Source organism: Elaeis guineensis, chromosome 12 (genome assembly GCF_000442705.2).
Source record: "Elaeis guineensis isolate ETL-2024a chromosome 12, EG11, whole genome shotgun sequence".
In the NCBI taxonomy this organism is placed as follows: Eukaryota; Viridiplantae; Streptophyta; class Magnoliopsida; order Arecales; family Arecaceae; genus Elaeis; species Elaeis guineensis.
The window spans coordinates 20,338,878-20,402,481 of NC_026004.2; the positions used below are offsets into that span (position 1 = coordinate 20,338,878).

Sequence of the window (63,604 nt, forward strand, 5' to 3'; positions counted from 1 at the left end):
GACAAAAAGAACAAGCATAGTTTATTCACCCCATCCCACTGCCGTTTCTTTGTTTTTAGTACATCCTACGGCCATTCACTGCATTCATGCATCTCACGCAAGCAAACTACCACACAACCCTTCTCAGGGCGGCCACAGCTGGGGTGGGTGAGCTTGCTCATACTTGGTAGCAGGAATCCTTGACGGGTGTGGGATCCAACACATTAAATTATTCTTATTTTGTCTCGAGTTATTTGAATATTTGGTATAAATTTTGTTTTTTAATAGGTATAGCCGTTTCTTGTCGCTTCTTCGCATCCGAATTCAAAGATCCGCATCCCTCGCAAAACCATCAGGATCCATGGATTTAAATCACATTCTCCTTCTCCCTACATTTTTCTAAAAGGATTATAAAAATCATAATTTAAAAAAATTAAATAATAATTATACTATTATACATTAATTAGAAAGATGGTTGGAATTCGTACTCCCAGCAATTTGGTCAACGAACCGATCCAGTACGATTTGATTTGATTATATATATATATATATATTAAGTGGAGTCCACCTAGGGCGAAGTCGGCGAGAACCACGAGTGCGCCTTGGCTGCTACAAATTAACGCTCGCCCCCACATAGCTTCTTCCCCCACCACCGGCGCCGCTCCCTCCGCCGCTGTCTTCCCGCAGCTTCATCGATCTCAATCTCCCCCTCCATTAGAGGACGACGCCGATTTTCCGCCGTCTTCGATGCCGAGTTCTTTGCAAAATATCCCGATTCTACTCTTTTCATCTTCATCTACAATTCCCCATTCGATCACTCTGAACTCGAGAGCAAGCTGATCGAGTACAGAATCCAGTTGAGCTGGAAGCCGATTCAAACTTTCGAGGTAAGAACGACGAAACAAACTAAAGTCATCTTAAAAAAAAAAATCGAAACAAAGTTTAATCTCCAATATTGTGATTTAGTGATTTCTTTGTATCTCTCTATTGCTCCTCCTTTGCTTCTGCTGACATTAATCTCCAATTTTTGTGTGCGTGTGTGTTGGAGAATTTGTTCTTGATTTTAAGCTACAGGTGCTCACAAAGGTAACAGCTTAACAGGAGCTTGGGTTAATGGAAATCGAGAAACTCTATTTGAATTTAATTATTTCTTCTCTATTTGCCTTTACCACTGCTAGTATTTTGATGCCAGTAGCCGCTTTTTCCAGCTGCTCTTCCTGGTTGTTTCCTCCCCTCCCGAAAGATGCAGTCCTTGGTATCCATAATCTATATGTACACACTTCCAAATAATAATAATAATAATAATCTTAATAAAGAATTATTTATTATATTTTTTTTATAGTTTAGTAAATTAAAATATGAGCCTTGATGGGTGTTGGCTAGCCAAGGACATTCCACTTCGCCTGGACGTTGGTGAGTTCTTCGCTGCTGCTGCTGCTGCTGCTATCACTTGCAAGGCTTGCCTTGGCACCACCATTTCTAGTTCGTTTCTTCCACCGTTCTCCTCGCTTACACCTCTTTTGTTAGCTTCCCTGTTTTCCTCTCCGTGCTTGGCTTTTGGACCGTAGCGTCCCTCCATTCTCCCACTCCTCGCGTCCAGATGCCTCTACCGTTTTCAAGCGGGCATTACACTTTTCTCAGTGGCTAAGATTCAAGTCCCTACTTATAACTATAGAAATAATATTATAATAATTTATCTTACTAGAAATTGGATCAGAAAGAATGACCAAGTGAATGAGAGATTTTTTTAGATTTTTTTTGAGAAATAAAAATAATTATGACCAATCAAATTGATTCGGCCTATCGACCTAGGAATCGAATAGCTTCTCATTTTGCTATCTGATCTGATTTTAAAAATATCGCTAACAATTAAACTTTGACAGTAGAACATTTTTTTTTTGAGAATCTATATTAAATTGCAACTTCATTTTAAAAAAAATTAATTAAGAGGGAATGAATCATCAAAATATATATATATATATATATATATATATATATATATATATATATATATATATATATATATATATATATATATATATATATATATATATATATATATATATAAAAGAGGGAATGCTCATACATACATAAATATGTTGTGCATATGCAAAGAGAGAACTCATATCATATAGCAGCTTTTTTATATTAAAAACTTTAGTAAACATTGAACTCATATTAGAAAGAGATTGCAATGAGTTGTCAAGTGGCTAAGTTTAGTCCATATATCTAGTTAAATTCTCATGGTTACAGTTATATAGGATATATTTTATACCTAACATCTCGTGATACAAATTTAAATCTAGTATAGCTTGGTTTAAATACCCTCCCTTATTCCTTCTACCATTAAAAAGGAAAAATGACCAATTTAAACTTCCTATAGCATTAATATAGTATTTTAATATAAAATTAATTAAATAATATAATATTAATATAATATAATATGATATGATATAATTATTATCCTCTCGAGGCTGCCTCATTGTAGGTTTAGAAAAGACAGATTGGATGGCAACAACGTGCTCCATCTTAGTGTAAGCACAGGGTTCAAATGGGAGGAGCAAAGGAACTCTGTTAATTGCTACCACTAATCTCATTTTGCTTCAAGTAATTCAATAGACCATCAAGTGGTCCATCACGATTGCACCTAATCCAAACTCCTTTTTTATGTTAAACTAACAATAGATGTGAAACTAACAATAGATGTGACAATGCTTGACTATTTAACCATTAAATTTGATTCAATTCATTGTAAATTGAGTTAGATTACCTATTTAATAAAATTGTTAGGTTCGAATCTGGATTTTTATCTATTTAATAAATATATGAGGTTTAGGTCCTTAAATTTTTTATCCATCTTATATTCAATCTGATTTGTATCGGATTTGATTCGTTGCCATCTCTAATTGGTATAGGATTTGCTTTTCCATATGAGGGAAAAAAAAAAAAAAACTTAAATCCTTGTTGAGAAGAATCTATTCTCCTATCACATCACATGATATAGATGAAGATCAAAGATTTAGACCACAAATAATGGCACCCCTACATCTCCAAACTTCAATTTTAAATATTATCTTTTTTATGTTGTCTTGTATTTATATAAGAAAAAGATATCTTTTGTAACAAAAATCTAGGTTCTATTTGGTGTTATTTTTTATTTTTAAATAAAAATATAGAATTCGATATAAAAAATATGTTTAGTTATCTTATTTTTATTTATTAAATAATTTATATTATTTTTAAAAAATAAAATAAAAAATTATTTTTACTTTTTAAAATGGTTTCATTCATTTCCTCTCAACTTTTTTTTTTGCCCGATCTTGCCCTCACCCCTGTTTACTCTTGTCCAATACATGCCGACTCTCCAGACGCCATCAACCATCTCTTTAATCAATACTAAGCTATCCCTCGTCTCAAGCCACATCGTTGTCCTTATCCTCACTTTTTTTTTCTTTGCCCCTCCCTCGATTGCCATATCTACTGGACATTAAGCTGTCCTCCATTGCTGACTATATCGTCAATCTCATTTCTTTTCCCTTTTTTTCGTTGCTGATCATGTTGCAGCTCCTCATTGGGGAGAAAAAGGAACCAAACATATTTTCTATTATAAGAAATATAAAAATAAAAATTTTTGGTTTATTTTTTTTTCAATTGCAATGATGCTCAATGCAACCTAACTTTCCTCGTTTTCTTTTCGATGGATCGCACCATATTCAGTACTCGCTTTTCTCTTAAATTCTACATAACATGCCCCACTTGCCTCACCTTGTTTCCTTTTTTTTCTTCGTCCGTCCTTTTCAAAACAAGACTCATTACCTTCTCTCCATCATTTTTTATTCTTTTTCTTAATCATTATGTTATGTATGCATTCGTCTGATGTTAACCAGACATTCTAAGTACCTTATCTAATATGTCAAGGACAAAGCAAGAAATATTAATTTTGACTGGTCGTCTGACCAAGAGCACATAAGTATAGGTCCACTCTTTGGGATATCTATGTATTCTACTATTTTTCTATACTCACGACGGATGTTCATTCATGAAAGAGGTCCATCATTGAAGCTTTGCACCTACGTGTTGTGTTTCAATGACCACATGTATTGCCTAAGTCACAATCTAATCATATTTTATTCGAGCCCTCATTGGATTTTGATCATAGGTGTACTTGTTCTTGTGTTATATATGCATACATAATTATTTGTAAGTCAAAACTTTATTGAGAATTAGGACAAGAGAAAACTTTGTTAAAATATCAATGGGGACGTAACTCAATTAAAATACTTGATTTTGATCATAGAAGTACTTAGTGTTGAGCCATAAAGATTTTACCAACTGTGCTAATTGGTATTTTTTAATTAAAATTAAATTATTATTAAAAAATACTATATTATAATAATGTAACGTTATCTTATTGTAAAGAAATACTATACTAGTACAATACAATAAAGCAACACTACGTTATTATAAAAAAATATTATATTAATATAATGTAATACTGCTTTATTGTAAAGAAATATCTACATTAATATAATGCAACAAAGTAATACTATATTATTATAAAATAATACCATACTAATATAATATAATACTACTTTATTGTAAAAAAATACTACACTATGATAATACAATACTGCAGTACTTTGAAAGATATAAGAGTATAAAAATATAAGGATCATTTTAACCTAAATGAATAATTATTTTAATTTATATTTTAAATAAATAATTATTTTTATTTAAAATTTAAATAAATAATTATTTTAAAATTAAAAATATAGGTAAATTTTATCTCTAATTTTTTTTTAAAAAAAATATTTTTTCTATGCTTGGCTTCCCAAAACACCCTGTTCCAAGCTCAAACGACGTTTGCTGCCACATCTTTTGAACGAATGCGTTTTTTCCGATTTATCAAAAAAAATGTGTGGTTTTTTTGATGGCTCACGGAGACACAGACTGGCATCTCCCACAATCACGTGATATCGTGTCAGGGCCCCACAATGTGCCCGTCGATTAAATTCTTTACCCTTTTTTCACGGGAATCGTATTCCGTCTTAATGCCCTTCGGTCCCCGTTTCCCGAACTTCTCAAGTATCCCATTTATTTTTCACTCGTGGGAAACCATGATTCCGTTGTACCGTTTCCCGTTTCAACTCCATATCCTTTTCCCAGAAGCTACTTAGCCTTTGCTCTCCCATGACTCTTTATGCCCGCGAGCACGCTAGTCTACAACACTTTTAGTTATGATGATATAATTAACAAAGAACGAAATCTTTTACCACTGCTTCCACTTAGGGTAGCCAGAAAGAACTCGGGACTCATCACCTCATTTCCCACCCTCAGACATTAATCTACTATTAAAGTCAAAAACTAATGCTAATTAAAAATCATAAATGATAAAGCACAAAAGCCGACAGTACACTGTACACTCTCCTACCTAACCATGAAACTGGGTCTGGCCCCTGCATGAATCAATAAGGTCACTAAGGTGGGTTTTCTATTGGGTCTATTGGGAGTGGGTGAAGTTTCTGGACTAATATTTTTCACTGGGAAAATTTAGCTAGGTCCACCAATCCATGCACGTTTTAAGGCCGGTCGATCACCACGCAGTCTTAAAAACGACTGCTGTTGTTTCTTTATTTTTATTTTTTATTTTTTTTGGTAAACGACTGCGGTTGTTATTGAGATCAAACTCCACCTCTTTTTTCTACCCAAAAAAAAAAAAAACTCCACCTCTTTTCAAATTCCGGAGGACAAAAAAACAAAAAAGATAAAAGAGACTTAAGAAAATAGAGGACGAGGGACCTCACCATCCCCAGATCACACAACACAAAGCAGAGGCTTTACATGACGCCTTGGCTTCAGAGAGGGGCACAGAGAAGGGACAGGGAGGAGAGGAGAGCACTAACTGCTAAGACATCGCACTAGAAAGAGGTGGGCAGGCTCCTTTACTCAATACTCAGGTACGACCTTATGGGAACTTCATGGAACCCTTTCTTTATTGTTTATTAGAAGGCTAGGTGGAGGGGAGGGACTACTGTTCCTCAGGAGCTCTGAGAGTGGTCTGGTTCTTGGGTGGTTTGGTGAGCTTCAGTGCTCTTCTTTCTCTCCCTTTTCTGTACCTATAGCGGTTGTGATGGCTCCTTTGATGGCTTCTTAGTTTTGGATATCTTGGACTGGGTTTTAAGATATATATTGGTGGGAGGTGGTGGTGGAGTCTAGCTTTTGTGTTGCCTTTTTGATCTGGATGTCTTGGGTGGTGGCTCAGGGTGGTCGCAGTGGTTGGTGCGGTTCTTCTCTTTTTGCTTTTGCTCTATTATTTCTTCTTGAGTGTATGTCTTTTTAATCTCTGTCATGGAAGAACAAACGCAATCGATGGCTTCAGCTTTGAATGTTTCTCTTTTTAGGCCTCTGCTTTCTGTTTTCCTCTTCATATAGATCATCATATACAGTTTATATACATATTTTTCTTTCCATTTGTAAGATCTGCCACCCAGGTCCGGTCCAGTTCTTTCTTTTCTCTCCCTCTCTATGTCCGATCTGACCCCTCTCCCTGCTTTTATTAAATTGATCCATTTGATATCACCTTGTTGTTGCAAAACCCATTAGTCTTAGGCCTTTTGTGGCTGGCTGTTGCTATAGGAAGCAATACTGCCTTCCAGAAGCCTCTTTGTGGTTATAGTCTAAACCTCAGCTATGTACATCCCCTTAGACTCTTCCACTTGTCACTATTGCTGACCTTTTAATTAGCCTGATGCTTTTAAAGTCATGTGCAACTTTATCTTTAGAAGGTATATCATTCATTGCTACATCCTCAAAGTTCATGTGTCTTATATTCATGAGCTGTATTAAGAAAAGCTACTACTAATAACACTGAAACCAGCACTGCTTGAAATTGATGCGTGTAAATGTGATCCTTCATACGTATAGAGCTTAAGAATTTCGTTCCGGTCCTAAAAAACCCATCACCCAAGTTTAAGTAGTCTTAATTCATCTTCTACCTCTGAGAAAGGGTGAGTGGAAGAAACATCCTTTAGATGCTGAAAAAGGTTCATTTCAGTTTTTGGTGTCACTAGAGTCTGTTCTATGGCTGATCTTTAGCCTAAATTTTGTTCCTTAAAGAACTACTTTGAAATATATGAAACCAACATTTTTGTTAAATGTTTCATTTGTGGTGTCAAAGGAAGACCTTTTATATTCTAAGGTTGACCTGGAGCTCTAAATTTTTTGCTCCGTTTGTTTGAAGTTGTTAGACACCTCTTTTAAATTTTCTTCAGGTCTAATGGCAAAAGAGTATAATGGATCTCCCAAGATCAATCAGCTGGGATCCAGAAGGGAGCGCCTTACTTGGATCTTGGGGGTGAGTGGTCTCTGCATTCTGTTTTACATGATTGGTGCTTGGCAGAACACCACCACCCCATCCACATCCAATCCCATTTCCTCCATTGCATCAAAATGCAATGGCCCCACCACCCGATTATCCTCCTCGGGCTCCAGCCTTGATTTCCAAGCTCACCACCAAGTAGGCTTCAATGAATCCTCGCTTTCCACCGAGAAATTCCCCTCTTGTGACTTGAAATTCAGTGAGTACACCCCTTGTCAAGACCCGAGGAGAGCGAGGAAGTTTGTTAAGGTGATGCTGAGGTATCGAGAACGGCACTGCCCGCAGAAAAAAGAGCTTCTCCGATGCTTAATCCCTGCACCACCGAAGTACAAGAACCCATTCAAATGGCCACAGAGTAGAGACTATGCTTGGTATGATAACATTCCTCATAGAGAGCTCAGCATTGAAAAAGCTGTTCAAAACTGGATCCAGGTTGAAGGCAACCGATTTAGGTTCCCTGGTGGTGGCACAATGTTCCCAAGGGGTGCTGATTCTTACATCGATGATATTAATGCTCTCATCCCATTAACCAATGGAAACATTAGAACTGCAATTGATAGTGGATGTGGAGTAAGGAAACATACCTCTCTCTTTTGTGTTTGAGCAGTTTGATTCTAAGAATGTGTGAATATCTGAGATATTTTAATTTTGTTTGGTGGTTGGAGGTTGCTAGCTGGGGGGCTTATCTTCTCAATAGGAACATTTTGACCATGTCATTTGCTCCAAGAGATTCACATGAGGCACAGGTGCAGTTCGCATTGGAACGGGGAGTCCCAGCAATGATAGGTGTGATGGCAACAGAACGAATGCCATATCCTGCTAGAGCTTTTGACATGGCTCATTGCTCTCGATGTTTGATCCCTTGGGAACAATATGGTAGGTTTCCATGATGCTCTCCCAGTCAATAACAGACTCATGCATATCTGAATTTCCTTGCTAGAAATTATGTCATTTTTGCCTTTTGGCTTGTATCCTTTATCTTTAAGAAGGAAATTATCGATCCTTTTCTTTTCTTCAAATATGCCACAAATTTTAGTTTAAGTCAAATTATTCAATACATTTAGAAATTTATCAATTATAATTACTTGTGTTCTGCCATAAAAGCTTTACACTTTATGTCAGTTGAACCTTTTTGATTATGTTCTGATTTCCCCCCCCCCATCAGATGGCCTGTATCTAATTGAAGTGGATAGAGTTTTGAGACCGGGAGGCTATTGGATCCTCTCAGGTCCTCCAATAAATTGGAAGAAACACTACCGAGGATGGGAGAGGACCCAAGAAGATCTGAAACATGAACAAGATGCGATTGAGGACTTAGCAAAGCATCTCTGCTGGAAGAAAGTGATTGAGAAAGGTGATCTTGCAATTTGGCAAAAACCCATCAACCACATAGAATGCATTCAAAACCGGAAGGTCTACAAAACACCACATATATGCAAGAATGACAATCTAGATGCTGCTTGGTAAGAGATCCATTTCTCTCTGTGTATGTTCTTGCTCTACCTTATAGACTACCACCATTTTTGTCAATTTTTTGGCAGTGGACTTAGAATTTATTTAGCAGGGGGCATGCATCAAAATAGTTGCATATGTTAGTGATTGATGCCAACAATTAGATGGCCTGTAACCATATTTTTACAAGAATACCACCTTTTAGGCACCAATGTTGATGCATATGTATGGCCAAAATGTATTGACCTCCGCTGACCAAGATATGATGAGAAGTGTGTAACTGAAGTAATATTATTGTGCTTTCATTTCTTGCTCTATTTTCTATAAAACAAATGGATATGACTGACTGATTCTGATACATAGGTATAAGAAAATGGAGACTTGCATCACCCCATTACCAGAGGTGAGTAGCTCGGAGGAAGTTGCGGGTGGGGCGTTGGAGAAATGGCCAGAAAGGGCATTTGCTATTCCACCAAGAATAAGCAGGGGATCCATCCTGGGCATCACTGCTGAGAAATTCCAGGAAGACAACAATATGTGGAAGGAGCGGTTGGCAGGCTACAAGAAGATCATTCCACCTCTGACACAGGGGCGATATCGAAATGTTATGGACATGAATGCCAACTTGGGGGGTTTTGCAGCAGCTTTGGTGAAGTACCCTGTGTGGGTGATGAATGTGGTACCTGCTGACACACAGAAGGACACACTTGGTGTTATCTATGAACGAGGTTTTATTGGTACCTACCAGGACTGGTGCGAAGCTTTCTCGACATATCCAAGGACTTATGACCTCATCCATGCCGATGGTGTGTTTAGCACTTATCAGGATAGGTAATGGAAGGGCTCCTTTATCGCTTATCTTATTCATAATACGTTACCAAAAGTCACAATCTAGTTGCATTATCCACAGCTGAGTGGAGAGATCTTGTCAAATTTCACCCAGTTCACTTACTTCATAGGTGTTACCATTGCTCACCTTTCCTAACTGTTACATATTCAAAGTGCCTTGAAGTGATGTGCTTGTCATCCAATGGTTGAAGAGATCAAACTTAAACATTCTGAATTGATTTCTCGTAAAAGCTACTCACATTGTTCAAACATATTATATATTCGAAGCTGCTCAGGATGTTCTTGTCCAATTTTACTCAGTTCACTTAGTTCAAAGGTGTTTTCGTTGCTTACCTTTCCTGACTGTTACATATTCAAATTTTTTAAGTGATATACTTGTTGTACGGTGGTGGAAGTGATCAAACTTAAACGTTCTGAATTTTATTTGATTTTCTTCTAAAAGCTACTCAGAATGTTCTAACATATTATATTATCATGAGACAACCAACTTGTTTGACATCTCAGAGATTATTTCATTTAAGTTATATGCTTTCATTTTTGATGAAAAATGTTATGATATAGTCTCATATATGATTAATATGATGTACCAAATTGGTGCTATGGGGTGGATCAGATATAATTCCTAATGATCATAGCACCAACTTCAATCCATTTACAACCATAAGTTTCATAAGGTATTTGTGATCTTAATTAATGGCAATGGTTGCAGGTGCGACATTACATACATTCTTTTGGAGATGGATAGAATACTGCGGCCAGAAGGAACAGTGATCTTTAGGGATACAGTGGATGTACTGGTAAAGGTCGAGACCATAACAAATGGGATGAGATGGAAGAGTCAGATCATGGATCATGAGAGTGGACCATTCAACCCTGAGAAGATACTGGTGGCTGTCAAGAGTTACTGGACTGGTGCGCCTGCCCAACAAAAGTAAATAATTTTCTCTTTGCTTCCCCAACTCTGATAAGTCCAGGGTTGTGCTAATATTTGAAACCAAAATCTATCAGCAGTCTTAGATGATGTTGATGTATGGAATTCTTTGGAACCCTGTGCATAGAAGTAGGGGTTCAGAGGGTAATACATGGTAAGAGTTGGCTGGTTGGTGCTATTGAATAACAAGGTTAAGTTGCCTTCACAGTGAAATCTTTGTGGAGTGAGATAGGTTGTTGTTGAAGTTAGACTCGGACCCATTGAGCTAATCGTTGGAAGGTCAGTTGTCTGTTATAATATTGTTCTTTATCTCATAATGAGTGGTCTTGTTTAATTTATAATCTGATCAATATAGACCCTAGTGCAAACCTTTTTCTTCTTTCCTTTTTGTTGGTTTCCCTTATCATTGAGGCGCCCCCCCTCTTTTGTGTCAGTGCTTAAACGATCCTGTTGGAGTAATAATGCAGTTTGAACTGTTGCAATGATGTGCTAAATGTTAAGACAAAATCGTGGTATGGTGACTGGCCTTTTTTGTGAGAGGGAGGGGAAGAAAGTTATACGGGAAGTTTCAAAAGGTTTTGATAGCAGTTTAGTATATATGTGTTGTAACGCATTAATGTTATAAAGTTGCCTTAATGCTTCTGACATTTTGTGTTATTTCTGTTTTAATACTTACCATGAGCCATGACCATGATGATATCATCCATACACTTGACATGCACAAGTAAATATGCACATACATGATTCATATTTAAAATGGTTGAAAATTCATGTTTGCTACTCTGTTTATTCCTTCATGGTGGTTTGCTTTAAAATGAACCACTTCTAGTTCTTGATTGACTTGTGTCAAAGGATTCAGCATTGAAATGGGTTGGAAGTAGGTTGGCCAAATCAAGGAGTGTAGATTGGGAGACAAGATTTTATTAGGTTGTCCATCTCTCCTACTGTGGCGCGCTGTTTGCCTACAGCGCAAGCAAATTATTTTGATTCTGGAGGGTTGAAGTGAGCGGACGGATGCATATTTAGTCAAGCGTTGACTTTCGCAAGCCCGACCCAACAAATATCTGGCTGTAGATACTTGACCTGGCTGATGTACCTCTAAAGGTCGCTGACTCAGCCCTATCATCCGCATCTGGTTGCCCGGTTTTTAACCTGAAAGTATTATTTGATCCATTTGCTTCTCTGAATTTTTAAGAGTAAACTCAAGATAAACTCGGTTATCTTTCAACCTACATGCGGAGAGAAAATTTTTTTAAAGTAATTATAAAATTTGGAGCGAGTTGAAAGTGATCATAAGAAATTTCTTTCTTTTGGTACATTTTCACGGATGATTCACTAGTTAGATGGATGAGACATCCTAGGTCCAAAGCTCTTATATGGTTCCTTATATGAGATAGCACTCTAGAATGATTTGGCCTCTGTAACACAAGCGCAATGGAGTTTCTCTCATGACTTTTTTAACATCCAGCATGCCTCTGTAACATCTTGCAGTTTCGTCAGATCAAATGGATTGATTTTGGCCTCATCAATCATTTTCTCTATCTAAGATTTTTTAGGACTTTCGCTTTGTTAGCTACATGAGCAATATTTTGGTCAGATGCGATGTCAGAAGCAGTGTGGGCGGCAACACTGGAGGCAACGGAGGAGACGTGGGACAAACCAGCGAGGAGATTTAGTATAGATGTTGATTGGCGCAGGAAGAAGAAACGGTATATACGCAGAAAAGGATTAAATTGGCCGCACGGCGGCGGTTTTTCTCCGTATGTGATTGTCTGGAGGTAGTCGGTGCGACATGTTGCATTGCTGGAGAATTGAAAATTTTGAATTTGGGATGGGACCGGGTAGGTAGGAGGTGTGGATAAATCCATTAGACTTATGTACCTGATTGTCGGTCTGTCTTTAATATTTTCGCAATTTGATCTCCTACATTTGCTTTCCTTTTTCCTTTTTTTCTTGTCTTTTTGTTTTTGGGTCTTTTATCTTAATTGATAGGATAAAAAATAAAAAATATTTTATATTTTATCTAAAATTATAAATATTTTTTATATTTTCAATTATTACAATGTCAATTCTACGTCTTCTAATTTATTGTAATATTTTCTATCGACCTCCCAATGTGAGATAAAGCTTGCCATCAGCACCTACTTGACAAGTTATTTGGAGTTTAAACTATTAATCTGAATTCGTTGAATTATTCTAAATTGGATGGAATCAAATATGGACTAAAAAGAGTTCAATGACCGCAATATCCACTTCTTAACTTTAGTTCCATTATCTTCTTTTAACCCTTCTTCCTACGATGGTCATACACCCCCACAGACGAACTTCCAACCATCGTCACTACTGTCGCCATCTCTCTAACTGCTATCGCCCTGTCCTTCTCCTCATATTTCTGTTTCTTGATCCTCTTTTTTCTCTCTCTCTCTCTCTCTATTTCCTCCTCTCTCTCCCTCTCCCTTCCCCTCCTCTCCCTCTTTTCATGGCTTCATCCCTCTTCTCCTTGACTGAAACTAGATTATGGCAAGCCTCATTAAGCTCTAATATGGGATTCATTAATTCTTACTTGCCATTCAAAACATTTGTTGATATGTTTAAATCAAAAGACAAGTTTCTTTTATCTAAGATTAGAGATTAGATGACAAACAAGTGCATGCTTGATGATTAAAGTGGGCAAATGCCTCGTCCAGTAGCAGCACATGTGCCCATGTTACCCATTGTTTAGGCCCAAAAAGCTAGAAAGGGGTAAGAGAGGGAGAAGAGGGAATAGGAAAAAATAGCTTATTTTTTATGAGGAAACCTGAGACAATTGGTGGTGGTGGTGAATATTTGCCCAAGCTCGACCTCCAATGAAGATCATGACAACAACAATGGCTATAGCAGGTGGTAGTGAAGAAAAAAAAGAAACTGATGCTAAATCGGCTCCAAACAAGGGAAGATAGAGTAGGCCGGCTTATCAAACAGTGACGAGCTTTGCTTCTGATCATTGGGGTGGCTGAGAGCTTGAGCAAAGCTCTGACAAGAGCCTCGGCCTCAAATAACGACAAAGCGTGTAGAAGTAAAGAAAAAAATTACAACCAGAATGGAGGAAGAAAATCAAAAATATGAGAGTTTTATTCAATCAACTTCGATGACTAGCCGGTGTAAATCTGGTCAACGATGATGACTTTGAGGCTGGAATAAAATGGAAAGAGGGATTTGAGGTTGATTTACTTGTTTACTGCGAGCTATCGATGGTAACTTACTGGAAAATCTCAATAGGAATCCAAGAAGATTTTTTGATTAAATTGACAGTGACTGAAGGCAAGACCAGTGGTGGAGTCTTAGAAGAGAAGAAGAAAGAGTTTTATAAAAAAGTCTGATGGTGGAGTCTTATAAGGTTTGGATGAATTCTGGCATGTCATGGGAAGAGAGGGAGAAGCGAATAAGGAAGAGGAAGGAGGATGAAAGGGAGGGAAAGGGAAAAGAAGATAAAGAGAGAGAAGGATGGGGGCAGTAGCGGTCAGAGGAATGGGAGCAATGGCGATGGTGGCCAGGGGGTCACCAGTGGGGTTTGTATGGTTGTTGTATGGAGGAGAGTTGGAGGATGATAGGATCAAGGTTAGGATATGGGCATTTTTATCATTGAATATCTTTGAGTCCAAATCAGATTCTATTCAATTTTAAAATAAAATAACAAACTACATTAATCATCTAACTCCAAATAATATGCCACGTCGCACCGATTGTAAGTTTTTCCCGAATTGAGAGGCTAATGGGGGATCATTGAAATGAATTAGAAGATGTAAGGTTGACATTGCAGTAAATGAAGATGTAGGAGATATTTGCAAATCAACATAAAATACAAGTTATTATTTATTTTTTATCCTTAATAATGTGTTCCTCATTCATCAACAAAATATGAGATAGTATGAGTCCTGAAATTGATTTTGATAATATCAAAAGAGTTAAAGTATAAATTATGATTACTAATGATGCTTTTGTGATTGATTATACGATTTCTTATGATGCTCAAAGATTGATCTCATTCAAGAAGAAGTCCTCTCAAATCCAAGTAATTTTGTATTCTCAAGTCAAAGTTTCAAATTTTAGAAGCAAAGAGATTGAATTCGGCATGAAAAAATTTAATTAAAAAAAATTTAGTCTAAAAAAACTTCTCGACAAGATTATCTACTCAAAAATTAATTTTGAGAAGCAAATCTAGTCTAGAATATATTTCAACAAAAAAAGCTACTTAAAAGTAGAGAAAATCAATTTTGGTATGCTTGGCATGTCTTTGAGTTGACTAAGAAAGAAGCTTAGCCGATCTAGTCTTAATTCAAGAGAAAAGATAGAAAGAGATAAAATTCAGATGATTTTTTTTAACCGATCAAGTTTTCATATGAGTCGATCAAGATATGATATATAGATAGCCGCCTTAGCCTCAGACTCAAAGTAAAGACAGAAGGTTAAAAATTGAAGATATTTTTTTTAGGCCGATCATAAAAATAATATAGCCGATCAAGATAGAAATTTAGTCGACTCACACATATGGGATAGTCGACTCAATCTTGGAGACAGAAAAAGATAGAAAGTAGTAAAAATTTATAAGTTCTCTAAGCTGATAAAGAAAAATAGTTAGCAAACTAAGTCATGAAGTTAGCCGACCAAGAGAATATCTGAATCAATCCAGTCTTAAACAAATAGAATAAACAAAATGCAGAAAAATTTGTATCCATTCCCGAGCCATCTTAAAATTTCACCTAGCTGACTCAATACTTAAGATTAGCTAACTAAGAACTTGGATGAGTCGACTCATAGATTTCTAACAAAATAACGGCTAATTTTTTAGATTATTTTAAATGATCATTTTTGTTTGTAATAGTTATTTTCGAGCTTCAAATAGCTAAAGCATTAATGACAGATACTTTTTAGACCATAAAAGTGAAGAATTCAAATGGAAAACTAAAGATTGGAGGCTATTGAATTTTATTGTAGATAAATTCAAGCTATTAAGTGGAACCAAAAAAAAGAGAGGAAGTTAAAAGAGCTTTCAATTCTCAATTTTTCACAATTACTCAACTCAAAAGAGAGGAAGAGTGTACTAAATTAAGCAAACTACCATTGAGTAAGAGCATTCAAGTCTTCATCAATCCTCTTTTAAGTATTCAAGAAAGAAGTCAAAGTAATTCAAGAGTTCAACCACTTCGACTTCATCAAGATTTTAAAGAGTTTATTATTTATGCTTTAAATTTTTGTATATCTTTCTTTAAACTTGATATGGGGAGAATCTTACCTCGGTTGATGCTGAGAAAAGAATATCGATCTTGCGGATCTTACTCTTGACCGACCTGATGTCTTTTGAGCCAATCTTATCTATCCAACCTGAGGTACGTCCTATATCGATCTTAGCAGATATTGCTAGTTGGGATGATCATTGACCCTATCCAATATATGGAGAGAAAGATTGACCCCCAACTCCATGCAGATTTTTGAATCCTGTAATCTTTGGTGATGATTATGAGCATGCAGATAAGGCCTAACAATTGCTCAAATCTCATCAAATCAGATGAGTGGTTTGGGGCACATCACGCCCGATATGGCAGGAGCTGCACTCCTACACTCCTGTCCTCTAATGGCTCTCACCCCTATCTATAAATAAAGGCTAATAGGAGACCCCCATGTATGCAATAACTTCTCTTCCTGTCTGTTCTAAGTTTTTGACTTGAGCATTGCACTCCTGCACTCCTACGCTATAATGGCTCTCACCTCTATCAATAAATAGAGGCTAATAGGAGACCCCATGTATGCAATAACTTCTCTTCCAATACATGCTCACTCCTTTCTATCTGTTCTAAGTTTTTGACTTGAGCCTCGAAAGGTCTCCATCGGAGCCAACTCTAGTCAGAGACTTCTTTTACAAGTCAAACCATCATCGTCCTGTGGTCACCACCTAACTCCAATTGAGCTGACCTGGGTTAGGAATTTGCAGCAACAAATTGATACTAGGAGGGTTTGGGCTCATTTTTGAGAAAGAGCAAGAAGACTAGAAATAATGGCACTGCATAGAGGAATTTCTTCATACCATTCCAATGCTGCCACTTTCAAATCGATCGAGAATCCAGCTGACAATCATGCTTTGGCACAACAATCGAAAGTCTTGACTCCACCATCCCGACTAGATATGGGGGTGAATGTGGATCAGTTTAACCTACTGGTTCAGTAGGTGAGAGATCTGACCGCGGTGATCCAAGTAATGTAGCAAGTCGATCTTGCACTATGGGAGAAACCACCACTAAAGTAGCTCAACTTGCTTCGCATAGCCCAGAGCAGGGAAGGCACACCCAGCACAGTCGGTCCAAGAGTTCAGAGCAGAGGAGATGATCTCCAACTCCTCGATCTGGAAAGGACTCCACTTTAGTTTGATCTCTATCATGGCACTCGGAGGCCTATACTGCTCGAGATGCGGATGTCGATCACAGACTCCAATAGATGAATCAGTGATTCGAGGAGCCACGTAAGACCACCTACCATTATAAGGATGCTTCTTGAAAGTGAAGCACGCCCTAAATAAGATGATGGTCGGCTCCACCTCGACCAGAAGCAATTAGCCATGAAGCCGCATATGAAGCACCATGAGTTTGGTATAACCAAACTCAATGATATGTCAAAAAAGTGAAAGAGAAAAATGAAGAACAGATGGAGAGGAAGCCTCAGGCTAGCTCAGAGACCCTTGATAGAGATCGAGCCGACCCATAGGAGAATTGTAGATCTGATCACTTGGACCTGGGACTTTCAATCTATACTCAGGAGGAATATGAAATTGAGACCTAATTAGATTGAGATCTAGGTCCTCCAGTACAGATTGGATGCATTAAGGAATAAATGATTCCTTAAGCTCTTGCTCAACACCCCCTTAGAGGAAGAACCCATGGCTCGAGGAGCACCACGATCGGAGGACCAATAGTCCGTCGAATCTTGGGACTTGACCATCTACGAAAATTAAAAAATAGATAACAAGGATGAAAAATTGGGGCAAGGTGAAAGAAACAAAAAGAAAAAGAATCGAAAAGAAGGTAGAAAAAGAAAAGAACGGGACAAGACCGAAAGTCCTACTTAGGGAACTTGGAAGTTGGCCATTAGAGGGAATGCTTGAGAAGATGACCAAAAATTGCTTGTCCCCGATGGAGGTCGCCCATAGACTCAGAAGAGCTAGAAAATTGAAGCAAAAGGAAACAGTAAAAAGTAAAGTTGAAAAAACTAGGCCTCCCATTTTTATAGAAATTCTTAATGGCCAAGACATCACGATAGTTCGATCGGGCTACTGGATGAGTAGTATCTGACGGTCACCTATTGGCCACACCGACCTCATGTAGATAGAGAATTAATTGGAATGGTGAATAGAGCCAATAGCGCACCTTTCATGACTCGTCAATTTTACCACCACCAGTTGCTAGTCATACATCATGTTGCTTTAATGACTGGTCAGAGGTTGCATGCAACCACAAAAGGAAACCAATGCATGAAACTCCCCTACCTAGGGTCGGACAAAGAAATCGATGCCTCAACTAACCAAGCTAAAATTGAGGATCTAGGTCTGGTTAGTTCCCTAACCCTTGAAGATGATGAATTCTTAGAGGGCCAAAAAATCAAAAGACTATAACTCGGAGGTAACACACAGGAATAAGAAAAAGAGTATTGCATTTCATTAATAGTGATCTAATTACAAGGCTTGGCCATGTGACAAGCCGGGCTGATCTTTGAACCAAAAATATATGTACATACAAATGCGATTGCTATCCTAAGCTTCAGGAGGGGGACCATCATCAGGACTATCTATAGCCTAGGAGGAGGATCCTTCACCAGTCGAATCACAACATCATTAGCCGAATCCATGGCGTTATCTGCCAGACCCATTATGTCATTGAATGCAAGAAACTTGAAGTCATTTGGAGGCAGAGTTTCGAGAAGATCGACATCGATCGCTGAGAAGAGCCACTCAATCGCAGACTTGCACTTTCTGATGCCAATCTGATAGGCCGTGAGAGATACTTTCAATATCCCATATATAAGCTTGATTTGATTGGTGACAGTCTTTGCTTCCATTTGCTTTTTTTTAATCCTCGATGGCCGGATCATTGCCTCGCTTGCAGCTGCCCTCTCTGTGAGCTCCACTACCACTATCCTCTCCTTTTCTGAAGCTCTCTTCTCTGCCACGGAGGCTTTTTTCTTTTCTTTGTAAACTTCTCTCTCAACAACTTCGGCCCTGTGTTTGGCATCAGCAGCCTCCCTTTCGTTGATTCAGCTGCCTTCAAAAAGTATGATAGATAATGGCCCTACTATGATAGATAGGAAACTAGTTGACTAGATGAAGTAATGTAGCAAGTGACTCACAGATCTTTACCTAAATATAGGAGTTGAGGGCATCCTCTTGCTGAAAGCGCAGCTCTACCTCCACCAACTTTTACACATCAATGGAGAGAAGAAACCAATTGAACAAGTCACTAGCAACCTTTGGTTCATCTAAAGTGGAGTCAGAAGCCCGAATTGTTGGAACATGCATATTTTCTGCCTTAGGCAAAGGAATGGAAAGTCCCCAGGTGATTGCATCAGTCTAAGACAATAATGCCTAAGACTCTCCTTCTCCGTAGGGGGTAGATAGAGGAAGCTAGGTTGAAGATGTCTTCTTTGGTAAAAAAGCCTATGCCAAAATGAAAACCTCACCCATACGACATGGGGTACTTTCCACAACTGACTCATGCGTCATGAAAGAAACAACCTGATCTACAGGAGCCTCATCATGAGAACTATCCGACCGACATGATTCATCTTCCAGAACCTTCCTCCTCATTCTCATGAACTCATGGAGCCTTTGCAACTCTTCTAGCCTCATTCCTGCTACTAGCTGGATTGGCAACAAAGACCACTAGAAGACTGTCGAAAAAGCCATCAGAAACCACTCCTTCAACCGACTTCAGCCTGGGAGCATAAGATTAAAACAAGAAAATAACAGGACTAATAACCAGGAAGGATTAAGGCTCCTCTATTTATAAAGCCCCTAGACGGTATAGATGGTGCATCATTTCGGCTGCCCTTATCAGATGGATGACACTTGGCACCACATAAGTGGATGGTTCCATTAGCCTATCAGAGAGCACAACGGTTCATATGGAGATGCGAGATACGGTGTGGCACTCACAAGACTAAAGATGCTGACCTATTTTACTCTCTTCATCCAATCTAATTCAAATTCGAGCTCGAGAGTGGGGGCCAACTGATATGGGGAGAATCTTACCTTGGTTGTTGCTGAGAAAGGAACCTTGGTCTTATCGTTACTCTTGACCGACCTGATGTCTTCTGAGCCAACTTTATCTATCTGACCCAAGGTACATCTTATATCGATCTTAGCAGATGTTGTAGGTGGGAATGATTGCCGATCCTATCCGATATATAGAGAAAAATATTGACCCCTAGCTCTACATGGATTTTTGAATCTCATAATCTCTAGCAATGGTTACAAGCACATGGATAAGGCATTAATAACTGCTCAGATCCCATCAAATTAGGTAGACGGTTCAGAGCACGTCATGCCTGATATGAGAGGAGCTGTGTCTTGCACTCCTACCTTCTAATGGCTCTCACCTCTATATATAAATAGAGGCTAACAAGAGAATCCCAGGTATGTAATAACTTCTCTTCCAATGCATGCTCACTCCTTCCATTTATTTTGAGTTTCTGACTTAAGTAGGAGCCAACTCCGATCAAAGACTTCTTTTGCAGGTTCGGTTGTCGTCGTCCTACAATAACCTTCCAACTTCAGTCAAGCCGATCTAGGTCAAGAATTCGCAGTAATAAAACTATTGTGATAAGTTTCTTGAGGAAGAACTTAGGCTTTTAAGAGTTGGTCCAAGCCATAATTGAGTATTGTAAGATTTTTATTGGTGAGCTTGTGAAAACCAACTAGATTGATGTGAGTCCGAAAAAATAATCGATTGTAAGATTTAGGTTGATGAGCCAAAAAAATTTAATTGGATTATATTGTAAACCCATAAAAATAATCAAACTGTAATCTTATAGGATTATAGTTAGAATTCTCAAGTAGGTTGACTTAGGGAGTGGATTTAGATGCTAAGTTGAGCATCAAACTACTATAAAGTTTTTGTGTTTGTTGTTGTATGTTTGTATTTACTTTTATTCTTCTACTACATATTTAATTACTATTGGGCACTACACAAACACCTTTTAAATTTATTTTTAAGAATAAGTTCTTTAAATAATTTTTAAAAAACTCAATTCATCCTTTCTCTTTGGTTGCCATCTCTGAAAAATTAATAAGTAGTATCAGAGCAGATACTCAGCCTACTTGATCTAACCATCAAAAGTTAAAAATCAGTGATAATCCTAATTGGTGTATCTTTGGTTGAAGGCCATCAACCAACAAACCTTCACTTTTAATAGTATAAATCATACATCTAGAAAGGCACGAATGAAAATCTTCGTTTAAGTATAAAATTATGACACATAGAATGTTATAGTTAATGGCCTTCACACACCTACTATTATGACAGATGCTATGCCTTCTCCCAAATCTAAAAAAGATTGGGATGATTAAGATAAAGATTAGCTATTGTATTTTAGATGCTAATAAATTTAATAAAATTTCTACATACATATTTATAAAAAAATTTAAGATATGTTAGAAGTTATCCATGAGAGTATAAATCATAATAAAAAATTAAAAATTAACATGCTTATACATAAATATGAATTATTTAAAATAGAATATAGTGAAAGTATTACTGATATATTCACTAGATTTACTGGTATTATAAATAGGTTGAAAAGTCTTGACAAGAACTGTAATAATAATGAGCTTGCTCATAAAATCCTTAGATCATTGTCAAAGAATTAAGAAGCCAAGGTGACTATGATCTAAGAAACTAAAGATCTCAATAAGTTATCTTTGGAAGAGCTTATCAGCTTACTCATGACTTATGAATTATACATGGATCAAAATATGGAAGAAGAGACAAAGAAAAGAAGAGTAATGGATCAGAATGTGGAAGAAGAGACAAAGAAAAGAATAGCAATTGCCTTGAAGTCCATGGCCAATGAAAATGATGAAAGTAATATGTCAGAAAAATCTGACAACAATGATGAAATGACCATGATTACAAAAAGATTTAAAAGCTTCATGAAAAAAAAGATATGGCCCCAAGAAGAAAGGTTTTGGTAGAGGAGATGGAAGCAAAGAAAAGGAGCAACTGACATTGTGCTATAGATGTAAAAAATCTAGATACTTTAGAGCCGACTGCTCTTCATTCAAAAAGAGCTTTAAAAAATTTAGAAAAAAAATGATGAAGGCTACTTAGAGAAATGATGAAGATTTTAGCTCCAAAGAAGAAGAAATAAAGAGAGAAAAATCAAATTTTTGCCTTATAGCACATGAGGATAAGGTAGGTGCCAATAATCCTAACAATTTTACTTTTGAAGAGCTGCATGAATCTTTCTATAAATTGCTTAATGATTTTAAAAAATTATCACTTAAAAATAAATAACATAAAAAGTTAAATCATTCCTTAATTGAAGAGAAAGCAAGCTTTTAAAAAGAAATAGAAAATCTTTTGAAAAAGTAAAATGATTTGATTGAAAAGAATGAAAGCCTTCAAAAAGAAGTTTATAAATTAAAACCTATTATTGAGAAATTCACTCTTAGCTCTCAAAACTTATAAATACTCTTGAAAACATAAAAAATTATTTTTGATAAAACTAGCATAGGTTTTAATATTTCAATCAAATAAAAATTTCTTAAAAGTATATTTGTTTAACCCATATTTGAAAAGAATGCCATTACATGTTTTACATGTAATAAAGTTGGACATAAATCTATTGATTGTAATGTGATTAAATTTGAAAATATTAAAGTGAAACAAATGTTACTTCCGAAAGGATCATTCCAACTAACCTCAAAGAATCCAAGAAAGTCTGGATATCTAAAAAGACTTAATCCATATTTTGCAAGTATGCTTGGCATCCCTTAAGATGAAAAGAAAATGATATCTAGATAATGAATGTTCAAGACACATGATGGAAGATAAATCTTAATTTATTTCTCTTAAAGCTAAAGATGAAAAAGTTATCACATTTAGAGATAATAGTAAAGACAATTATTAGTCTCGGCAATATAAAGATTACTCCTACTTGTATAATTTACTTAGCATAAATTAATTATGTGATAAAGGATTTGATATCTTATTAAATCATTATATTGTATTGTGACTAGTTCCACTTATAATGATATCAAATTCATAGAAAAAAGATATAAAAATATTTACTTGATGAATCTTGATGATCTTTGTAAGGATAACATAGAATATCTAGTTGCTATAAATGCCAAAGTCAATGAAACTAGTTGGATTTACAATTGTAGATTTGATCATACAAGCATAAACTCTATTGCTAGATTAATTAGAAATAAATTGGTTAGAGACTTATAAAAAATTAATTTTAAGAAAAAGAAGATTTACAATATATGTTAATTAGGTAAACAAACTAGATTTTTATTTAAATCTAAAATTATTGTTTCAACTACTAAGCCATTAGAACTTCTGCATATGAATTTATTTGAGCCTATCAAGATGACTAATTTTGATGGAAAATGATTCAATTTTGTTATTATTGATGATTTTTCTCGATACATTTGGATTTTATTTTTTGCACATAAAGATGAAACTTTTGAAATGTTTATAAAATTATTTAAGAAAATCACTAGTGAAAAGGATTGCAATGTTTTGAAAATTAGAATGATTATGGTATGACATTTAAAAATCAAGCTTTTGATAAATTTTACTCTGAAAATAGAATTGATTATAATTTTTTTGTAACTAAGAGACCTCAGAAAAATGAGATAGTAGAAAAGAAAAATAGAACATTGCAAAAGATAGCATAGATCATACTTTAAAAAAGAAACCTATCAAAATATTTTTAAATAGAAAATATAAATATTGCATATTATATACTTAATGGAGCATTGATTAGATCTATTTTTAAAAGAAACTTCTATAAGCTTTATAAAGAAAAAAAACAAAATATTTCTAATTTTAAAATTTTTAGTTGTTGATGTTTTATTTTTATTAATAGTAAAGACAAACTTGGTAAGTTTAATGATAAATCTGATGAAGGTATTTTTCTTGGTTATTCTTCATCTAGCAAAATTTATTGAGTATTTGATGGAATTCTAATTGTACAAGAGTTAATTCATATTATATTTGATGAGAGTAATATTTTTAAATTAAAAAAAGTAGAAGTAGATGATGATGGTGCAGGTACTCTTGAAAAGAAGATTAAAAAAATATCATCAGGAGACACTTTTGAAGATCAAGAAGAAAAGTAGCAAGAACAAGAATATGAAAATAAAGAAATGCATGACCTATGATCCCCCATACAATAAGGTATGCATGACTTATCAAACGAATGGAGGTATGTTTATAGTCACTCTAAAGAACTTATTATAAGTGATCCATCTTAAAGTATGAGGACTAGAGCATCAATTAAAGAAGTATTAAATCATTTATATTTTTTTCTCGTATTGAACCTAAAATGATTTTTGAAGCTAAAAAGGATGTTAAATAGATTATGGCTATGCAAGAAAAATTAAATCAATTTGAAAGAACTAATATTTAGAATTCAATTGAAAGATCTAAGAATTATCCTATTATTAGCACAAAATAAATTTTTTGAAATAAACTTGATGAGCCAAGCAATGTAATTAAAAACAAAGCTGGATTACTTGTACAAGATTATAATCAAGAAGAAAAAGTTAATTTTAATGAAATTTTTATACTAGTTGCTAGGCTTGAAACTGTTAGATTGCTCTTAGCTTTTGCATGTTTTATAGATTTCAAGTCTTTTCAAATAAATATAAAAAGTATATTCTTAAATGGATACATTACAAAGGAAGTTTACATAAAATACCTCTAGATTTGAAAGCCATAAATTTTTTGATCATCTTTTTAAATTGAACAAAGCTTCATACATTTTGAAACAAGCTCCACATGCATGATATGATCATTTAAGTAAGTTTGTGCTTGATAATGATTTTAAAAAAGAGAATGTTGACACTACTTTTTTTATCAAAAAAATCAAATGATCTCTTTATTGTTCAAATTTATATTGATGTTATAATATTTGGTATTGCCAATAAGCTTCTATATTAAGAATTTGCAAAGTTGATGTAGAATGAGTTCGAGATAAGTATGATGAGAGAATTAATCTTCTTTTTCGGACTCCAAATCAAGCAATCAAATGAAGAGATCTTCATAAATCAAAATCAATATATAATTTTTTTTTTTTTTAAATTAGTATGGAGAATATCAAAAATATTGACATCCCAATGAGCTCAAATTGTAAGCTTGATCAAGATGTAAAAGATAAAGCAATGGATCCTAAGCTTTATAAAGATATAATTGGATTACTACTTTACTTAATAGCAAGTAGATCCAATATTATCTTCAGTATATTCAGTATATGCAGGTAGATTCATATGTAATTGCTGTTAAAAATATATCTGATTGATACTCAAAATATTGGTTTATGATATTTAAAATATTTTTTTTTGAATTTAATTGGTTATTCTAATGTCGATTTTGTTGGATGTAAATTAAATAAAAAAGCATAAGTAGTATATGTCAATTTCTAAGAGTTAGTTTGATCTTATGGTTTAGCAAAAAATAAAATTTAGTAGCATTATCTACTGTGAAAGTCGAATATATTATGATTGAAAGTTGTTGTACTCAAATTTTATAAATCAAACAACAACTAGAAGATTTTGATATTACTTGTAATAAATTTTCTATTAGATGTGATAATACTAGTGATATTAATTTAATTAAAAATCCAATCCATCATCTAGATTAAAGTATATAGAAATTAGATATTATTTCATTAGAAATCACATACAAATAATAATGTTATGCTTGAATTTGTATCCACTGATAATTCAATTACTGATATTTTTACTAAATCTTTAAGTGAAGAAAAATTTTGCATGATTAGAAAAAAAATTAGGCCTCTATGACCCTTATGGTTGATTTACTTAATTCTATTCAAATTGCTCTTATGTGGTTAATCCATTGAATTTATATATATATTTGAATGTATATTTGATTTATTTTAATATGATGAGATATGATTGATTGCATCATTTTTAAAAAACTCAATTTCAAATTTTTTTTTATGCTAGTTTGAGCTGACTAACATAAAATCTTAATAGACCCATCATTAGCCGACTAACCTAAAATCTTAGTCGACCCACTCTGAGCTTACTAATCTGTGAATTGAGTTGATCTCAGACATCGGCTCTCAATTTTTAAACAAAAATCCTGGAGGACCCCATTCATTGTTTTTCTTTTATTCTCTTGGTTGTCCCCTTGCGAACATCTTATCCCACCAATAGTCTTCTCTTTTATCATTTTTCTTTGATATATGGTGGATTTCGGTGTTCAAATGGCTCCAAAAAAATAACTCACTTATCAGATGAAAAGATCGTGACAACATCCTCCATTAAGAATGCACACTCATAGATCTTTGTTGGAAGAAAGAGGGACAAAATTTAGATCAAATCCAAGGTTGGAAATGGGTACTAGTCAAGTGATTTCTTCATCCTCATAGGCCGAAGCATCATCTCACCTTTCTCCTGAACCATGGATGCCAACTCCACCTCCATCGTAGCCGGTGGCTCCTCCTCCTCCTCCCTCTCCAAATCAAGCTATTTTGCTCTCATCAAGGTCAGTAACTGATAAGTTGCATAAACACATTAATAAAAGCATCAATTTGCAAATCAATTTATTTTTATTTTTTTAAAAATTAATGTTTTTATTTATTTTTTACAAAAAATTAATGAAGACCCAAATTATTTCAGATCTAAAGCAAAAATCAAGTATTAATGAGCTAACGGGCTAACAAAAAGTTTACGTGTGCAATAAGGACCCTGGCGTGTAGCTTTTTTGGTTTGGGCACAAACGTAGAGGCAAGCAAGGAAAGAAAGCTGGCAGTAGAGGAGTTTGTATGCAATACAAAGGGGGGCCATAAAGTATTTAATGCATGGAAAGAAAGGTGGTTGGGTTATTAAACAAATGGATTTTGGAAGTCTTGCGAGCTTCAGGCAGGACCCAGAAGCATTTTAATTCAAAACAAGGAGTGCGGCTGGGGGCTCGGTCCGGTGTTGGAACTTGGGTACTGTAAGCTGGTTCAAAACAAAGACGATGTTGGCGCGAACAAGTGGGAGTGGCACGAATGCTAGTTCACCGCTACATGGGATCTACGGATGTGATTGAAGGTCAAATGCGGAAGCAGTTTCACGTGATGCAATTCTTGAGAATGAATGCGAAATGGACGTAGAAAAGGCCTGAACACGGGGTGAGCATGGATTTAAAGAAAAAAAATATTTTGAAAATTTTTTTAGAGATCTCTTGCCTCATCCTCTCTTATCTTCAATCTCATCCATTCATCTCTTTAGACCTTTGTTCACATCATTAGTCTCACATCGAAAAAGTACGAAAATTTTCTTCCCCCTATACATATAAATAAAGGCCAATGCCTATACTCTTAGATATCTCTCTCTACATCCTAGTTCTTGTAGGAGCCCACATGGCAGGTGAAAATATCCACTTTTTAAATTCTTTAGCCACTTTCTTTCTACTTTTTTCCATCCTTCCAAAACACGAGAAGGACAGTTAGCCAGAGAAAGGGACGAGAATCAAAAGGCTCTGCAGAGGAAGACTGTGAGAGAAGATCCTAATTAGGTGATTTTTTTTTTATTTTCGAAGAGTAGATTGATTCTTTAAACTTTAATCTTATATTTTCTTTCATATAATTAGATAATCTTGTAAGCCTTTGAATTTTAATGAATAAATTTTAGTTTTGCTTTCAAGATATTGTACTTAATATTATATGTTGTTAATCTTTAAATAATTTATGTATTCGTTGAGATGGATTGTGATTAAAAGATACGGTATGTACTCATATTAAATAGGCTATCTAACGAATCAACATATAGATCTATTTATTTATTTGATTTAAGATTTTTCTTGTGAATTAAGTTTGAATAGCTTATACTTTAGGGAGACAGACCGTGATCGGAAGACACGATCTGTATTTAGATGAGATAGGTTATGCTCACACCTGAATATAAGAAATTTTAATCAACTAATCTAATTATTTTTTTTAAAAAATATTTAGATTATAGTTAAAAATAAAATCAAAAACTGAGATCTTTTCCTATCTGAGACCTTTTCCTATCTGATATCTTGTTAAATTGTTATTTTCCTATAACTAGTTAATTTTTTGAGCATCGATATTTTTTAAAACAAATTTTTTTCTATTTTATTCATTATTATTTTGCTACTACTTAGCTTTCTGATCCTTATGAAATCGATACTCGATGCACCCTATATTGCTATTTTATTTATTTACATCAAGGTATTTTATCTTTGATCGCTCTCGTGACAAGAGCATATCAAATTTTGGTGCCATTATCGGAGATCCATAGTATGGTGGTAGTAAAATTAAAAAAATATAAATAAAAAAATATTTATTTCATAACACATCTAAGGACATTAGAAAAAAAAATTATTGGAACATCCTGCTTTGTTTGCATTGCATTGTCATAAAATACTTTAAAGGCAGTTAATCCAATTAAACAAGCTAAAGTGAAGATTTGATCATCCTTTCTTAGTCCAAAAATCACCATCTTTCATATTGTATGGATCTAAGTCTTTAATTTAAAATTAATTAGATATCAATCCTAGGGATATCCAAACTCATTAGGACAAGAAAACCAAAGAGTTGGACCAGATTCAAGTTAGTTGACCTATCGATGTCTAGAAAAATGATTCAGAAACTATATTTTGAAGAAAGATGGTTATTTAATTAGGTCCGTTGTGAAAGTACGAAGAGTTTTTCACCAATTTTATACTTATCTGGTCGATTCGGTTAGTTGATTTCGAACTTGGAGTGCTCGAAGGCAATTTTGGTAGTTAAAAGCTGTCTAGATCTCGACTAAACCCTAGTTAGAATTCTTTTGCATTGAAAACTTATTTATAATTAATAAAAAATAATAAAATAATATATCTTCTCATCTATCTCTTAGATCTCGGATCTTCTAGGTTCTTATCTTTAGAATTCTCTACCCTCCTCTCTCTTCTTATTTTTTAAAAATAATAAAAATAATAAAAATAAAATAAAAAATAAAAAAATTTGAAGAAATTGCTCTGATCTAGATCTTTGATTTCATATCTGAACAATCATAACAATCCAATATGGATTTCGACAGTAGATTGGATGAGCTGTCCCAGAGATTAGAGCATCTAATAGCCATTAGATACTCTTCCTATCCATCTTTTCTTCATGCGCAATAAGTTTGCACAATATATTTGAGCCCCACTCACTTTGTGAGTGAATGTTCAACCGCACACCAATTTTCTGAGTCTATGTATGAACAAGTTAATCAAAATCAAACTCAAATGGCCTACAGACCAGAAAATTATCCATACTTCAATGCATACAATCTAGACTGGGGGACTCAACCAAATTTTTCATGAAAATCATAATCAGTGGTTATCCTAATGACACAAGGATTCACATTCATGGATGCACCTTAGTCCGATATGCCCTACCCATAAAATTGACCTTCTCCAACTAAGTATGATCCAACTTTTGAAGAGAGATTTAAATAAGTATTGGATAGGATAAAACTCAACAATCAGGTCCTACAATCCTTAAAAGAACTAGAGACCCAAACCAGGCAAAGGGAGGAAGAGGAAGGAGAGTTGCCTAGTCAGCTTGAGAGTGACCCTGAGGGACAATATCTGGCTAGAAATTTTAATATCCTTATAACTTTTATTGAACAATTGATTATGACTCTCGAAAATGAATTGATCATAGAATAACTTTGCACAACCAAAAAGACCAACTTAGACAATTTGACTAAAGCAGAAATATATAGGGAGAAATCAGAATGGTGGGATGAATCAATTCCATCATCACCCTACTTATCTATAGCCCTATTTCCAAGTGCCCTAGAGTCAACTTTTCCTTTATCGGGAAGGAAGAAGAAATTGATGAAATGATGGAATTAATAGAGACTTCCCAAGAACCACAAATGTATAACACAATAGAGGAAGCTACACTCATAATTCTTCTCTAGAATTCGTTAAATCTTTGTCAGGTTCATTTTGAGGTGGATGATTTTGATGAAAATAGATATATTACAGAAATAAATGACATAGTAGATACACTCTATTCCAAAACTATCTCACTTGGGATCGAAAAATATGAGCCACCACCTAACCCCTTAATAGCTCCTCCATTGTTAGAATTACCAACTGTTCTAGAATTGAAGCTACTTCCTGACGCATCTACCGACACTATTCTAGTAATCCCTAATTAGGAAGTCCAACTTGTAGGTGTTCTAAAAGCGCATAAAGAAGCTGTCGGATGGAATATTGCTGAAATGAGGGATGATGATTTTAAAATTTTTATGATTAATTTTTTTGTAGTTAGCACTACTTTCAAGGACTACCTCCAAAATTTATATGCAGTATTAAAATGATGTGTGCAAACAGAGTTAATATTAATTTGAAAAAAATACCAGATTATAGATTAAAAAGGAATTATGCCAAGACATAGCATATCCGATACTGAGATTGGCGTAGATCAAACTATAATTAAAAAAAAAATTAAACCATCACTCCTGATTTTAGCCCAGCAAATACCATCCCTTCTTGATTTTAATATTTTTAGACCTTGGTATAACATACTTACCCAATATACTCTATTGATCCTGACTAATCATCGTAGAGCATTCCATGGATATTTTACTGACATGATGACAATACCTCCTGATTGGCCTTGTCCTTTTAAAATTCTGAGAGATGTATCAAAGTTGGTTATAGGTGGGACTCCCTCATAGCATCCGACTGAAAATGTTAAACTTAGCACTTACTGGAAGGCAACCTAGCTCTTTGTATTTTAATTTTTTTTTAGTTTATTTAGGTTTTTACTTCAATTACTTCAATCAGGACCATGTTGAATAAGTTAGGGAGAAGAGCCAAATATGCATCCTCAAGGACATCTGAAGATCCTGCTGAACCAAGAACACAACGAGATAGGTGCATTCTTTCCTATTCCTGTTTATCTATTGCATCCTTTATTTTTCTTTCCCTATCAAGGACAAAGTTAATTAAGTTGTTGGAGAGGGTAAATAAATTAATTAAATGCTCGAGTTTGGTAATAATTAGTCTTATGTACCTAATTAATTTATCTTGATTGAAGTTAATCAAGTAATTTAATCAATAATTGATTAATGATTTAGAAAATTTTTGAAATACCGAGGATTCAATTATTAAGAAAAAAATGGTTAAGTCTAGAATAAAATAAATTTTTGAGTGATTCTAAAACCTTCTTCCAATCTATATCAAAAAGGAATCTACTTTGTATGGGCATGAGTGAAAAATATTAATATATGTAAAATACTTAACTAAATAAAAATAGATTTTTAATATTGTCTCATCGAGTAACCAGATCTTTCCACCTAAATAAGCACGAGTCTCGCATCAAAAAATGAGAATGTGAAGAAACTCTATCATACAGTCAGTCTTGACTTGTAGTCTGTTTGATCCAAGTCAGTAAGTCCGAGAGGTGTTCTACACCTAATATCCTAAAGTCAAATAGTTTGAGAGTCATTGGTCCAAGACTCGCTATAAGAATTAGATAAAAATCTTAATAAGCTAAGACATTGTACTGGCTAAAAAAAAAAACTTCAGCCCATATTAAGCTAGAGGATTTAAAAAATAAAATGGAGAGTTGATCAAGAAAAAGCTATAAAAATTTTATGTTCTCTACTTAACCACTATTTGGGATAGAATTAATAATCTGATAATACATCTTGTTAATTTTATTATTAGATATCAGTTCATCTTAAAACTATCTGAAGAAACTTTCACATCTAAATGAGTCAGTTCATACTACTAATTCTTCCTTTACTCGAAGATGAGTAAAGCTTAAGTTGGAGGGTGTGACAAATTGTATAAATATATTAATAAAAATAATAATTTATAAATTAATTTATTTTTATTTTTTAAAAATTAATGTTTCTATTTATTTTTTGCAGGAAATCGATGAAGATCCAAATTATTCCAGATCTAAAGCAAAAATCAAGCACTAATGGGCTAATAAAAAGTTTACACGTGCAATAAGGACCCTAGCATGCGGGATGGCGCATGGCCTTTTTGGTTTGGGCACGAACACAGAGGCAAGCAACGCAATACAAAGGGAGGCCCATAAAGTATTTAATGCATGGAAAGAAAGGTGGCTGGGTTATTAAACAAATGGGTTTTGGAAGTCTTCTCCTAGGAGATGGTGGGCTTCAAGCGGACCCAAAAGCTTTTTAACTCAAAATAAGGAGCATGGCTAGGGCCTCGGTTAGGTGTTGGAACTTGGGCACTACGAGCTGGTTGAAAACAAAGAAGGTGTTGGCGTGAACAGTGGGAGCGGCACGAATGCGGGTTTACTGCTATGCGGGATCTATGGACGTGATTGAAGATCAAATGCGGAAGCAGTTTCATGCGGTGCAATTCCTGAGAATGAATGCGGAATGGATGCAGAAAAGGCCAAAACGTGGGACGAGCATGGATTTAAAGGAAAAATAAATATTTTTAAAAATTTTTTTAGAGATATCTTACCTCGTCCTCCCTTATCTTCAATTTCATCCATCTATCTCTTTAGGCCTTTGTTTACATTATTAGTCCCACATCGAAAAAGCATGAAAATTTTTTCCACCCTACATTTATAAATAAAGGCCAATGCTTCTACTCTTTGACATCTTTCTCTCCACATCCTAGCTCTTGTAGGGACCCGCATGATAGGTGAGAATACTCATTTTTTAAATTTTTTAGCCACATTGTTCTCACTTTCTTTCACCCTTCCAATACACGAAAAGAAGAGTCAGCCAGGAGGAGGTACGAAAATCAGAAAGCTCTGCAGAGGAAGACTGTGAGAGGAGGTCCTACTTAGGTGATTTCTTTCTTTTATTTTTAGGAAGTAGATTGATTCTTTAAACTTTAATCTTGTATTTTTTTTTTTCATGCAATTAGATAATGTTGTAAGCCTTTGAATTTCGATGAATAAATTTTAGTTTTGCTTTCAGGATATTGTGCTTAATGTTGTATATTGTTAATCTTTAAATAGTTTATGTGTTCGTTAAGATACATTGTGATCGAAAGATACGATCTGTGCTCAAACAAAATATGCTATCTTACGGATCAATACATAGATCTATTTATTTATTTGATTTAAGATTCTTCTTGTGATTTAAATTTGAATAGCTTATACTTTAGGGAGACGGATTGTGTTTGAAAGATACGATCTGTACTTCGGTCAGATAAGTTGTGCTCGAACTTGAACATAAGAAATTTTAATCAATTGATCTAATTATTTTTTAAAAAAAATATTTAGATTGTAGTTAAAGATAAAAATAAAACCTGAGACCTTTTCCTACCTGAGATCTTTTCCTATCTGACTTGATAGATTGTTATTTTCCTGCAACTAGTTAATTTTCTAAGCATCGATATTTTTTAAAACAAATCTTTTTCTATTTTATTCATCATTGTTTTGCTACTACTTAGCCTTCTGATCCTTATGGAATCGACACTCGACGCACCCTATACTACTATTTTATTTATTTGCATCAGGGTATTTTATCTTTGATCACTCTCACGACAAGAGCTTATCAGTAACTACTAGAAGGAAGATGCACTTTCCATTTTTAAAAAAAGAGAGATTTGAGATTGTTAGAAAAATCAAAACTTTAGGTTGAGAATACCTATACATGTTGGACTTGCCTACTTATCCCAAGTTGGTTCAAGAATTCTATAAAAATGCTAAAGTTGGATACAATAGTGTTAAGTCGGAGGCAAAGAAAATTAAAATTACACTCAATGTAGACAAACTTAGACACCTCCTCAAGACACTCATTAATGGTTCAAATTGATTAGAAGACAAGTGTAGCGGGTCACAAATTGTGTTAGGTAGAGAGGATGCGGTAGAGTTTGAGGAGATTCTGACAAAAAGATTGAAGAAATTAACGAGACTTCTGTACCATATAATAGTCAGGATTTTTTTTCTAAGAGTTGGACAATTTGATTTTGTCACCAAAGAGAATATTACTATTGTGCATCAAATTGTCCATGAAATCTCTTTCAACCTACCACACACTATGTTCAAGGTAATGCAGGAGGCCGCTTCTTATGCCAAACTAGCTCTACCTAATGAGATGTTCCTCACTCTTGTATTCAAGAAGTTTGGAGTAGTCCTAGAAGGAGAACCCTCAAAGAAGTTGCAGCATTGAGGATACCTACAATGACCACTCATTAAGGAGAATAGGTTATATCAAAATCGATGATCATTGGATTCAGAAAGGAGGAGAATGAAAGGAAGGAGACAAAGACAGAGAGAGAGCTGATATTGAGCTAGAAAAATAAAGAGAGCAAGCTCTTTGCACATCTACTGCTTAGTCCATGGAGATAGAAGATACTGCTCCTCAGAGGGTCAGATTGATTGATGATCAGATGGAGAAGATAGTCTAGCATGTTCACGACAGGCTTTTGAGCTCGATGGAGACTCTAATCAGATGGATATTGGATGAACAAGACTATGCTCTAGGACCTTTGGATTCTTGAGACCTACCATCTGCTTTTAATCTTGCATCCTCCTTTGATTAACCCCATCCTTAAGATACCTTATTTTTGTATGTTTATCTTTGCTTATTTTATTTTTTTTTTTGTATACCTATCTTGTCCTCTTATGTGTCCCTTTTTTTAAAAAATAAGCTTTTTAATATCATGTAAAAACTTTGCTTCATCAATGATATATTTTATTTTTGTGATATGATTGAGTACATTCTTGATTAAATGATTGAATGATAAATAGACTAATGTCATTAAAATGATTGAATGGCTTATAATTCATTATGTTGATGAATAAATGTACTTAAAAGAGAAAAATTAAGAAAAAAAATTTTGTTGACCTTTTTAATAATAACAAAAAAGGAGAGAAATTAGGAGAAACTAAAAGAGTACAGTAGAAATTAAGAGTAAATTCAAAAATATTATTTTCTACATAAGAAATAGGGAGTTTTGTTTAAAAACTTGTTAAAATTTGATTCATTCGAAGTTACTTCAAGAATATTGCCTTTATATAAGAAAGAGAGAGTTTACTGTTTAAAATTTTTTGAAATATGTCTAAATTGATAAATCATTGATCTTCATTTAATCTTATTTCATAATTTCAAAAATCTATTAGTACTTAAAAGATAGTACTTAAAGGATTTTATAATCATTAAAAAGGAAAAGATTATTAGCCTTGGAATTGATTTGATGATGTTAAAAAAGTTATGAGTATAAATTATGATTACTAATGATACTTTTGAGAGTAATTATAGAATTTTTTATAATACTCAAAGATTGATCTCATTCAAGAAGAAGTCCTCTCAAATCTAAGTAATTTTGTGTTTCCAAATCAAAGTTTCAAATTTTGGAAGCAAAGAAACTAAGGTTGCAGAAGAAATTTGATAAAAACAAGTCTAGTTTAGAAAGACTTCTCAACAAGATTATCTACTCAAAAATTAATTTTGAGAACATAAGTCTAGCCTCGAATATATTTGAACAAAAAAAGCTACTCAAAAATAAAGAAAATCAATTTTGGCACCTCTAGCATACCTTTGAGTCGATCAAGAAAGAAGCTTAGCCGACCTAGTCTCAATTCAAGAAAAAAAATAAAAATAGATAAAATTTAGATGATTTTTCTTAGTTGATCAAATTTTCATATAAGCTAACCAAGATAGGGTCATGATCGGCTCAACTATATGGATAGCCGACACGATCTCAAACTTAGGGTGAAGATAGAAGATTGAAGATTTTAAATATTTTCTTGAGCCAACTATGAAAATAATAATGCAAATCAAGATAAAAACTTAGCCAACTCATGCATATGGGATAGTTGACTTAGTCTCAAAAGTAGAAAAAGACAGGAAGCAGAAAAAGTTTACAAGTTCTCTGAGCCGATCGAAAAAAAAAGTTAGCTAAGTCATGAATTTAGCCAATTAAAAAAAAATCTAAGCTGACCTAACCTCAGGCAGACAGAATAAATAGAATATAAAAAAAAATTATATCTATTCTTAAATAATCTCAGAGTTTCACTTAGCTGACTCAGCACTTAAGATTAGCCGACTAAGAGCTTGGGTATGCTGACTCATAGATTTCTGACAGAATAACAACTAGTTTTTCAGATTATTTCAAATGGTTATATTTTATTTGTAATAGCTATTTTCAAACTTTTAGCGGATAGAGCATTAATTATAGATATTTTTAAGGTCATAAAATTGAAGAATTCAAATAAAAAACTAAGGATTGAAGGTTATTGAATTTATTATAGATAATATTCAAGCTATTAAGTAAAACAAAAAAAGAGAGAGAGAGAAAGTTAAAAGAGCTTTCAATTCTCACCTTTCGATAATTACTCAACTCAAAAAAGAGGAAGAGTATACTAAATTGAGCAAACTACTATCAAGCAAGAGCATTTATGTCTTCATCAACACCTCTTAAGTATTCAAGAAGGAAGTAAAAGCAATTCACGGGCTTAATCGCTTCGACTTTTTCAAAAGCTTGAAGTATTTATTATTTATACTTTAAATTCTTGTATACTTTTTTAAACTATTGTGACAAGTTTCTTGATAAAAAAAACTTGAGCTTTTAAAGGTTGGTTCAAGCCATAAATCAGGTGTTGTAAGATTTTGATTTGTAAATCAGTGAAAACCAACTGAATTGATTGTAAGCTCAGAAAAGCAATCAGTTGTAAAATTTTGATTGATGAATCAAGAAAAATCAACGGGTTTAGATCATGAACATGTGAAAACAATCGAACTATAATCTTATAGGATTATAGTTAGAATTCGTAAGTGGGTTGATTTGGAAAATGGATGTAGGTGCTGAGTTGAGTACTGAACTACCATAAATTTTTTATGTTTGTGGTTCTATGTTTACATTTACTTTTATTTGTTTGTTATATATTTAATTACTGCTAAACACTGCACATATGCCTTTTTAATTTATTTTTGGGCACTAGTTTTTCAAATATTTTTGCAAAAAAATAATTAATATTTTTGAAAAAGGTTAAGCTGATGTTATGCATCACTTTCATTTTTTTATTTTCAAAAATAAAAATAATATGATTAAATTTTTTAAATATATCATGATATAATTGATGATTTTTAAATATAAATATGGTGATATTGGTGTAGATCGTGGTAGTGATGGCAAAGACAGCAAAGGTTGTGGGATGCAATGTATTGGAGATGGTAACAATGATGATGGTAGTGGTGGTAGTAAGGGCTCTAGCAATATGGTAGAGATAGCAAGGGTGGCGGTGATAGTATGGAGAAAGAGATAATATTGGTAATAGAAGTGATGACAATGCGGTGGAAGTGGTGCTAATGATTGTGGTGTAGAGATGGAAGTGATCATGGTAGAAGAAATGAGTTTCTTATTTATAAAAGATTGAAGTTCTTTTTACTTTCATTTTTCTTTTTAATAAAAATAATTTTTGAAAATAAAATTATAAATAATGCTATCACATATATTTTTTCTCAATTTAATTATTTTATTTTTTAAAAAAAAATAAAATGGTGCTAAAAGGCTCCATGCTTCTTGGATTATATATTTAGTTAGAAGACATGTTACTTGCGAAAGTAGAATGGCAAAATTGTAGGTGTCCCACTTGACAACTATTGATAATTTTTCTATATATTGCACCAATCCTCCCTATTACATATAGCCACTTATTTAAGTGGCCCGTGGAGTGAGGGGTAGTAATATTCCATTGCCCTCCAGCTTCAGTTGGATTCATTTACTTGACTAGGTGAGGTTTCATATCTCAGTCTACATCGACCTTTAAATTTTTATTTTCATATGCTATAAGTTGAAATTTCTTTGATCTTAGATGAAGTTCATACCTTGGACAAATATATATATATATATATATATATATATATATGAAGATTTTTAAACTTGTGATTTCATCACGATCATATCTATTTCGCTGACCAATCTCAAGCGGAGAGACCAAGAACAACAAAAACTATAAAAGATAGAAAAGAGGTCACTCCATCTCAAGCTATAACGCAAGCTAACCTTCTCCCCCTCACTCTCCAAGCACACACACACATGGAAATTTACGACTAATTTCATTGTAAATATGAATTGGGGAATAAGAAGAAAATTGAAAGGAAAAAAAAGCCTTTGCCTGCAACGGCGATTGCATGCAACGACGCCCGATGCGTCGCACCAGTTCTCATGAATCACGCCAATTCCTTGTGCCACGTGGTAGAGAACCCTGTGCGCGCGAAACACGTAATCCTTTGTCTAAGAGTGGCTACGCCAACATTAGGAAGATGCGAAGGCAAAGTAGACGCATGTTGTAGTATAGATTTTGGACTCTACGCCCTCCCGAGAGAGAGAGAGCGTCACACCACCATCCCGGCACTTCCATTCTCTCTCGTAGAGAGATAAAGACTTAGCAAGCGATAAGAGAAGAGGGTAGAGAGAGAAAGGAATGGGAGAGGCGGCGCGGCTGGTGGAGCAGGGAAGCGAGCTGCAGGACGCTGCCGCCGCGCTCCTCTCCAATACCTGGAAGGAGGAAAAGGCCCTCCGGCAGCGCGCCATCGCCCTCGAGTCCGACCTCAAGGTTCCAGGAACTCCTTCCCCCCACTCCTCCCTCGATCGTAATGCGGCGATGCTTTTTCATTTCATTTTTTTTCGTTGATTGATTCCCTGTCTTCTTTGTGTAAAAAATCCTTCCTTTATATATATATATATATATATCATTCTTTGGTGCTCAGATCGATGAAGAATTATGCAGGGCGAGATGCCTCATCAGTGACGGCGATGTGGCGTTGCTTCTTCCGAGCAAGGCTCATAGTTGTTTGCTGCTGATGCTTTTTTTCCACCTTTTTACGACAAAAAGGTTTTTATGATGATATTTTTATGCGATTTATCGGTCAATTTTTCGATGCTTATTGTTTGATTATGTTTTGTAACCAGGTCGGTTCTTGAAGATGTTTCTTGGCCCGGTGAACATTAGGGCCACGAAGAAAGAGGTTCCGCTCAAAGTGACGGAGGAGTACAACGGCTATAGAGTACGATGATTCTCTTACTCATTCATGCCTTTATAGGGGATCTAAGTTATTTACATCTGCTTGCATATTTTATGCTGTTGATTGGATTTTTGGTGTTTCAAGATAGGTGGATTTAGTATTATGGGTAGAGGGTGGATCTTCTGAACTCTAAAGGGATCATTTTTCTTGGTGAATCAGATTGGAACTGTTGCTTTGCTTGAGCTTTTGTTGGCAAATGAAGATCGGATCTTGGACCATTTACGATCATTTTCCAAAAAATTACTACATTTGATATATATATATATATATATATATATATATATATATATATATAATATCAAATGGTTTTAGCTTTTTCAACGAAATAAAATAAAAGAGGTTAAATCTAATCTTAGGCTAGAGAACTAGCAGGGTGTAACTATTAATTAATTATTTTTGGTTGTCTTAGCTGTAATTGCCTTTACACCAGAGAAGACACCAAATGTTGCTTCTTTAAAGAATCAAACAAATATGGTAGTGAGGAGATGCATAACGTAAAACCCCTTGAAACTTCTTGCTTCCTAGGAATGCTATCCTCTCCGGTCTCCCTTGGTAAATCGCTCTTCAATGTCTCAGTGGAGTATGCAATTTTATTTACATTGTCTTGGGTAGTGGTAGGTAGTAATATGGGCACCGGAAAGCTTGGAAGCATATGAGAAAATAAATAAAGATCCTTGAGTGGGTTTGGCACCAGTTTCGAGGATTTGTGGTTATGGTCTGAACATTTTCTATTTGTTGCACGCCCACCTGCATGATGTGTGCAGTGACAATGTCATTCCATTATTGAGATTACTTTGAATCTTTTAAAATGGTATCTTATAGCTTATATAAACATTAGCGCTCCTCAATTGCTTTGACACTTACACTCTTTGCATAAAACTCATGAGAACAAGATATATCAAGATCTCTTAAAAATGGTCATCAATTTGGCAGAAAATCACTATTGTAATGATTTCAGGTTTGTGAAAAAATGTGTCTTTTTTTCTATCAATTTAACTACTTATCATTTGTTTGTAAGAAGACATGTATGATATAGATGGAAGGAATGCCTAGAAGGTTTTTATTCACCAATTTGAAGAAAAAGGAACATAATGAAGTGTAAGTTAAAGGAAAAACAATTGATATGTCAGCACTGGACCAACTTCTCTCAAAGATAGTCCTTGGATTTAGGGGTAATCAAGGCCAAGATTTAATCATGGCTGTGACTTCCTGCACATTTGTGAGGTGTTCCTGGTTTAAGCTCGAGCTAGAGTACTAAGAGTAGCAACATAAACCACCAGTTAATGGACCTGGAGTTGTTTAGATGCAAAATGCCAGATGATCTTCTTTAAAGGACACACATTTTGGTGCCACATCGAATTAAAGTTAAGGCCAAACCTTTCATTTTTCTTTTTACGTTTTGCTGTTTTCTTCTTTTTCTTCAAGTCTTGGACTAAGTTTTAGTAATTTTGGTAACCTACAAAGTTAACATGCTGGAATTTCTGTAAGAGTTTTTAGTTTGGGTTATGTTTTAATTTATAAATGGATTCTAGAAATTTTGTAGAATGAAGATAATCTATAGAATCAAGTTAATTGCTTATTCCAAAATGGTTTTGGGTGTATGATCAATTAGATGGCACCATTGTTTGCAACAATGAATTCTTAATAACAAACCAAATAGCCCTCCATACTGAGTAATATAAAATCATTAGATTTTTAAAATAAAACATGGCATCTAGGATAATAATGGCTTCTGAGTTGGCCACAATTTATTAGATTCGTGGACGAGCAAATAGTTTTTTTCGTTTTCATGATGTTTGATGATAATTGGTTTTGTTATTTCTCTTACAAAGTATGTGTATGCTGGTTAAGAATTCTTAATAACCATATTGAGATGCTTATCATGGTTCATCTTACCCTTCATCTATTTATATTTATCTTATGTGCTAGTTAACCTGGTAAAGATGCTTATGCAGAGATGGAAAAATTTTATTTAGGAGGATGTTTGCACCAACCTAGGATATCACCCGAAAGGCTAGTTAGAAGGTGCTATTTGAGTTTCTTGGTCCTGTATAAATATTCAAAATCAACCTAGCCATAGTTGATGTTGGACTAAAAACATGCTTGAACAGTTCTTGACATACTCCCTATTTAAGCCCTAGCATCCAACCAAGCTAATTGGCTAAATTCATTCAAATCCATTCACAAGTACTATAAATCCAATTACAAATAGTACGATCAACTCGTGGTCCGTACAAATGGGTCTATGCTATAGTATCCCCTTATTTACATTGACTTTGGGCCGGGTCCACTTTGATACCATTTGTAACAATTTAGGATCTTATTTAAAAAGGTTAGTTAGAAGGTGTTATTTGGACTTCTTGACCCTGTATAAATATTCAAGATCTATCTAGTGCATGGTTGGTGTAGAATTAAACGCATGCTTGTATGGGTCCTTACATGATTATTCTAAAATGGATTTGGTGGTATGGTTAATTGGATGGCACCATTGTTTGCAACAATGAATTCTTAATAACAAACCAAAAAGCCTTCCATACTAAGTAAATATAAAATCATTAGTGTTTTTAAATAAAAATTGGCCTATAGGTTGATAGTTGCTTCTCAGTGGACACAATTTAGATCCCTAGACCTCTTTGACCTTAGCTGGCTTGCATGCCAATACTTTTGTTTGTCTTCATGATGTTTAGTGATAGTTGGTTTGTTGTTTCTCTCACAAGGCATGTGTATGCTGGTTAAGAATTCTTAGTCATAAGCATATTGAGATGCTTATCATGGTTCATCCTACTCTTCATCTCTTTATATTTATCTTATATGCTAATTAACCCTTTAAGGATGTCTACATAGACATGGAGGAATTTTATATCTAGGAGGATTTTTGTGCAAATGATTTTGTGGAGGATGACTTCTCCCAGCTATGCTCTCCTGCTTTTGCTTTTCTTGTGTCCAGTTTTTATATCCATTAGATCTTATGCATGCTCTCGGCTAACAAGATAAGCCAAAATATTGAGGAAAAGTGCAATATTAATGTATTGCAAATTGACCCATAAGAGTTTTTTGTTTCTATTTAATTACCTTTATTTTCATTGATCTTCATCTGTATTATTTAAGTCAATGACAGTACCCCGAAACTAAATTCAATTTGTTTATCTTTATATGTACCCATTGTCTACTTTATTTCATGTCAAAATACGTTCTGTCTCTTATCTACTAGGGTCATCATTTCTTATCTCAAAGTTATTGTTAGCTGGTTTGTGGTGCTGGAAGACGATGCTCATTTGTCACCTCAAGCTTACACATTTTTCATAATGCTCGAAGTTCTGGTAATAATTGCCATTTGAAGATTGAATTATTCTGCTTAGAACTGAAACTGAGCAACTACTGTAACAGCCAGACTAGGTGAAATGCTCTGGGATGATTTTATCCTGCATATCATGCCACAAAACTGTATTGCTATGAAGAACATGGGCATACTTAGTATTTTTTTTTTTCTTTTTGGTAAAGGGGTTTAATGGCAAGAAAATGGAGAGCATTCAATATTGTCAAAAATGAGTACTTTGGATCGTTATCATCTATGCTAACCACATTATGTTTGATCAATGGTATAAGTTTGTTGTTGACAGGACAGAACGGCCTTTTTATTTCTTCTTTTCCCATGCACTCTACTTCTCTTAAGGTCTTATATCTGGGATGGATGCCTTCCAGCATTGCCTGTTCAGTTGCATCAGGTATAAAATTTTCTTCAGAAGCAACATCATATTTTTGTGCAATACGACTATTTTGGATCAGAGTTAACTGAATTTATTGTTTTCAGGCTTGGCTATTATTTCTGTACACAAGTCTAGCATCGCGAGAAAATGTGTTAAGAGTAAATGGGAGTGATATTCGTCCTTGGTATGTAAAGCCCTTTTTCATGCTATCGCTTGTATTGACTTTGCAATTATGGAAGCATTCCATGCTTTCTGCTCTTCTAGTTGGGAAAATGATGACCTTATGCATTCTCAACACTAAATTTCTTAAATTTTATCGGTTGAGTGTATTATACAATGTATTCTGTGATTCAACAAATTAGTTTATGTGCAAGAGACATGAAACCTGCATATCCATTTATTTAGTTTGGAATCAAGGTCCTGCTTCTCCGTAGTTACACCGCTTTAATTGTTTGAATCATTTTATTATGCTATTTGGGTTGCATGCATCTATTTGGTCAATATTCGATTAGGTGCACTCTTTCTTTTATCGTTGATGTCATGATTGGCTTTCCCCCCCACCTTTGTAGTCACAAGAGATGAGCAATATTCTCTTTTAAAATGTGTTTAGAATGATTCAGGATTCTGAAAAATCACATTTCACTAATGAAAACAAAGAAGAAGCTCATGAGTCATGAGTAGTATTGCATTTATGACATTCGTTATGGCACGCATAGAGGTCTAGGTTACTGAAATAGTTGGTATTCTGCACTAGTCCTTTCTTGAAACTTGTGGCCTGTGAAATCGATGTATCATATAATATTATCTCATCATGGAAATATATCCGACAGTCCATCAAAATTTAATTCAAATGAAGAGTCCATTATAAGGTTCCACTTCCACCATTTAAAGATATGAGTAATTAAGGACCGTTAACTAATATGATTAGTGATTTGTGTCCATTGACCATAATTACAGTCAAAAAAGGAGATCTTGTTGTCCTTGGGCCACTGGTGGATGGTCATGATTAATGTTGAAAAGCCCCGAAGAATGTCTGTTGATTTGAGTTTATAGTCTTAATCGCATACCTAAGCATTGTTATTATGTTGAAATAAGCCTTGTTTATTCCCGTGCGGGTGGATATTCCATCACTATTGCGCCAAGTTGATGGCGCTTGTAAGTCTCACATGGGAGATAAAAAGGCAGCCTGATTGTGCCAACAAGCAGGTAGTTGCTTATTCATTTCCCAATCATCATATAAGAATCCTTGACCCCAAACTGTAAAGCCTTTTGCAGAAAGGGGTACAACTATTTCTGGTATGGGCTATGATGCAAGGTGTTGCAATGCTTCTGCAAAACAGATATCAACGTCAAAGACTGTATACTCGTATTGCTTTGGGAAAGGTAACATCTCGCATTTTCCTACAATCTTTGTACTTTATGCATGTGTTGCTCAGCTTTTGCACAATACTTGTTGTGTCATGGGCTGGCTTGCCAAACCATGTTAATCATGATGATGAAGGTCAAGCATGTGTTGCGTCATAAAGATACCAAACTAATCTTGGGGAAGGTTTCTTGAGTTTGTTGATATTTCCATGAAGATCTGGTATCTAATTGTTTGGGGAACCTTGGATGCAACAAGTTGTCGTATTTCTTTGGTATGATCATAAATTCATAATTGTTGTAGTAAATTGAATCACCTTATTAACCTCTAGAGGTTATCAAGGACCTAGGATCACCTTTCAAGAGTTGCTCTGTTCTCAAATGTGGTTCATGATGATAGGGTTTGTGCAACTATTATGTGTTTATGGAGTGGGTAGTAAGCAGCCAAATAGATTGGATCAAGCCTTGACACCGGCATATGTGGCTCAGGCAGATTTCATTTTGGCATGCTATCCCTGCAAATCAGGCAAGCTGATCAGGTACTTTGTTGGTTGGATAGTTGGTATAAAATCTATCCTTCTCAATGGTTAAGGGCTGATAGACCCCAATGCTTGAATTACCTTTATGGATAACTGAGGCAAACAATGTTAGAATCAAGGTTTCCCATATCGGTATCGGCGGCCGTTTTGGCCGACTGGCGGTACGGTATGGTATAGTTTCATACCGTACCATACCGAATCGAGGTGAACCGACGAAGGAACCCGAAGCTGAACCAGGAGAAGAGAAAGAGAGAGAAATAGAGAGAGAGAGGGAGGAAGAAAGAAAAAGAGGGAGGAGAAGGAGCCGACGGGGCCGTCGGATGGTCTCCGACTGACTGCCGTGGCCGTCGGAGGGTGCAGTCCATGCGCGCGCACCGCAGGCGTGAAATAGGAGCGACGTCCCTATTTCACAAAAAATTTTTTAGAAATTGGGTTTTAAGTGAAGCCAGCCATTTTTTTAAAAAAAAATCCTAAAGTCGACAATTGGGTTGTCGACTTCATGAGTTTAAAACAAAAAAAATAGAAATAGGCCATCGTCTGTTTCGAAAAAGAAGAACAGGACGAAGACGCAAAGGGGCTCCGCCCGCCTTCAGGCTGTCGACGGTGAGCCGCGGCTCCGTCCGCTCGACCGCCCTCAGGCCTTCGACGCTGCTCGTCGGCCACCAGAGACCTTGCGATGGAAGCGCCGTCCGTCCGGTACGTAGCCCCCCCCCGAGCTCTCTCTCTCTTTCTCGCTCTTTCAGGTGCCCTATCAGACGATAATGAGGCTCGGAAGCCCTCCGGCGGCCGTAGTGGGCTACCGCTGGCCTTTAACGGCTCCTGCCTCTCTCTCTCCCCTCCTCTCTCTCTCTTTCTCACTTTCTCTCACGGTACCGTCGGTATACTGTTTGAACCGGCCGAACCGTGTCGGTTCCCCATCGATTCGATATAGTACAGGGTGTACCGGCCGGTTCGGCACGATACAGAAAATCCTGATTAAAATGGTAGGCTACGCTGAATGAGAGATGGTAGACAAGAAATGCAGCAACAAGCTCTAGTCAATGTAATTTACACACTTTCCCCACCCCTTTCTGCCTCTCATTTCCACCTCTCATCTTATCCACCCTTTTCTTCTTAAGTCTCCTTCACATTCTTTTCTCACCGTCTTCTCCTCTTTCTTTTCTTTATTTTTAAATTTTTATTTATCTATTTCTTTGCTCCTATAATCTTTATTTATTTTTTAATAATTTTTATATATTGATTGTCTTGGTGCAATGTGGTATCTCAACTGCCTACATAGAACAGCCACTTGAGAGCCTTAAAGAGTTGGGTCTTTTGAAACCATTAGATTTTTATAAAATCTGTTCCTTTAGATCCTTAGTGATTAAATATGCAGGATTATGCTTTTTCCATATTCTCTTTCATGGGATTGACTAGATTTGCAAGCAGATAATTTATAAAAATCTAAAATTTATGATATTCATATCTTTTTCAATACAATCACCATTACTGAATAAACTAAATGGCCTCTTTAATTTTCAGGTCTTATAAAAAATGTTGCTTTGAATCTTGAGGATACTTTATTCTAAGGTCTTAAATCCTATGGAATGTGATGTCCCAGTTTCCCATGGAACAGGATATACTGCCGTTCCACCCCATCCCCACACTTGAGATCCAAAACATCCCGATCGGGATGCTAGGACAATGGCAGGATGCTCCTATCTCGACACATAGGATGGTATCTTATTCCGATGTCCTGCGGGACATCCTGTCGGACTTGAATCCTTGTTTGGTTCAGATTTGTGGGAGCATGCTTTTCTTTCCAATTTTACTCATGATTAACTGGATCTGCATGTAGTTGAACGTTTTCTATCTTCTGACGATCTCAATGGTCTAAAAATGGTTTTTGCTTCATTAATGTGATAGGAGACTTGAACATTCTGACCAATCATTTTGTTGTATTGCAAGTGGATATAACAAAAAGATTGTCATCAAAGTAACATTAGATCTGATGCAATGATATTTATTCAATGTTAATCTAAATTTTTGATCAGATTTTGCATATATTAAACATTAACAAAATTGGTTATATTTGTGAGAAAGGAACCTGAGATTTAAAATGGAGCTCAACATGGAAAATGAGATGTTGATAAAGGGTAACTCTATTACCTAAGCGGGCAAATCATCAAGCAATTTATTATTAAACTTGAGGTAGATGAGAAATATTTTTTAAGATCATTTTATGTGTGAGCCTTTTTCTCTACCTAAAGGTGCATATTACCTAAAGAGTACAAAAAAAGGTAAAGGGGCATTCAAAATGTTAAAAAATAAGAGTAACAGGACTCAATAGGGTTCATAGAAGATGAAAGTCTCCGAGAGATGTTATAAGAATGGTATGCTAAATGTGCTTTTGAAAAATTTAATTAAATTGGATTTGTCTGGCCAAAACTTGTACCTATATTAGTGAAAGTGCACCAAAACTTCACAGTGAACCCATCAAAATGAATAAAAAAGCTGAAGCAGTTGAATCTTGGGTCTCACTTGATATCCATACATGAAATCGCACCCAAATGATAGTATGGTAGAATTTGGATAGTCTTTGAGCAGCTCATGCTTTCAGTTGGCCTGAAAAGCTACATTGGAATTATTTAGATGGGAAAAGAGTAGAAAGCTGGATTGAGGATTCTGATGGTCCTTCAACCTTCTTCAACAGTTCCCAGCTCATATTACCTCCCAGATCCTGAAAACAAAACCGTATTGAATGGTTTCCTCTTTGCTTGTTAGACTTACTGTATTGACATTTAGAGAGAAATGAAGTAGCTGAGTGGTTTTCATGGATTTTTGTGGCAATCCAGTGATAGATTGACGTGCTTTGGCTGGTTCTGGTGAAAGAGTTGTCAGAAGAGGATTCCTGGGCGTTTGGACCTAAACTGGAGATTGACATATTCTCTTCTATAATTTCAGCAAAGTTATCATGAAAATGTTGGGATGCTAGTATAGATACAATAAATTTCAAGTGCTGGAATAATGATCAATGCTGTAAATCAACTAATGGGGACAAAAGGCTACAACATACAAAACTACAGCAGGCATAATCTACCTATCCCAAAAAAAAAAAAAAGGGAAAGGAAAAGAAAAGTAGATATAACATGTAATTAGCTGATCAAGTAATTTCTATACATCAGAATTTTCATGACCATGTCAGGCATTCAAAGCCCCAGATGATCTTGTTTCCAAGTTGGCAAGATAGTCCATATGCTAGATGACCTTTGCTATTTCTTATTATATGGTTTTTGTAACTGGCTAGATAGCTAACTCTTTTGTTAATTTTATTTTCTTAAAATACATTGTCAAGCTCATGATTATTTGATATCATTTTATATTTCATTAACAGGCTAAAAGGATGGATGTTGTGTGGGGAGAAACTTCTGGTGTTGAAGGTCAACTGTTGTTATTATGCCCCATTCTCTTCATCTTGCAGGTACCCAAAGCTGATAACTTATAATTACACATTACTGCGGTTAGCAGAGGTTTCCATGCTGTTGACAAACTTCCAGCGATGGTAAATTGAGCTGCTGCTTGGGATCTGTTTGAAAAGAAAAGAATTAAAATGAGAATGTGGGAGTTTCCTATATATAATTGAGAGACAATGGGAAAGTCGGAGCTACTTGTATATAATTGGAAGATGATTATACCTATAATTCCCAGATATAAGATTTTATTTTTATTTCAATGCTCTCAGCAATCCATATAAATAGAGCCATAAGTTATGATAGCCATAGAATATTGCTAGGAAGCTCGCTGATGAACTAATCTCTTATATGGTGAGAGATTGGTGTCATGATTCAGAGTTCAAAACACCTAAGCTAGGAGTAAAGTTAAGCTTAAGCAACAATGCAACACTAAACATGACTAATTTTTGCAACATGGAACTCTCACTGGCAGTTGCCTATGTCAAGACTGTCTCATTTCAGGGTTTTGAAGCATATGTTGGGATATTACTGCTTCGCACAGCTTTGGTTGGTGTTATCCGACAGTGGCAGGCAAGAGATCTTTTGGCTTTCTTTCTGATTCTGCTGTACCCCTTTCTTTTCTTCCTGGAGATGGTTAATGGCTTTCTTAGTTTCAAGTTAAGGCAGTCTTAATTTCATGCAGATGTCTAAGATCTCTCTTCTACTCTTGAAGGTTGTAGTTTGCGGGTCTTTGCTGGTTTTGATGGCAGTGGGTAGCTTTGCAAATACTGTGCAAACCCTCATGGCAAAATCCAGATTCAAAGCAAAGATGAGGAGAACTGAGAGCAGGCATGATTTTGATTCCAATGCATCACCTCCTGACTCGTCACCAAATTATTCGAGATCAATGAAGGAATCTTAGTCAAGGAGCTCTCTTTTGAAGAATGTTTGTGGTCTCTAATGTTACTTGTCTTTGTAAAGCATTATCTTGTTTGGTATAGCTTCTATCCAAATGTCATCAATATTTCCAGTTGATCTAACCATGTATGACGAGGTAAGAGGTGGTTTCAGTAGTGACCTTTAGTTGGCAATAAAATTCTATTTTTTCTTTACCCTTACTAGTTTGCACCCTTGTTGTACTAACACTCTTGCATTATTGAATGTAGCTCGGTTCTGCCAATGCTTCAACCAAAACTTGTGGGTGCGTGAAAGATGTAAACAGAATTTAAGAGCGTACTTTGGAACTCAGATAATTAAATAAATAAATGGTAAATCTCAAATTTACCTCTTCGAATCACTTTCATTGTGAGTTCTGTGTTTGAAAATAAGGGAGGATCCTCTACAGGAAGAGGAAAAGAAGGAAGAAGATCACGCACATGGGTTTGAGATTGATATCTCAAGATCAACCAGATTGGTTTGTCATCATCTGCAATTATGGGGATCATTTGTTTGACCTTTTTTCTGACACATGATCTGTTTGAATCATGTTTGGATTGGTTTGTAACACTTATATTTGAGTTCTACATAAGGAACAATTTGAATTATTAATCTGTTATTTTTTGGATAACTCTGACGTTGTCTATTATGATAGATCCAGTAACCATTTCTGTTGCTATTATGTCTGACTACAACCTAACCAGGACCTGAAGGAGCCTATGGAAATTACAAGACATGCCTCAAAACCATTGCTTCAGGAATCCACAATCTGGTGTATCAACCCCCATTGAGGGTAGGAACAATGGTGCAGTATTTTGAGATCAATGAGGTTGGCATTGATCAGAAGAACGGCTTGGTATTTTGAGACTATACGGATTTGCATTTACCATATGATGGCTTTATATGTTGCTTTATGATTAGGTTTTGGTTGTAGAAATGTGCAATTTATTAAGAATTTGCAAGCAATTTGTATCCAGTGGAAAATTTTAGTTCACTTGATTTTGAGAAGGATGTTGTGCCATACCACTATATTCCCTATTTGGGGATTTGTACAATTTATAGGGGATTAGTGCTATTTATGAGATAATTGTCCTGCTTTAGGAGTCTGGATATGACCTAGCAGGTGTGAGAGAAGAAAGGATGGATAAGGTGGGCAATTGGAGTATTGGATGAGAGATGGCCGGTATACTCCCTTTTCTCCCTAATCTTGCATAGCAGATTTGAGTTATATAAGAAGTCTATTAAGTTGGATCAGTTTCGGGTTCTTTTGTTTTATACTACCCTAGGTTCAGCTGTCATTCTCATCACGTCTTGAGGTTTAAGTCTCATTAGATGCAATGCCCATTGAAGTTCTTATCAGTCCTACATAAAAAATTGAGTAACACAAGAAATGTAATGTATATTTTAAGTTATTAGCTCGAATCAATTTTGGGCTTGCTTTTTTCATATTAACATAGGTTTGACTAACATCCTCATCAAGTCTCAAGATTGAATCCCCACAAGGTTGCCATATTTAGGAATTGAACTAAGTTGCTGATTTTTTGGTCAATTATGTAAGTCCGGAGTGGTTAGAAGCAATTTGAAATGATGATTTTCCCACGAATCTTGCCTTTTTGATTAAAGCAGATGCTTGGAGAGATACTTTCATAAGATTAAAGTAAAGTCTTTCAATCTATTACCAAAAAAAGAAAAAATGAAAAGCTTTTCCACTTGTGGGCTAGATAACCTAAACCATCTTTTGCCAAGAATAGATTGCATATATTGTAATCTCTCTAGAAAGCTAGGTTAGTAATATACGTATTAGATATTGTTCAATGTAACACTCTCCTCTTAATATATCAAACCAAATTCTAAAATTACAATAGAGAAAAGTGGAGTTTATAGAGGGCACTAGGTTTTAATAATTCTCCCATCCCCACTAGATAGCAACTTATTGTGATCATAATAGATTGAGACCAAAAAGATTTTTCTTATAATAGTTTATTTAATAAGAATTGAGGTTAAATTTAATTGAGATATATTTTTTTGAATTCTAAATGAGTAAATTTGTTTGGGATGAACTACTCTTCCTTTCGTATCCTTTAAAACTCATCTTAACTAATCTAAATGGCCATGTACACTTGACACATGAGTACCACACTGTATTGAAGTACCTTAGATATCTTTCTTAATTCCATCTTTTAGCAATTACACATGATTTCTTTTGTTTTTCAAAAGAAAATGATGATTAGAAGCTAAATTAGAGAGCATAGGTATTGGAGAAAATGAAAAAAAAATTACATCACCGACAATTCCCTCTTGTCATCCATAATCATCAATGATCACCACCACCAATAATTTGCCATTACCATAATAAATCAAGATTATAACTTTCCAGTTTTTAAATTGTAATCTCTCCATCTCTAATATTAAAGATTTCAATGTCTTTTACTTGAAATCAATGACCAAACAAAGAATTCCACTTCAAGGTTTAAGAAAAAAATAAATAATTTTCTTCATAAATAGAATATAATATTCGAGAAATTTAGCATATGATCTATGTCCTAATGAATTTGAAACAATTAACAAAAAGTACTTCTATGCATAAGATTATCTTTATGCCCTTTGATCACCATCGCAATAGATTATGTGCAGTACTAAAGTGGTCACTAGTAGCAATGAATGACAAGTGAGGAATGCTGGCAATAATAGTATTTTTTTTTAATTTTTAACTTATAATAAATAAGTATTTATTCTCTAACAAAAGGAGGTAAAGGAAAGCTCTTAACTGCTTTAAGATCGTCAAAAGCCTATATCCATGTGTCATCCATGCGGGGCCACATACTAGATCAACCATATGTATCTTTGTCATGTTTATCTTTAACTAGCAAAGTAAATATCACTAACAGCTCATCGCTCTTTATTTTGTCACTTTCCATCTCTCTCCCCTCATTCACCATCTCATCATCATTCTAGATATCCCTATCTTCCCCCATCCTCATCTCCCTATTTCTTATAGTCAGTTCTAGATCTTTCTTTTCTTCCTTACTCCATTCTATTAAGTCAACCATGTAGTGTTATCATCATAATTTTTTTCTTTATCTCTCTAATTTTTTATCTCTCTTCTCTTAAAAGTTTTTCTTAGCTTCCACCCTTCCCCAACCTTTGTAATCTCATTTTGTAATACCCAATTCCTTCAATTTCTCATCCTTTTATCTTTTTTTTTTGAGAAAGACAAATGAGGAGAGAATCCATTAAAAGTAATAAAGTGATCACTTAAAAGTGGAGAGTGGGGTAATAGAAATTTGAGAGATGCATCAAGGTCGGTCCCCAAATTTGGTGTCTTCCCTTGAGTTCACATTATTCGGTTCATCTAATAATGATAGACAATCTCAAATAGTTGAAATCTCTAGCATCGATCATCTACAGCAGCAATCAGTCAAGGCAACCTCACCTATTGAAATGATGTCTCCTTCGGTCACTGCGAAGAATTTTGAAGAATCCGATTCAACAATGGAAGAAATATTCCTAAATAAAGAGGATGCTCTCCTACCTAAAGAGGAAAGTAAGAAAGATCTTGAAATCGAAAGTCGATGGGCACAACAAGAGATCATCGCACTACTTAAGATCCATTTTGAGATGGATACTGCATTTCAATATGTCACCCCCAAGGACCCTCTTTGGGAGGATGTATCTAGGTAAGAAATGAAAGAAAATAATTAAAAAATTTATGAAATATCAAATATATTTTTTAAAATACAAATATAGAGAATCTAACTCTCTTTATATTTAATTTTTTTTATTTTTATCCTTTTTGCTTCTTTAGAGATCTACATTATTTTGTGATTCTAGTGAGGAGTTTTATAATTTTTTGGTTTTCTACAAAGATTTTTATTAGACTATTATTTCTTACTACTCTTCCTTAGAATTAGTTCCTCTTTCCCAATATTCTTCTTTTCTTATAGATTTAGATCGCTCACCTTTTCTTTCATGAGTTTATCATCTCTTGTTCTTATGGAAAGTATTTATTCTCTCCAAATTTGATACAAAGGACCCCTCATTTGGGGTATCAATCTCCATCATTTTTATGATTCTCTTTGAGTTTTCTAGAATTCTAAGAATTTCAAAGCAATAAAGTCTTTTTTTTGTGATGGAATTTCTTTCAATTTCTTTTTTACATAAAATTTTCATTTTTACTCTTTCCTTTACATTTAGTATGCTTTTATTAGTTGAACTATGTACTATCGTATAATTAGCATATATACTTAAGGATGTATTTTGTGCAATCATCGGCATTTTCTTTCCTTTTATATCTCAATTTCAATATCTTATCTTTGAATTTCTAGATTTTTTATTTAAATTATGTAATATTTATTCTGAAATTCGTTGGACAGGAAGCTATTAGAGTTAGGTTACAATCGGAGTGCTAAGAAATGTAAGGAGAAATTTGAAAATATCCAAAGATACCACAAGCGAGATGAAGAAGGCCTTGTTGGTAGGTGATATAATGAAAGTTACTATTTTTTGACCAACTTGATGCCTCTCACAATATTACTACAATCTCTACTATATCCACCATTAATCTCATTGTTGCTCTAATTGATATCAATACTATATCTAACTCTACCTCTACTATTGCCAATACTAGCCTTGGCCTCTCCAACACTACTTTTTTCTTTGGTTCAGATGATAGTAAAGTCAAGGGCACTAGTCGAAAAGGTCGAAAGCGGAGACGAGAGAAAGGATCAAAAACTACTAAAACAATGATGACCTTCTTCGAAGAGATGATGAGGCAAGTGGTTGAGCGACAGGATGCGATGCAACATCGATTTTTGAAGGCCTTGGAGAAGTGGGAGCGAGATCGGATGGTAAGAGAGGAGGCATGGCGAAGACAGGAGATAGCAAGGCTTACTCATGAAAAAGAGCTCATGACCCAAGAACATGCCACCATTGCAGTAAGGGAACAAGCCATCATCACCTTCCTTCACAAGGTCACAGGCCGAGCAATACCAATACCTCCATTGTCTACCACCACCATTGCCACAACTCCACAATCATCATTATCCCAACAACAACAACAACAGTCAAGCAATGACACTGAGCTCACAATTATTCCCATTGCACAGCAACAAAAAATGTTGACAGAGAACACAACCATAGAGTTTATGTCCCCTAGGTGGCCAAAGATGGAGGTGCATGCATTGATCAAACTACGCACTAATCTTGAGTCATTCTATCGAGAAGGGCTCAAGGGTCCATTATGGGAGCAGATAGCTATAGGAATGCAACAGCTTGGTTATAATCGAAGTGCCAAGAAGTGCAAAGAGAAATGGGAGAATGTCAATAAGTACTTTAAAAAGATCAAGGAAAGCAACAAAAATAGGTCTGAAAATTCAAGAACTTGCTCTTATTTCAACCAATTGAATGCCTTTTATCATAATAGATCTTTGAGTCAAATCAGTCGCATATTTCAACAACCAGAGTCCAGCCCTAATCCTAATCCTACTCAACAAGTTGATGGTAATGCCCTCATTACTATGTTTCCATCACAGCTCGAGCTAGTAAAAGGAGAAACTAGTATTGAAGGTAGTCATGCCGATAATAACAATAAAAATAAAGAAAACTTTGAGGGTGATTTTGGATGTAGCAACACCAACATGACATCAGAGAAGGTAATTAATAATTTTTTATATTTATACTTGAAATGATTTTAGAGTTGCCTTCTTATACCTGATTTTAATGCCTTATAGGTGCAGGATGCTGGCAAGGAGCTTATAGACCCATCAAATCAAGCTATGGTAGATGATCATGACAAATTGGAAGAGCCTAATGATGAGAACATTGATCAAGAAGATGAAAATCAAAATGGAGATCAAAATGAACATGGGGAGGATGGAAAGATATGATACAGGATAAAATTACAAAAATAGAATATGAGTGGTAGTGTTGTCTGTGGAGGAAGAAAGACATCAGCAACTGCAACTATAGTTTTATTCTAGATTATGGATCCATATATATATATTACTAGTTTCTCTTACTCTTACCACACCAACTCTTCTTAATTAGCTTGCTTAAAGACATATGCACTATGCATTTATTTCTTCGATCTATTAGGTTAGAAAGTCGATGTTGTTTCTTTTTATTTTTTATTTTTCCTAAGTGCTTCTTATTATTCTATCTAGCAGCAGATGTGTATTTTGCAATTTAATTATATAATTTCTTTTTTCTAAAAGAATGCTTGTTATTCATTTTGTTTATTGTTGTTTGTTGATTTTTTTGGACTAATTTATGATTTGAACCAATGGAAGGGATGAATATAAATGGGAGGAGAAAATAAACTTGACTACATAGCACTAAGAAAATTCATAGACATCTTTGCATCATAAGGAAATAAGGTAAACATTCTATGCTGTAAGAAAACTTTAATCCAAAAGGTTAAGTTTCTTCTTTCTCCTTCATAGGATAAGAAAAGAAAAAGAGGAATGAAAGTTGACATCATTTTCATAGATTGTGAAATGTAAATTATTTTCTCCTTATACTTCTTTTACATCTTTAAATTTTATATTGAAGGACTATGATGTTAATTTTACTTTGCCTATTTATGAGATAAGCGCATTTAGCATCACTGCTTTAGCATAATATTGTGGTAGCAACTTAAGTACTAGTTTGATTGAGGAGTCCTAATTTGTCTTCGTTCAATGACTTCTCTTCCCTTCCTAAATCAATTGGGTTTGAGTCATCATATATCTTCTATGTAGCAACTTACAATTTGCAACTGGTAGTACGGCATGCAATTTGCAAGAATTGCAACTGATAGGGATCTACCAATTAGTGGTTACCATTTTAATCATCAAATAAGATTTGTAGCTAGTTTGGTAACTAGTTTATGTTGGGCCAAGATCTTCATGAGTTGGCTCAATCATGAGTCACAAATTTCAGCCCAACTCTGAATTGGGCTTAGCATGCTCCTATCTTTTTTATGCCTTATAGCTCAACCCAAACATGGCTAGCCACATACTTATACAGTATATATACATATAAAGGTAACATCTACATATAATAGACGACAGCTTTTAACTCAGTTGGTGATCAAAAATTTGTATAATATGCATACACACATACGTAAAATACATATATAATAGATAACAATTGCTTTTTCTTCTTTAATTGTTAGGCCTCTCCTTAGAAGAAGTTATAAAGGATCATGTGGGTAGAAATAATTTTGTTTCTTTGAATCTCTTAGTGCTTGGTGAATCGAATCGCCTTTATTTGAAATTCTCCAAACATCTTTCTTTTTGTCTCCTCTTTCTTACCAACCATCTCAATCTACTAGAGACTATCCCTTCAATCACATGATATGCATAATGACATAAATCATTGAAGTAATTTTGGTATTTAAAATTACAATTCAAGAAGCGAATGAGAGAATTCTTATAAATCTTTGATTTGTTGCCAAAAAAAAAAGAGGAAACCTCAAAGCTTGGAGCAATGGAATGTAACAAAGAGCTGAAAAGAAAGTCCCTTTAATTCAATTCACTGCAGTGAGGGAGTCACCTTTTAACTAGGTTTGAGCTATCTTACATACAAAGAACACAGTGCAAGTGCCCTCCCAAGCACTTCTCAATTTGGTTTCAAGTATAGAGCATATGGATAATGATCTTAAGATTGTATTTATGAGCTTAACACAGTCTCTTATTATAAATGATTTATTCACTGACCCATCAAAATTCGCTTCAAGCACTCTAAGGGGGAGACGTGACTAAGAAAGTAAAACTAGAGAAGGTTTAAAGGCATTGGCATTATCCATTTACTATTGTATAGAAAGTCTCTCTCTTTTGAACATTGATGAATTCAGAAAATAAGAACCTGACTTTTTATTGATAATAGACTATGTTGCTACTCAATTCGGTCGAGGTCAGAGAGAGGGTGAATGAGCCTCGTGCAGGGATGCTGACATTGGGTGACCTGCAAAGTAAGTCTACACCAGAGGTTTTCACTCCGATAAAGACCCTCTGATGCTCAAGTTAGGTTCAGAGAATAAAGAAGTAGTAACAAATTCTCTGAGAGGGATTACTTAACTTATCTTGGTCTTCGGAGTTTTGATCACTTATATAGAATGCTGTCGAACAGCTAGTCACACAGCTATGAGATTGTGTGATCCCAAGATTGCAGGACATGCTATAATGAGTAAGACATTTAACCCTTAATCGCTCCCATGAAATTAGGAGAGTTGGTTATGCCTGAGTCTATCCACTCGAAGCGAATCGCTGTCGTGCACATCAGAAGGTGAGTCGGCTATGATAACAGAAGCAGCCTACGTGTTAGGGTATTGGCCAGCAGAGGCAACAGAGGTAACTTATGTGCCGGACAGACCGTGCAGCAGATCAGACACAAGTAGCTATACTCTACATATAGTTCTGCATGTCTTAGCTCTGCTCTTGGGTCAGCGATCTCGATGATAACTAGAAGATTTGAGATATTTCATGATTGGCACGCTAATCCGAGGTACTCACGGCAACCACCGTAATACTATCTCCCTACTCCTGAAACTGAGAATCAGATGAAAGAAATATGTCAAAAGTCGTATCTCAGATCTAGGGATGCACACTCTCACACCTTTGCGTATGTCTAGCATTTAAGATTGCTGACATCACCTTGGTACAATCATTATGAATGATTGTGACTAATGGGACCCCACAGTTAGCGATTTTCTCAAAAATTTAATTTCTTAAGTAGTGGCATTTTGTCTTTACTTTCGACCCTCTTCAAAATTTAGCTCTTGGGTGCTTAGTCAAAAAAATTTAATCGCAAGGCCTCTCTGTTCTAGACTTTTGTCGTGACCTCCAGAGATAAGATAAGTTCAGAATTCGTGAAGAAATTTGAACTGCCGTTGGCCCGAAAGAGACAAACCAAGGCTCCGCTCATCGGTCCTTCAGCTCCAGTGGGTGACTATGCTCAAGCTTTGGTCATCGAATCAACTCCTGTGGCCATGGGAGATGGAATTTTCCTTCCAATTTTTGGGCTAGCGGTGAAGGTAATCTAGGTGATCGGTATGCAAAATTTTCATCTCATGAAAACAGGATAGTGGAAGCATAAATTAAAACTATTTTAGTTTATGGCATGCAAAAGATCTAATCCTAATATCACCTACGGATCTAGTTTAGACATGCATGAAAAGTATTTAGATCTGAAAAACAAAAATAAAGAAGAAGGGAAGATCGATTACGTTAATCGCTTTTCCATCTTTCTGTCAGATCGGATCCTACGGATGCTTGGAGTTTTTGATGTAGCTGCACAAGCATCCGACCTCTACTGGTATCCATACAAAGACAACCTGATTGGAGTACTAAGGCCACCGAAGTACTAGCACCTTACAGGCCTCACTTCTTTGCTTAGATCTAGACTCGTTCTTCAACACCTTGAAGAACAGGACTGCAGTGCGATCTTATTATGCTGATCTGATCGGATCAGATCTTGACAACCAAGAAGAGAAGACGAACCTTTCTTCTTCTCTTTCTCTTTCTTTCTCTCTAAACTCTCCTCTTAGATTTGATTTAGAGGATATGGGGCATTGGGATGAGGAGGAAAGGAGATCGACAAGGCTGCAGCGCGATCTCATCGCACTGAACTGATTTGATCTTCGCAAGATCATCAAGCAGAGGAAGAAGATACTTCTTCTTCTCTTCTTCTCTTCTTCTCTTCTTATCTCCTTCTAATCTCCCTCTCTCTCTCTCTCAGATCTAGAGGTGTGGCATCGAATGAAGAAGGAGAGAAAAGGAGGTGTTGAGATGTGTCTTACGGCAAGAAATCACCATGCAGAAGTCTGCACGCTATCAAATAGCACACGCCACTCTTCTTTTTATTTTTGTTGCACAAAAATAATTCTCCATGCCCCAAAACTAATAATGATTTGATATACTTCCTTATTTGAATCAAATTCAAAAGAAAGTTAGGTTAAAAAGGGAGAGAGAGTCCCAAAAAAGTAGGGAGGTACCAACTTGCACCTCCTCACATCTTCATGAGCACAAAAGAGAAAGCAGCATGATTTCTCATGCCCCCACTCCCCTTCTTTGTGTGAAAGATGAGAGAGAATCTTAGTAAAAAAAATTTAAGGTATTTGGTTTGATTAAATTTCAAGTTAAGTTTGATTCGAATCTAATTCGAGCTCGATTCGAATCAAATTTGAAAAGACTGTCAATCCTGATCTAATCAGAATTGTAATCCAAGTCTAACTTGGATAATTAAACCTAATAAGCCTGAAATTAAGTCAAATCTAATTAAATTAAATCTGATTTAAATTAATTAGGATTTGATCTATAATTTAATCAAGCATAATTAAATTACAATACTTGCAATTAAGTCTCTTATGCTAACAATTAGCAGTTTCTAAATTTGTAACTCTTACAAATTGATCCAAACCATCAATCTAATTGATAATTTGATCATGATCCAATCTATTGATCAGGACGAGCTCCTATTGTGTATGATCCCTCAGATTTTATTTTATCTGGTATTGAGACATACCATAATCTCCATCATCATATCATTGAAACTTCTTTCGATGGGCTGGAACAATTCCAACTCACCCTAACAAGGATCGTTGATCTGAAAGCGATCTTAGTGAGTTCTCATAATCCACTAGTGACGTCTAGCAGCATGTAGTGACAATCTAACGGAACAGAAGGATGAACCCCTAGGTGTAGTTACCGTATGATCAAGTTTCTTTATCGAGAGTTCTGACAGGATGCAGGCTATGGAACATCGTCAAACCCTAAGCATCCATCATATATCAGACTTAATTAGCTCGAGTCCAATAATGAATCTCATAGAAACTTACTTTCCATAATCATGTTGTTGTGGCCACAGACTTATGGACTAAGCCTCTTAGGTTGCATAAGACACTCCTCAACTACCAAGGCTGATCGATCCCCTATAAGTCTACTTCTACTCCTACAGTGAACTAACTACAGCCAATATCCACTATAAGGATCCATATGATTAGGGATCATATTTATGCGTAATCAAACTACAGCAACTCCACTATGAGTAGTTGAGGTACCGTAGGTTAAAGAATCACTCACATAACTACAGCATCGAGAAGTCACTGACGAGTGAGTAGATATCCATGTAACTTCTCATTCTTGATCACGCTCGGTATCATTGTTCTTTAACAACCACCTACACTATCGCTTTAGTATCTCCATACTGCAGACTCAAGACTCATCTATCCACAAAGAAAAGCAATCCATGCACCAGTCTATACTCGGATCAATCACCGTCTCCATGATGATCATCGATTGGGAGTATTTAAGAATTAATCTAAAATGATACATGTCTTAAATCCTTAACTCTTGAAAATATATGTCATTAACCATTAATTCCATTGACGATTCTAGGACATATTATGCTAGAATAAAAATAATTACCTATTAATTTTAATTTTAATAAATCAACTACAAACTTATGTCCTAAAAAATTACAATGTGTTAGCCAATAATTGATTTTTCAGGTCCCACATCAAACAATCTCTCACTTGACCTAATTCCAATCTGTCCAAACCTAGGTCCCATCTTCTCAAGATGGAGTTCAGTCTTTTAGCTAGCAAATTGCTTAGTTAGTGGATCTACTACATTTTCATAGGATCTACTCTCTTCATCTTGATATTTTTTAAGTCGAGGTAGTCATGTATTATTTAAAGTCCTTCTTTCCATATGCTGGATATTTTGGTGAGACCAAGGCTCTATTAGCTAAGGGCTATGGTGCCAATATTTTCACTATGATGACATCTCATAACATCAATTGTAAAAAAGTTACTTAGACCATAAGATCTTACCTAGCACATTTGAAAATGGTGACTAATTCAGCTTCCTGTAATGTTGGTTATTTGAAACTCTTCCAATCTACCAATTTTCACATTGCACATATCTTGATGTAGATTCTTTTACTATTAGTGTCAGATACAAGATCCGAGCATACATACCCATAAGTCCTATAATTCAAAATTCTTTTTCAAAAATAAAGAATAAATTTTTAATGCTTCTCAATTACTTAAGAATGTTCTTCACAGCTATCCAGTATCATACACCTGAATTGGACTGATTTCTACTCATGACACTCACAGCAAAAATAAGTCAAGCACATTGCATGGCATTCATAAGGCTTCATAAGAGATCAAGCTCGTGAACTAAATATCCTCAGATGTATTTAGACACATTATCTTGGAGAGATACATGCCTTACCTAAAGGATAGAAATTTCCTCACAGAGTTTTCATGTTAAACCCCTTCAGCACCTCCATTATATACTTTACCTGTGAAAAGCCTAGCATCTTATCAGATCTGTCTCCATAGATCTTTAATTCAAGATGCTTTCCTTTAGTCTTTCTGGAGGATCTATTTGACAACCAACTTTTGACTGATTTCAGCATGGGAACAGTCTTCCCAATCAAGAGAATCTCTTCCTCCCATTGATTCTTTTGAAAACTCAATGTTCCTCCTTGTTACTAATGAAATCAAACTATTTGATTGCATCAATCCAACTCTGAGATGCTAGCATTAATCCAAAATTAGATCCATGTAGCTTGCAGATCTTATGATCTCCATCACCAGAAGTGAAATCCATCAGGCTGCTCTATATAGATATCTTCCCAAGATATCCATTAAGGAATAGTTTTCATATTTGTCTACATCTAATTCTCTTTTGTGGATCCATAAATATCCAAGGGATACAATATCCTCCGATGGATCCACTAAGATCAGACTTAGCTGGAACGAATCAAATCAACCTTTGACTTTATTGCTTCCATTCATTTCTCGGAATCGATGTCATACATCACCTCATAATAGGTCTTAGGATCAACTACTTGATCCCTATCTTCTTCAAGGAATACTTCCTCTACATCCTCTGAAAGCATACCCAAATATCTTTCATGAGGATGGGAGACCTTTATTAGATCTATGAGGTGGTGGAGGTCCTATACTGACTGGCTCAAAATGAATAGGTACAATCAAATCTCTAATTTGTTGTTCTTTAGAGACTTTCTTCAAGCTCAATTTTCTCTCACTACCACCATCTTAGGTAAATTATTTTTCTAGAATGTGGTATGATGGATCTTAATTTCATTGTGATCCAATGAAAAGTACAATTAAGTATCCTATTCAATATATTAAAGTATGTTCCTAAAAAAGTAAGGTTGGTGAGTGAATCTCATTATGGACTGGACCATATCCAATAGGATCCTAATCCTTCTTTCTGACACCTTGTTGAGCTGAGGCGAATCAGGAGGAATCCATTGTGAGACCATACCATTTTCATAAGATAATCTTGAAACTCTCACTAAGGCATACACCTCCTCGATCCAATCGAAGAACCTTAAGGGATTTTCAATCAAATGGGTTTGTATGTAGTGATCCTCTCCCATATCCCATAAGAGATAGTTTGATCAATTTTCTTTGAAAGTAGGATCCACAAGCTCATAATTTATGTGTCAAAGAGATGATCCCTTTTCAAGTTTGTATATCCTATCCTCTTCAAAATGACCTTACTTGAGGTATCACATGTACTTGATTTATCTCATCTATAGATCTTTCAGATCATACGGCATACTCACTGTCTGAATACATCAACATGCAAATAGATCTGACATACCTTCATAAGGTGTGTCACCCTTCTTCCTTAGGATATCTAGATAGGAGAACAATTCTCATCTGAGTGACTGTCAGTATTGCAATTGAAACAATTTTTCTTGCCTGACATCCACTCCTTGAGAAGATCCTTTCTTTCTTAGTGATCACCAATATGTTCATAAATTTCGATAATACACTATCATACTTGTTCATTTGGCGGTTTACTTTAAACTATCTAAATGAACCATTAAAGAATTGCTAGATCAGATCCACCTGTAGTTCCTCATGCATGGTCATCTTGAAGTCATAAGATCCATGGCCATTGTCAAACAATGATCATGGATGGACTATTCAATGCATAGTTCAGCTCTACTTGCCACGCAACTATTGTAGGTGAGTTATCATAGCCCTAAATTTATGATATCTTCATGTTGGCACTAAGGCCAAGATATAACACCTAACCTAATTGATATCATCCGTTCGTTTCTCAAGCACTGAACATTTCAACAGTTGGACAATTTGGTGACCCAAGAGAATCTTGATTTAGAACATACCCTAACCCTTATTAGTGTTCAGAACCATTCTGAAGTCTTGAGCTAATTATTTGTAGTTCTACTCGATCAATTGGTTGTATCTTGGACTTGGTCAATCAAATTGGGTTTGGATTTCAAAATAAGTTAAACGCTTATCAAGGCCAATCCCATTAGACTAATGAAACTCAATCTGAGTCAAACTCAAACTTGAATATAATCAAATTAAATCTAATTTAACTTGACTAGAACCTAATCCCATTATTGGATCAAATCAAATAATTTATCAACTATTGTAATTTGAGAAAAATTTCAGTCCAATGGGATTCAGTTCGAGCTATGGGGTTTGAAGCTGAGTAATGAACTGAAGAGAGAAGATAATTCTAATTAGATATTTGTACTAGATTTTAAAATTTATTTTAAAAATTTTAAGAAATAAATTAGACTCTCACTATTTCTTCGGATCCTAACACTCCTCAGGTTACGAAGCAAAAACTCCTATGCGAGTTAAGATTCCTTGTGGGTACTACGGTTCTATCAATTAGCACATCATCTTATCTGACAGATCTTGATGAATGTATCAATCAATAGGTAGACAACCCTAGTCCAATGCTTTTCAAGCAAATTGTAATAGACTTGGTCTCTAAGTCCTGAGACCTGATCTGAC

The 63,604-nt window shown here is 35.2% G+C and overlaps 3 protein-coding genes across 18 annotated transcripts; all 3 read left to right on the top strand.

Moving 5' to 3' along the window:
• The first annotated feature begins 578 nt into the window (after positions 1–578).
• LOC105054722 (probable methyltransferase PMT17) lies at positions 579–11,074 on the top strand. Of its 2 annotated transcripts, none has more exons than XM_010936293.4 (6): positions 579–866; positions 7,251–7,927; positions 8,023–8,233; positions 8,523–8,820; positions 9,173–9,640; positions 10,368–11,074. In XM_010936293.4, the coding sequence occupies exons 2-6, from the start codon at positions 7,256–7,258 to the stop codon at positions 10,591–10,593; spliced, it is 1,875 nt and encodes a 624-aa protein (XP_010934595.1). In that variant the 5' UTR covers positions 579–866; positions 7,251–7,255; the 3' UTR covers positions 10,594–11,074. The 2 variants fall into 2 exon arrangements, with proteins under 2 accessions (XP_010934595.1, XP_010934594.1); XM_010936292.4 differs by lacking the exon at positions 579–866 and adding an exon at positions 5,730–5,936.
• A 27,021-nt stretch (positions 11,075–38,095) lies between these two features.
• On the top strand, positions 38,096–49,506 carry LOC105054723 (uncharacterized). 15 transcript variants are annotated; one of them, XR_012136004.1, is made up of 12 exons: positions 38,096–38,360; positions 38,515–38,639; positions 38,717–38,811; positions 42,041–42,149; positions 42,450–42,554; positions 42,641–42,720; positions 43,812–43,919; positions 47,811–47,897; positions 48,376–48,459; positions 48,602–48,922; positions 49,035–49,136; positions 49,214–49,506. XR_012136004.1 is itself a non-coding variant. In XM_073247044.1 (9 exons), the coding sequence occupies exons 4-9, from the start codon at positions 42,135–42,137 to the stop codon at positions 48,606–48,608; spliced, it is 378 nt and encodes a 125-aa protein (XP_073103145.1). In that variant the 5' UTR covers positions 38,096–38,360; positions 38,515–38,639; positions 38,717–38,811; positions 42,041–42,134; the 3' UTR covers positions 48,609–48,742. The 15 variants fall into 15 exon arrangements, 7 of the variants coding, with proteins under 7 accessions (XP_073103145.1, XP_073103139.1, XP_073103142.1 ...); XR_012136002.1 differs by having other exon boundaries at positions 42,041–42,554; XR_012136003.1 differs by lacking the exon at positions 42,041–42,149 and having other exon boundaries at positions 42,436–42,554.
• Positions 49,507–52,121: 2,615 nt separating this feature from the next.
• LOC105054724 (trihelix transcription factor DF1) lies at positions 52,122–54,963 on the top strand. The gene is made up of 4 exons (XM_010936295.3): positions 52,122–52,481; positions 53,178–53,278; positions 53,470–54,455; positions 54,534–54,963. The coding sequence occupies exons 1-4, from the start codon at positions 52,246–52,248 to the stop codon at positions 54,687–54,689; spliced, it is 1,479 nt and encodes a 492-aa protein (XP_010934597.2). The 5' UTR covers positions 52,122–52,245; the 3' UTR covers positions 54,690–54,963.
• The last annotated feature ends 8,641 nt before the right edge of the window (positions 54,964–63,604 follow it).

What these genes read in the sequence shown, in the direction of transcription:
- LOC105054722 (XM_010936293.4), top strand. Translation starts at nt 7,256, where the DNA reads ATGGCAAAAGAGTATAATGGATCTCCCAAGATCAATCAGCTGGGATCC. An exon ending in CAATTGATAGTGGATGTGGA is followed by an intron (nt 7,928 to 8,022) that starts GTAAGGAAACAT and finishes TGGTGGTTGGAG; the next exon opens with GTTGCTAGCTGGGGGGCTTA. An exon ending in GACAATCTAGATGCTGCTTG is followed by an intron (nt 8,821 to 9,172) that starts GTAAGAGATCCA and finishes TCTGATACATAG; the next exon opens with GTATAAGAAAATGGAGACTT.
- LOC105054723 (XM_073247038.1), top strand. Translation starts at nt 38,731, where the DNA reads ATGTTTCTTGGCCCGGTGAACATTAGGGCCACGAAGAAAGAGGTTCCG. An exon ending in TGCCTGTTCAGTTGCATCAG is followed by an intron (nt 42,555 to 42,640) that starts GTATAAAATTTT and finishes TATTGTTTTCAG; the next exon opens with GCTTGGCTATTATTTCTGTA. An exon ending in GGGAGTGATATTCGTCCTTG is followed by an intron (nt 42,721 to 47,810) that starts GTATGTAAAGCC and finishes TTTCATTAACAG; the next exon opens with GCTAAAAGGATGGATGTTGT.
- LOC105054724 (XM_010936295.3), top strand. Translation starts at nt 52,246, where the DNA reads ATGATGTCTCCTTCGGTCACTGCGAAGAATTTTGAAGAATCCGATTCA. An exon ending in CTTTGGGAGGATGTATCTAG is followed by an intron (nt 52,482 to 53,177) that starts GTAAGAAATGAA and finishes TTCGTTGGACAG; the next exon opens with GAAGCTATTAGAGTTAGGTT. An exon ending in CCAACATGACATCAGAGAAG is followed by an intron (nt 54,456 to 54,533) that starts GTAATTAATAAT and finishes AATGCCTTATAG; the next exon opens with GTGCAGGATGCTGGCAAGGA.